This window comes from Uloborus diversus, chromosome 7 (assembly GCF_026930045.1).
Source record: "Uloborus diversus isolate 005 chromosome 7, Udiv.v.3.1, whole genome shotgun sequence".
Classification (NCBI taxonomy): Eukaryota; Metazoa; Arthropoda; class Arachnida; order Araneae; family Uloboridae; genus Uloborus; species Uloborus diversus.
The window spans coordinates 89,908,411-89,980,499 of record NC_072737.1 but is presented as its reverse complement, the minus strand read 5'-3'; positions in this window follow the sequence as shown (position 1 = coordinate 89,980,499).

The window sequence follows — 72,089 nt, the reverse complement described above, 5'->3', positions numbered from 1 at the left end:
AATATTGATCTTGTATCAGAAAACCGATGTTAGTATACGGGAAAGTAAACTTGTTTAGTTTTAAACAGAACTTCTTGTTCTTCATTCGTTTGCTTCAAGGAGGAAGTAGGCTAACAAGTAGAGCTCAAAGATTTAAAAAAAAACTGATATCATATTCCGATTCACGCTGAATAATCGCACTCAACTGTGGATCCCAAAGCAATGAACCTTTTTGTTGGTCCGTGTTATTATCGAGCAACAACGAATTACTTATTAATCTCAATAAACCAAAGTTGATGCTGCTTTTATTTTTCAGATTGCCATGATGACGATAATAAATCCAGCCCGTTGTTTTTAATATTTATTTAGAGAGACTAATTTTCGTCGTCATGGTTGCGAATCGTCTTCATAAAACCGCAATATCTAAAATTTCCTAAGTTAAAACATAAAAACTAGAAAATTCATTGAAAAAAAAGCGTAAACGTGCCCCGGTATACCCTACTGCTTTCCACAGAGAAAATATTTTTTTAAAAATATTTTGCCATTTGGTTTGAATTACTTACATTTCTTTTACGATGATGTAATTTATTAGTTAAAAGTTTTGGCATGGTTCTTTTGACATTCGTTTAATTTTAAAATGTTTCTTCGTTCATCCCCTAATATGGCTAAGTTTTAAAGTTCTGTAGTGAATAAATATGATCATAGGCTTTCGCAGTTTGGAAAGAGGAAGAAAGGATGAAGCAGAAGATTTGCATTTCTTATACAAACTTTTAAACATTTTTCCGGAAAATCTCCATGGAAAAGTTTTCAACGGATGTTGAAATTCTGAAAGGAATTGAAAATAGAAACCAAACATAAAACAACTTTTGCCTGCAGTAATCATTTCCATAAACCAATACATTCAAAATCCTTTCCGTGATCTGAGATCTTAAAATTTTAAGCAATAAAAAATAAAATAAAAAAAGCAGTCTCTTGGAAAAGCGTCATTTTTGATGCGGAGAGGTTTATTTGAATAAAAGCCATTTTTATAGCATTCAACTCAATAAGTCGAGGATATCGGAATTCTAAAAAAGGCAAATGTGATTTCGGGAACAGAAATTATTTTGGGTCAGTACCGTTGTTAGTCTTTTTGGAGTAGTCTAGGCTCACTAGAAGTTATTTTGTTTTTAAATCATTCAGACGATTTACATATTATCTGAGAGTAAATTATTCACAAGTTTCCCGCATTAAAGAGAATTTAAATATTATCGTTATAAAACTAAACTATTGAAAAGATTATACAGTTTATAGCATTCGGCTCAATAAGTCAAGGATATCGGAATTCTAAAAAAAGGCAAATGTGATTTCAGGAACCGAAATTATTTTTGGTCCATACAATTGTTCTGTTTTTCGAGTAGAACTTACTAGATACTTCGACTTACTAGAAGTAATTTTGTTTTTGAATAATTCAGTTGATTTTCATATTATCTGAGAGTAAAGTATTCACAAGTTTCCTGCGTCAAAGGTGAATCTAAATGTTCACTATAAAGCTAAACTATTTGAAAAGGCAATGCAAAGTTCTTTTTGAATCTTTGTAAAGGTTAGTTTATAAATCAAACAAAAAAGTTTCAATGAAATTGCTGCATTTTAACGTTGCGGCTATTAAACTAGACATATTACCCTTTAATTAAGCAATATAATACACTTAATGAGTAGCAATGCAAATGCATCTCATTTCTATGCAATAAAATATGACTGAAAACAATAAATATAGGAAATACAATATGAAAATCTATAGAGAAAAAAACAGCTAAAATTTTTCCCCTTGTTTACACAGATTTTTAATGTATAGATCTTAGAAGCGTACGATCTTTTCAAAATTTCAGTATTTTAAGCCAAAATCTATAACGTTGACTGACGAAATCAGTGTTGCAATTACTTACTAAATACAATCAACTATTTTTAACCGTTTGACGGAATTGTGTATAAGGGTTCCTGAAAACCAAAACTTTAAAAACTGCACTTTTTAATTCCATTAAGTGAAATCTATCACAGTGAAATTTTTGCTCACCAAGCAACCACTTCACTTAGAAAAACTTCCCGCCAAACAGGATAACCAATTTAAAGGATCTATCCATATTTCTGAGGAGATGAAGGTGGGAAGAATTTCTAATGGAAGTAGGTGTGATGAAAGAGGGGAAGAGGGAGGATAATAGTTTGACTGATACTTGGCGGGCAACCAAATAGATATCATAACTTTTTAAGGCCGGGGTTTTTTGGTTTAGGAGGAACTCCTTCTTTTTTGTGCAGAAAAGTTAAAGGTTTTCTTGGCCGGGGAATTTTTACAACAAGGTTGTTTTTGGTGAGTATTCATTTACGCCAGTTATTTTCATTTCAGTGATCTGTAATTTTGATCGTTTATTTGTAACCCTATGAGTAATATGTGCAATAAATTTTATCCTTTTCCAATGAGTTCTTCATGTTGTTGCAATTTTCACAAACACGAATAAATATTTATTACTGACAAATAAACATGACTCTTCGAGTGATAACTGTCTTCTCATCTGTCATCTATTATACATATTATTTCTAAAAGTTGCTTTTGGGGGGGGGGGGTGGAGAAGAAAAATGTCATATTTTTTCAATACTGCATTAACTTTCATAAGGAAAGCATCATTTTTAAATATTTTTTTTTTTCTGCTTTTGGCGAGAAACAAAGAGACAATGCACATTTTGTTGTTTTATCGAAAAACTGATTTATTCTGTTTTTATTACGCATTGGTTCAATGCACAGCATTGCGAGAGGGACACTCATTAGCTTACTTGATTAGAGCGTCGAGCTAATAATTTGAAGGTCAGGAGTTTGAATCCCTATGACTCAAAAAAGAAACGGTGTGTTGTATTTAATTCTTTAGCGGAATTCTGATCTAAATGTCACGGACTATCTAAAACCTTTTGTGAGATTCTGAGCGACATTTCTGTTTTTGTTAAAATCTGGAAACGAGGCAATAATTTTAAAATGTTAAATCGTTTAATAACTGTTTCAAAATATTTTAACAACAAAAAGGCATCGAAATCTTATTTATTGTATTGCTTTATTGCGCATTACTTTAGTATATAGCATTCTAAGATGAAGGCTCATCAGCACAGTTAGTAACAAAATCCTGCTAAAGACTGGAAGATCATGGGTTCATGATATCGATTTTTCCATTAGCCAGAAAATGTATCATGTGAATGATTAAATTTCTCCAGTTCATTCTGAACTAAATTTCCGTAAATTTTCATGAACCTTAACCCATTGGGGACAAGACTATAAACCGTAGTAGTGCTGCATAGAAATCAGGAAAAAGAAGCTTTTTACTTTAAGATGGTGAATCGCAATATAAAATAATTAATTTCTCAAAGGGGTTCTTTTCGGGAGGGGGACGGGTGCACTAACTCCACAACGTTCTTAATACTTCATCATACTTCAAAGGAAAGTCATCATTTTTAAATATTTCAAGAAAAGAACACCTCTTTTTTTTATTCAAAAAAAAAAAAAAATCTTGAAAAACCGGATTTATATGTTATTTTGGTCGAACTTTAATGTTTCGCACAGCTCATTTAGATAGCATGTTTTGACACATTCAAATAAAGTTATTTCCACTACTTTTATTCAAAAAAAAAAAATATATATATGATCAGAAATCGTAAAAACGTCTACTTTAACATTTACATATCACAAACACAAAAAAGAATGCGTAAATTTCTAAAATAAGTTTTACTCTCTGACTGGAAAAAATGTTTTATATTTCCCCAAACCTGCAAGCTTAAATGCTCATTCATTTCAATCCAGTAGGAAATTACAAAATCCATTTATTGATAACCGAAGTTTTGTTAAACGCCAAAACATTAAAACTGTAACTCGATTATAATAGTTTTCCAATCGCAGAAGAAAGAACTCTAACGGAACGTGAAACGGAATTCTATAGATCAGGGATGGACAACTTGTCAATCGTTAAGATCGACTTTATGAGCTCAAAATGTCACCATTTATTTTTTCAATTTTCTGTTTAATAGTAAAAAGAGAGACAAGAATAAAACACTGTTTAAACTTGATTTGGCTGTATATTTATTTTTTAGAAAATGAAAAGTTAAAAAAATTCAGTTGTAATTAAATATAAGTTTCTATTATCATTCCTGGTGTATCCTTTAGAATATGTATTAGACAGCTATTTATTAATTATTTCGTTTTTAATTTCTTATTTATTTTTTTGGAGAAATGCACTTGTTTAGCAATCATAATTATTAACGAATAACTACCTTTGTGCTGAAAATTAAAATCAATTAACCAGCGTTTTAAAGCATAAAAATTGTAAATTTCTGCAGACACGTGTTTCGGTGTTACAAGGAACACCTTTTTCAATGCAAAGAAGTATGAGCTTCCGAATGAAAAGACAATTGAGAAAAGCAACACGGTGAACACATTGAAAAAGGTGTTCATTGTAACACCAAAACACGTGTCTGCAGTAATTTACAATTTTTGTGCTTCAAAACTTGGTTAATTGATTTTAATCATAATTAATATTCAACCAAAACTAAAAAACTGAAAAAAAAATCTTTACAAATATTTACAAAACCTAGTATTAATACAAACAGCCTTTTTTTAAAAAATATAAAGTATATAATTTTTCTATACCCAATAGTAATAATTAATCAAAGTGTTCCTTACTTCCAGCATTATTAATTTCGAGTACAGATAATTTGTACTTTTTCATAAGCTCATAAAAGTTAAATGTTTGCGCATAATGACTTCTTTATTACAATTTAGAGATCCGTTCTGTCTTCTAACATCAGAAAAGGCTTGATATGAAGTCTGGTTTTATGACTGCAATCTTGCTTCAAGGTTCAATAATAAGTCCTCTCCATAATTATGTAAGCAGTAGCGTACCTAGCATGGGTGACGCTACACCTAAACGGTTATTTTATGGTGTCAGCTCTCCCCTCCCTAGAAACACAAAAGAAAAAAGAAGTAAAATTATGTAAACATGAAACTTATGCAATTTTCAGAAGCAACTACATTTGTGTTACAACAAGATTTTAAGTGGACTAATGTATATATATATATATATATATATATATATACAGTCCAGTCACATTAATGTGACCATCTGTCAAAAGCCAGAATAACCACCTTTCGCAGAGCGGACTGCTGCTAGACGTGCAGGAAGAGAGTCACTTAGGTCCCTGAAGGTGTTCTCTGGGATGTTGAGCCATGCCGACTCTAATGCCGTGGCCAGCTGTGCTAGATTACGCGGTTGAGGATCCATGGCGCGAACAACTCGATCGAGATGGGCCCACAGATGCTGATTAGGTTTAAGTCAGGTGAGTTTGCTGGCCAGGGGAGGACGATAAACTCATCCTGGTGCTCTTCGAACCACGCACGTACACTGCCAGCTGTATGGCACCTCGCATTGTCCTGCTGGAAGATGCCATTATCCTGAGGAAAAACAATGCGCATGTAGGGGTGGACATGGTCCGCAAGGACAGATGCGTACTTGTATTGATCCATCGTGCCTTCCACAATGATCAGGGAACCCAGAGAATGCCAGGAAAACATTCCCCAGACCATTATGCTCCCGCCTCCAGCTTGGACCGTTCCGGCAATGGTTGCAGGGTGGTTCCTTTCAGAGGTTTCACGCCTTATACGCCAACGTCCATCTGTCCGATGGAGCATAAAACACGATTCATCTGAAAACGCTACCTGTCGCCACTCAGTGGACGTCCAGCTGCTGTACTGGCGTGCAAATTTCAGCCTTCGTCGTCGATGAACAGCAGTCAGAATAGGTGCACGAACCAGGCGTCTATTTCGGAGGCCCAGACGCAGCAATGTTCGCTGAGTAGTAGTTTGGGAGACACTTTTGGTAGCCCCTTGGTTCATTTTGGTGGTCAGTTGCTCAACGGTAGCCCGTCTATCTGCACGAACGCATCTCCGCAACCGTCGTTCGCCTCTGTCATCTATGGCCCGTGGTGCACCACATTTGCCACGTCGCTGATTTTGGACAGTCCCATTTTGCCATGCACGGTACACTTTTACCACGGCGGCGCGCGAACAGTTCACAAACTCAGCCGTTTCGGAAACGCTTCCACCCTTGGCCCGAAAGCCAATGATCATGCACTTTTGGACGTCGGATAAAACGCTTCGTTTCTGCATTACGCCAACGATTGAAATGTTTTCCGAAGCCCTCACACACCCTTTATATACGCTCAACTGTACTGTGCTGCCACCTGCCTTCTGTGATTGGTTATTTAACTCTGACGTGGAAAGTACGTGGTGGTCACATTAATGTGACTGGACTGTGTATAAATGGGGGTCCGGGGGGATATCCCCCGAAATTTTTTAAAAATTTGTAGTCTTAAAAATGCATTTGAGCTTCATATTTTTCAAAAACTAGCGTTTTCAATTTCGGTGTCAGCCCCCAGACCTGAGACACCCGGGGCGGACCGCACCCTCCCCCCCCCGTAATGACGCCACCGATGTAAGCAATAGTTTATATGAGTGGATAATATTTTACGCGTTTATTCCTATCAATTCCTCACCAATTGCAGACAAAACTTTGGCAGATTTTCTTATGAATTAAGAGGTGAGAAAATCATTTTAAAATGAGATATTTAAAAGAAAAAAAAATTTTTCTTCTTCCTGCACCAGACTTAAGAGCCGTTATTTTGAAGTTCAGACAAGGTGTGGCAGTGACCACTTTTGATTTTTCTAATTTTTTTATATGTCAAAGTAGGTCATGAGGAGTGAACATTCTGAAATTTTTAGCCTTCCAAAAAAAATTTTTCGCTCGTTAAAAATTTACAAAGTTTGAGGTTTTGCAGCGCTTTTTTAGAAAAATTCTATAAGTCGCATTTCAGTGCGCTATAAATCTTTACAGAAACACCACCCCACGGTTATGTTTATATTTATTGGTTGTATTGTATCTAGTGATGATGACTTCATAGTTATTTTGGTTGGGGGTTGTTGCTTTCTTCAGATAAGGGGTCGCAAAGTATGGATTTTATCCGTTTTCGCGTAAGTTTAACCTGCGTTATTTCCCCCCAAAAGCCATCCCCCGAAAAAAATTTAACACATACTGAAAGTTTATACTATGAAGAGAGTAAATAGCACAAAATTTGTTTGAGGTTTAATTTTTTTTAGGAGAAAAATGCCCTGATATTTTTCAAATTTTCAAAAATTGTGCTTTTTTGATCGCAATTAACTCAAAACAGCATCACTAGGAAAAAAACCTTTTATATATTATGGTACCTGGCTATGTGTAAAACATTATGAAAAAGAAAACAGCATGGGATCTCTTCTTGTTTGCTAGAAAATAATTTTTTTGTAGCTCATTTTATGCGTTTTCTCGTGCGTAAAACGTGTGTCTAGTGTGCAGTGTAGTAAGAATGTATATATGTATGTATAGAGAAAGAAAAAGACTAGCAATACTTTATTTTTCTGATTTTTACAAATTGATGGTATTTTAATTGCAGGTAAATCAGAAAACGATAAATCGTATCATATATATATATATATATATATATATATATATATATATATATATATATATATATATATATATATATATATATATATATATATATATGATTTATCGTATCAATCCCAAAATAATTCTTTTTTATTTATGTCCATAGCAGTGGAAGAAATTTCATGAATAATATCTGCTTCACATTCCTCTAAATGTCTATTTTCTATGTCATCTTCAAATACCTGTTCAGAGTTCTGTTTCTTATGGTCTTGGTCAGGCATCTACCAGTCAACAAGGAGAAAACAAAGAAGAAAACATTTTGTCAATCTCATGTGAGGGGTGGGCTCTCCCAACTCGTAAAAGTACACGATTTTCAATGAAACAAAGAGAGTTTCTTTAAGAAAAGTTCCTTTATGGTGAGAAAACCGGGAGAAATCAGACGCCCGACCAAGTAGAACATGCAATGAGAACAGAGATGATTGAAGACATAAAAATATTCCAACCGAACAATATCTGACAAAAAGTCAAATTCAAGCTGCTCTTAGCCGATACACAAAGCAAAAAAAAAAAAAAAAAAAAGCAAATAATACTGATTTATCAAGAACCGACAACCTTTTAGAGGTATTTAAAGATAACATAAAAAATAGACATTTAGAGGAAAGTGAAGCAGTTATTGTTCATGAAATTTCTTCCATTGCAATGGACATAAATAAGAAAGAATTATTTTGGGATTGAATTGATACGATAAAACGATAAATCAATATATATATATATATATATGATATCGATTTATCGTTTTCTGATTTACCTGCAATTAAACCACCATCAATTTGTAAAAATCAGAAAAGTAAAGTAGTGCTAGTCTTTTTCTCTTTCTTTATACATATATATATATACATACTTACTACATCCTTTAAGTTTTAGCAGATCTAATCTGCATACTGGACACACGTTTTACGCACGAGAAAACGAATAAAACGAGCTACAAAAAATTATTTTCTAGAAAACAAGAAGAGATCCCATGCTGTTTTCTTTTTCATGATGATTTACACATAGTCAGGTACCATAATATATAAAAGGTTTTTTTTCCTAGTGATGCTGTTTTGAGTTAATTGCGATAAAAAAAAGCACAATTTTTGAAAATTTGAAAATTATCAGGGCATTTTTCTCCTAAAAAAAATTAAACGTCAAACAAATTTTGTGCTATTTACTCTCTTTATAGTATAAACTTTCAGTACATGTCACATTTTTTTCGGGGAGTGGCTTTTTGGGGGGAAATAACGCAGGTTAAAACTTGCGCGAAAACGGATAAAATCCATACTTTGCGACCCCTTATCTGAAGAAAGCAACAATCCCCAACCAAAATAACTATGAAGTCATCATCACTAGATACAGTACAACCAATAAATATAAACATAACCGTGAGGTGGTGTTTCTGTAAAGAGCTATAGCGCACTGAAATGCGACTTATAGAATTTTTCTAAAAAAGCGCTGCAAAACCTCAAACTTTGGGAATTTTTAACGAGCGAAAGAAAATTTTTGGAAGACTAAAAATTTCAGAATGTTCACTTCTTATGACCTACTTTGACATATAAAAAAATTTGGGAAATCAAAAATGGTCACTGCCAAAATTTCCGTTTTTTGTCTGAATTTCAAAATAATGGCTCTTAATGCTTAAAATCACACGCAAAAAACTGAATTTCAATAAATGACAGCCAGGACCGACGAGAAGCCATGTGAGCCTAGTCGGAAAATAGGGTCCCGGGCCTTGAGGGGACCCGTCGAAACTGACGCAAAAAAGAGAAAGAAAGAAAAGAAGGAAAGAAAGAAAAAAAACGGAAAGGAAGAAATAAAAGGAAAGAAAGAAAAAGGGGGAGGGGACTCCGATTAAGAGAAAACGTTAAGATTAAGTAAAATTTACTGTTTTGGTATTTACTGTTATAATAATTAAAATAGGGGTAATTGTTTTTTAGTAAGCAGTTTTTTTTTCTTTCCCTACCCCCCGCCCCCTTTTTTTCATCTTTCCCTTTTCTTTTCTTCTTACTCCTTTTTTTTTCCCCCTTTTGTTTTCTTTTTTTACTTTTTTTCTTCTGTTTTTTACAAGTGTGAATCTTCCATCATCCGTTGTCATTATAAGGATCAGAAAACTTTGCTTATTTCTGATCGTTCGATCTTTAACCGTGTTTCTAACCGTGTCTTTAACCGTGCCACAGATTGTAGATTTAAACTGTAGACTTTAGCAATTATACGAACCTTTGCGTGTTTTTTCCCCCTTGTATCTCTTGATGTTACTGCAAAGTTCTTCTCCGACTGCGTGCCAACTGCACCGATTAACTTCTAAATCTTAGCATGTAAAACTTTTTCTACAAAGATGTTTTTCCGTTTGATTTGATTGCCATGTTACACTACAGCCGATATACGATGTATCGGAGGGTCCCGGGTTCGATCCTAGCCAGTCGAAGGTCTTCATTAATGGTGATTGGGGGACGTTAAATATGCTCGTGGTCACCAAGTCCTCCAAGTGAAGCGATACCGCAGGGGTAGCTTGACCAGGAATTGCTCGGTTTCTGGTCTAGATCAAAAAATCAGAGTTGTCTTCAGAGTCCCATCCAACTGGTTAAACTACAAAATAGAGGTAGGTACAGGGGACCCTGGAGTGAAAATTATAAGACATATAACTCAAACCTTGTTTTCAGGTTGTGTTCCTGATAGTGTTGTTTTTCTTTTTTTTTTATTCAAAAGTGCAATTTTAAATTTAATATGTTTACTAAATATCTAATATTTAGTATAAATCTGAACGAAATGCCAAAATGTTTGCTAACCCTACTGACTAATCATGCTTTATCACCGGAAAACTCGTTAAGTAATATTTAACACTAAAAAACAGCTAGAAAACATTTTAAAAAAGAAACTTAGATAAAATGTTTAAGACCTTTAAAAAACGTAAAATTTTTCAAAAAACACAACACCTAGGTTTTAAACAGAAGCTTTCATCCGTGATACATATCAGATATTTTTGTTATTGTATTGGAAAATGGTACTTGGCAATGCGCCACTTAGAAACAGTTTTCCAATTTTGTGGATTTTAACGTTTTTTCCCCGTCTAAACTCTAAGTAAGAGTGACATGTTGTGGTCAGCACTTAAAATTCCATTTTTAATATGATTAAATGCAGAATGCCTTTGCTAAAAAGTAAAGGATTTTCCAAAAGCTTTCTCTGTAGAAAGAGAACCTAATATGGAAATTAAATTACTGACTCGGGAATATGCCCTTTACAAACATTAAAACCTAATGGCTAATATGTATCTTAAAATTGGCGTACTTTTTCTAAAAGTTTACATTAAAATTGCTTTTTAAAAACGTCTTACATTTCGTAAAAAAATACTATACGCTCAAAGAGTTTTGTTCTGAAATCGAAATCAAACTTGTAGTGAGGTTAATTAAAATACTTACGATTTTCAATTTTTCAAAGCTTTTATGAAAAACATGAAATACACCGCCATCTCAGTCAATTCCAGCCGAGGACTGCAGTTTCGTGCTTATTAGCACTCATCAGCCCGGCATAGGAAAGTGTCTGAGCTGGATATGGAAAACCTCTTAAGGAAGCCATGAGTGCCAAACAAACTGGTAGCTAATAGAGAATTAGCACTGACCAGACGAGTGACCGAAGTGATGGTTTGGTTCAACTCGAATATTGAAGGCAAGGCAGGTATATTCAGTAAGTTACCGCCCTATAGCCAGGGCTAAGAAAGAAATGCATGAAATACACCGCCAGCTCAGTCAATTCCAGCCGAGGACTGCAGTTTCGTGCTTATTAGCACTCATCAGCCCGGCATAGGAGTGACTGAGCTGGAGGTGGAAAACCTCTTAAGGAAGCCAAGAGTGCCAAACAAACATACCTTAGCCCTTGCTATAGGGCGGTAACTTACTTTTATGAATAACTTAACAGTTGTAGTATGATGAAGAGGGTCAAGGAAGGAAGTCTGCCGATACAGACGCCTTTATTCCAGGGGTAGTCCAAGTTGTTTCGGAAAAGCAGAAGTTCACTATTAGTGAATTATTGCTACTAATACCACTCGGATTACCGAGACCGAGTAGCAATTGCTAGTCGATTTTAGACAATGAGGGACGTCTTTCTTTTAATGGGGAAGTCCGAATTATTTCAGACAGCACACGATGGATGGAAGCACCATTTATCTACATTTTGGAATTTACAACCAAACCAGAAGCCGAACTCATGGCTCAGCACCCCCTGGGGTATTGATTCACGTGAGGGGCTTTAAGACCACGAAATATTTAATGTGCCCCAGTCATCATCAGTGAACACGGAGGATCTTCGGCAAACTGGCATTGAACACGGAGCTCTACAGTTGCGAGTCCGGATCATTGCCGATCAGGTCACTTCGACTCTTAAGAATTATAATTGAAGGAAGTGACTTAGGGGCAACGTTAAAGCAGACGTTAGCAAAAATGACCAGAAACTCAGAGAAACCGTCACAGCTTATCATTTAATCAAGAACGTATTTCAAAGCTTGCTGAAAGATATGGTTAGTGCCTCAATCGCCATGGTATATAAAGAAATCAACTACATTGCTTTTGTTTTTTTTCCCGCCTATCTATATTAGAACATGGCAGGTTGAAAAAAAAAAAACTGCCTTTGTATTTTAAAGCGTTTGTTCAGTTTAATTAATAATTCCTCACCTTTTTTGCAATTTACGTTTTTAAACAACCCATTTTTAAACAACGTAAACAAAAAGAAATATATGAAACAAATGGAAAATTTTTTCATTTAAAAATATAAACACAAAGCATTTTTTTTTCAATTAAAAACGAAAAATGTATATATCTGTGTTAAGTGCAGTGACGACACTGATTTTCATCGCAAATATATACTATAGTGCAGAAAACGGACTTATGTCTTTTAACCTTTGTATACGTACAAGAAATTTGAAAGCTTTCAATTAATGCTCTTAAACTTTCATAAAGTAAAAGCTACTTTATCAGCGTTTTCCATTAGCGCAATTTACTTTAGCAGCTCACGATGCCGAAAGGGAACATTAATCAGACTTTAGTATCTCTGACCATTGCCTCTACTCAAACGAAGTGCTAATTGAGAACAGACATCAAAGAAACTCCCTTTTTCTCTTGATCTCTTCTTTTTTGTGTACTCTTATATTCAGACTCTGGAAAATTCTCCTTATTTCTTGTGATTTTTCGATTTGTGTTTACGGTTACTGTTTCGTTAGCTATGAAACTGAATAGGAAAAGTTGGGGTAATTTGAGTATTCGGGATAGTTTGGGAATTTTATTAAATAATTCGAAAACTAGTCATTTGATATGTCTACAAAAATTCACAATTGAGGAGTTTACTTTCAAAACGGATTACATCCGGTTTTATATTTTTCCGGCAAAATGAAAAAAAAAAAAAAGTTTTACGCACAAACACTAACTGAGAATTTCGAATTTCTCACAATGTTTTGGTAGAATAACAAATGACTATTGGCATAGTCTAGGAATTTTTCCTCAATTTTACCAGACCTAAATTGCCAATTTTATTTTGGATATAATCCCTTTTGGTGTAAAACTGGATATAATCCCTTTTGCAAAAAAAAGCAACGCATTTTCTTCAGAAATAAACTTTATTAGATTGAAACAAAATATTCAACCTTTTTTTTACTCTACTTTTATTCCTTACTACTTACTTTACTCTTTTCACTGAACATTTCAAAAAAAAAAGGACCTTCGATCTGCTTAAGTATGAACAATGAAACCACCCAAGCCGATTCAAATAACAAAGTTGTAGGTATTATATTAATAGATTCCAATTTTTATCACAACTAATCGCAAGTTAATCATTAATTAATCACAATTTAATCAATATTATTTATTTAGTTTTAATTCTGTAATTACAATTTGACGTCGCGATTGCCTAACTGATAACAGACTTGCACAAGGTGCTGCGATCTCTTAATACGGACGGGTATCATGCTTGATTGGAAATGCTCAGCAAGTGCTTCACTCCGCTATTTCATTTGTGAACTGCTTTTGAGTTAGAAGTGGAAAATTCAAATTTAGATGTGTGCCCTTTTGATATGACAGAGAACGAGGGGGTTCCGGCAAATAAGGGATAGGTTCCATTTTGCTGTAAAAGACCTGACGAGAAATGAAGGGAAGGATATAACCGTTACGGTGGTAAAACCAATGTTTACGCATTTTTTAACAGTAGATATAAACCACTTCGAGAAGAAAAAAATTCATGGGTCGATAGTGCTTATATTAGATATTCAGAAAACATTTTTTTCCCCAAAAGTGGATATAATCCGTTTTGAAAGTAAACTCCTCAATTATAATCATCATCCTTAGCTATGAGTAGGGGAAACCCGGGTAACGTGGAAACCTTAAGATTTTCTTGATTATTGTCGTTTAGTTATAACTTTAGAAATTGAAACAAATGTTTATAATCAGTCTTCTTTTAATGCACTTGCGTAATGCAATAACAGTTGTCCTTAATATTAATTACATTATTAGATATAAGGCCAGTTTTCAACAATGGCATGAATATCCACTTTGCCCAACACCCCGGGTAAAGTGGATTCGTTACTAGGGCAAAGCGAACAGCAACATTATTTGTCATGAAACTAAACATTAAAAATAAAATAACCATCGAATATTAAAGGAACATATCCAAAAAACATTTTTTTGCTACAATGCTAATTATTGTAGTTATTGCAAAGAAATTAAACTCAAAAATAAAATAAACGTAGAAAATAAAAGGAACATATTTAAAAACTTTTTTTTTGCTGCAGTGCTAATTATTGTTGTTATAACAAACAAAGAAAACTGAACTTAAGAATAAAATAAGCATCGAAAATTAAGGGCTCATATTAAAAAGCATTTTTCTACAATGCTAATTATTGCAGTAATTATTGTAACAAGCAAAGAAATTTTTTAAAAAAAATTCAACATCCAAAATTTAGGAGCATATTAAAAAAAAAAACTTTTTCTGCTACAATACTAATCATTGCAGTTATCACAAACAAAATCATTACAATTTTCGAATGCTGAACACTCTTTATGACACCACTCAGTACAAATATGACACTGTATCCTGTTTTCCATTGACTGATCAGCTTCTTCAATGAACATTTCATCACAGAAAATGAACCTTACATCATCAAATTTCTTTACTTCCTTCTTATCAGTCTCTTATGCAGTCTTATGTTTTGTAGTAGAGATTTTTGATTAGTCTTTTTGGTATTTGGTCTTTTTAATAATCTTCTGAGAAGCTTTAGTCGAAACATCATCTAGTTACTTCATGACAGTCTTTTTCGTTTTTTCAAATTTTTGTCTTTGATTGTCCTAGACTGGAGTACTTGCCTGGAGTGTAGATCTCTGTAGTTTTTATTTACGTTTTGTTATTGGTTTTACAGGCTGAGAAATAGGTAGTAAAACTGAAGAACTGTAGTAGTTCGTAGAACTTTCAAGTTTGGGTGAAGCGGCGGGAACATCATTACCTTGGACTTATTCTGCTGTTTCAGATCCCATGGGAGTATAAGGACGGTCTTCAATGGTAGTATTATCTTGAGATCTTAATATTGAAGGACTTCTAGGTTGTGATGAAGTGACGTGTCATGACCGGGCAAAAAAACCGGGTGCTTGCCCAATCCGCTATGCCCTTCAGGTACATTTTTGAGGTTACTAAAAATTACTAAAAAACCAGAACATCTAAACTCGTCGTCTACGGGTAGTTGAAAGCTACGTAATCGTACATCAAATCCTACTCATAACAAAGAGCATGTCACTAATAGTATTAAAGTTATAAATGAAATACTAAACTTTGTAAACTAATATTTTTTTCCCCAAAACATACTTTGTTCGCTCACTGGCGGCGCGTGAGGCGAACTTGTCCCGACGTGTTTGCCGCACACGGAGTGGCAACAGGCGACAGTGGCTATGACAACGCTGTCGGCCAACTAATTATTTGGGAGTTATAGCCAAAATTCGCTTTGCCCGGGGTATCCACTTTAGCCGGGTTTCCCCCTACACGTTGGAAATTTCAATGAAAGCCTACCTAGGATCTGATCTTTAAACATGTTTTACTCGAAACTTAAAATAGTCTACTTGCATCCCTTTGCTCCCAACTGCCTCATATGTTTACGTTAATTTGTCACTGAAATGACATATTTATCAAAATTAATTTTCATTTAATTAATGGTTTAAAATCATGGGTTAATTTGGGAAAACTTTATATTTTACTCATCAGAAGGACAAATAATATTCTTTTTGGACTACAAAAATGAGCATTTATGTTCATCTTCCCTACCCAAGGTTATCTATGCTAAAAAAAAAAGTTAGAAAATTGTTCAAATTTGCTTAAATGTTCTGTAACAAAAACTACCTACCCTCAAAGAAAAATTGTCATTTTGAGCTATTTTTGCAGGATTTTCAATCTTAAATCTATATTAATACTTATAAAGATTAGTGCTATTACTATCCCATTACTTCTATTGTACTTAAGTTTAACCTAAAAGTTTGAAAACATTGAGTACGATTGTTATTAAAACCAAGCTTTGCTTTCCAACCATTACGATATCCGATTTATCCCATCTACGTAGCAATTTCAGTACAGTAAACTTTTTTTTGCCATTTATATGCCAGATGGGTCGAAAACATGAAGTTTGTAGAAAACCATTCCAGAAAGTCCCGATGCTAAGCTGAAACTAGAAGAAGAAAAAAATAAGAAAAAATTATTATTATAGGACAATAACGTTCAAAGTAGGTCATTTTTATACCCAAATTATTCCCCCCTCCCATCTCTCCATTTACATTTAATATGATGAAATTGAGTTTAAATTTTAAAGCCTCGTTACTTGATATCTTCCTCATTCTTTGTTATATAAATCTTATTTTCGGATTTGTCGCCACTTTCATCATTTATTTCCTCTTCTTTAGCTAGAATTAGAGTGCTACGATATCCTCAGAAGAACGTATCTCGGAAGTAATACGTTAACATATATTTTTCAAGTGCTTCTCTACTCCACAAATTGAAAAAAAGCACAGTCATAACTTGTTCTCAAAATTTTTGTTTTAACACTAATTTTCGGTTGATTTCGGAGTGATAAAGGATTTTTTCTGGAAGTCAGTTGAAATTTAATAAATCACAAAGCATACCGTTGCGTTGTTTTCCAGTTAAAAACTAGCTATGCTCTCATCGACTTAAGATTATATCAACTATGTAATTTTGATTTCATCATTAATTCCGATTTTTCGGTTAAATCAGGGATCCTTATTAACAACTTCAACTCAACTCTGAAAAATTTCTCACACCCAAAATCACATTCAACGTCAGCATAAAAGAGTCGTTAAAATATTCAAAACAATTTACTCAAATTACACAGCGGCATTGAACATCAAAGTTAAGATTACAAAAACTTAAATATCCAATATTTCAGTATGAAATTATGTAGATTTTCTAGTTCAGGTAGTTTGAGATAATTTTGTTCTTTTAAGATACTTAAACACATCTTTCACCTAAAAGATGTGGAAAGACGTGTGTTTAAAAAAAAAAAAAAACGAATATATCTGTAGAATTTTACTCCCTAACTTATTTTAAAAGTTTTGTAGAAACTATAAAGTGAAATTTATTGTTATACCCAAAATGTAATAGATATCCTTGAAACTAATTTCTTATTTAATGTTATGCAAATATTCTAGCGGATTCAAAAAACATTTTTAAAGAAAAATATGGAAAAGAAATTGAAAAAAAAAAAAAAAAACTCAACTTCATACACTTATGTTCGTCGGAAAAACGTCGTGATCTGAATCTTGAACATCTCAAAACTACAAGCGTGACACAGAAAAAAAGATTTTGCTTTCTTAGAAAGTAGAAAATTTGCTCTTGTATGTACACGTGACGGGAAACCATAAACTTGCTTTTTATTTCTTTGACTTATAAAAATTTCATACTTTAGCGATAAAGAGAATGTTTTTTTCCCCCGTAGGTACACAAGTATTACACTGCAAAAGATGTCAAAAAAAAAAAGAAAAGTTAATTTGAGTTTTGACCTCTTGAATTCAAATTATGTTTTTCGCAATCACGAATGTGTGTGTATGTAGGCGTGTGTGTTTATGTGTGCGTGGGGGGTATGTGTATGTGTGTAGGCATGTGTGTTTGTGTCTGTGTGCAGGTATGAGTGCGTGGATAGTTGTGTGTATGAGTGTTTGTGTGGGGGGGGGGGAATGTGTATGTGTGTGTAGGCATATGTGTTTGTGTCTGTGTGCAGGCATGAGTGTGTGGGTAGTTGTATGTAGGTGTGTGTGTATCGGTAGGTGTCTGTATGTATGCGTGTGTATGTGTTTGTGTATGTGTATGTGTTTGTGTGTGTGCGTGTGTACTTGCGTGTATGTATGCGTGACGGTTTTCGCTATAGGAGCAGCATCGTGAGGAGCCGGTCGACGGTGATGCTGCAGAGGGTGCTGGTGGGAAAATAAAATGATAGGACGCCAAAACAGTCAAATGGGAACAATAAGCAAACGTGATTGCTCAAAAAAAATGTTGCAAAAAGCTTATGAAGGACGAAATTTGATCAATGTTACTTAACAATATATATATATATATATATATGTGTGTGTGTGTGTGTGCGTGTGTGTGTGTGTTACACATAATATTTCTGCATGAAATAAAATTAATTCACTGTTTTCACTCTTGGAAGGTAATGTAACAATATAAAGTTGAAAGTCTGGATATCTGGATCTGTTATCCGCATAGCGCCTAGAACGTTCAACCAATTTTCATGAACTTTGGCACAAAATTAGTTCGTAGCATAGGGGTGACCCCCTCGGAGCGATTTTTCAAAAACTCGATTTTGTTCTTTTTCTATTCCAATTTTAAGAACATTTTACCAAGCAAGTTATCATAACGTGGACGAGCAATCTTCCATATGCGACCATCGGCGAGAAAATTAACATAGCAGATTGGCGAGAAATTCATTATCTATTATTTGTAAATATACAGGCAAACCAAATGACCTTTTAATTTTTTACTATGGGCAAAGCTGTGTGGGTACCGCTTGCTCATAAATAAATGGAGCTGTTACAAATGTTATTGAAAACGAAAATGCTAATTTCACTAGTAAATTCTAAACCGCTCTCTTTTAAAAGTTTTAATGCATTCATGCATGTAATTAGGTACTTAATTAAAACTAGTATGCATAGGCCATCACGAAAATTACTTCCATATATTTTGGAGTTTTAGTATTATCGCAACAATTAAGGATTGGTGTTTTCACGACATTTCAAACCGTTAACTTAAATGTTCCGAACAAGTTCCGTCATTTACGCAGAAAAATCTTCACTTTTGATTTGTAACAACACTTTAAGTGAAAGAATATGCTTTCATTACCAAATTTGATAAGAAATACTAATTGCGATTTAAATTATTACTCTACGAGGATGTGACCGTAACTAAATAGAATTTCTGTTTTTTTTTTTTTTTTTTTTTTTTCAAACTGTTGATACCTGACTCAATCTCTTACTCCGAACTCCTCTCTGAAAGATTGCAGCAAGTGAAAACATTTATGTTGATTAATTTTTCACTTTGAAGAAGGTAATAAATTGAAGTAAGATTGTGTTAACGAGAAAAAAAAAAACGATTATTAGTGAGATCTCTCTAGTAGTGATTAACGCAAAAAAAAGGAAAAATCCCAGACTTCTTTGTATTAGAATACATGCATACAAAATTATAATTCCCCGCACCCCTTCTTGAGATACAACAGTCACAATTAACAAAAAAAAAAAATGTTTCATTGCCCCCCCCCCCCCTCCTTTCCTTAAATTGATGCACCCCGAAATGTATTTAACATAATGTGTTCCATCGGAGGCTTAACTCTGAACGAATTTTTGTAGGAATCCTTACATTACGTCTTGATAATAGTAGTCACGTTTAAAACGAAAAACAATCAATTGCTTTGCCCCTTTAGAACGACTGGTACCGAAAACTAATCAACCCCATGTCACATGATGAGAATGCATATGGGTACCGAATCTTGTTCGATTCCGTACAGTACGTCTTGAGTTACAGAGGGAGGGGGGATTTATGCATACATACAGACGGGCATTTCACAAAAAAGGCAAAAACTGATCCAAGACGCCTTAAAACATGCAAATTCTCCAAAAAGTACGATCTCAAAAATTTTCAAATTTGGTACTTTCTCGAATACATTACATTGTAAAAGTAAGTAAATACATATCTCAGTGTGTCTCCGTTTTTCCGCGAGTGGTCTCTGCCTATTAGAAGATTTAGAATTGATTTTTATAAAAGATATTTTTCCATGGCAGTTTTGCTTCTTGGGACTGAAAACATAACATATTATAAAGTCAATAAGGTCAACAATTTCCTGTGGCGCAAAGAATTTTTTTAAAAAGTCAGCAAAGTGAAAATTTAAAAGGTCGCGTTTGCTTGGTACTCTTTGTTTGAGATGTCTGCGGAAGAGAACACAGTCCCAATCGTCACTAAGAGGAAACGGGGCATTGGAATAAACCAGAAAGTTCTTTGGTCCCGTGCTGTTGTGCCTACCCGAATAACATCTATGTTATTGTTTACTCTAAGAGACACTCTTAGCTCGTTCTGAAAGAACATGCGTTGTAGAATAAAAAGCATGAAGAAATGGTGTTTTTCATTATATATATTTGTGATTCCACAAGTTATTGCAGTAAAACTTGACCACAGAGAGAGATGGTGGATGACCATGAAGCAGGATTATCATTTGTATTATTCGACTCGTCTCTTACTACTCCGCGCTTTCTGGCTAATTCTGCCTACTACAAATGATGTTTCAGCTTCAATGTCACCCGCCATATCTCCGTAGTTTACCTCTAAAAAAACTTGACTGAATATTGAAAGATTTTTTTTTTTTTTGTGCTGAGTGTATTTTTTGAATTATTCACTAGGCCTCCTGCACACGAGGTAGTAAGTTGAATCAACTTTTCAAAAACATTGCCTGTCAACTAGCTGACGAGAGTTTTTCGTTATGCTCGCACCTTAGAACGGGAATTAGCAAATGGAGAGATCTAGAGCTGCGATATCGATAGGCCGACGCATCAGCTTAAGTTTAGCCATTTTGGATCGGATTATTCATTTTTGCGCTGCTAGGGTTACCAGAGCAAAGTTTCGGATTTCGTCATTTTTGCCGAAAATAATATTTTATTTAATAAACAATTCACGTGCCGCTAATGATTGCTCACAGCGACAATCACCAAACGCGATAACTCGCCAGAAAAAGACAACCACTCAAACACGCGCTCCGATCCAAAATGACTAATCTTAAGCTGATGCATCGGCTCGTATACAGTGATCTCTCGCTTATACGCGACCTCTGTTATACGCGTTTTTCACTTATATGCGTTTTTTTCACGGGCCCGGCCAGCAATATAAGGAAACAATGTTAACTCTTGTTCACTTATACGCGAGAACTAATTCATAAAGGAAAGACCCCAAGTCACGTGATAGATTTTAAAGAAAAGCATTGGAAGAAATCAGGTTTCATTCGCTAGTTTCACTCAAAACGTGTCAACCATTCGTCGTTGTTGAGTCACGTGACTTGAGATCTTTGCCCAAGCTTTTTCTTAGCCAATGATTGGACTAGCTCTCTCCATTTACTAATCCCCGTTCTAAGGTGCGAGCATAACGAAAAAATGCTCGTCAGCTAGTTGACAGGCAATGTTTTTGAAAAGTTGATTCAATTTACTACATCGTGTGCAGGAGGCCTAAAAATACATTTGAATGTAGAAATAAACAAAGACTTTTAACAGAACACAATGTTTGAAATTAAATTGCGAGGAAACCGTATCGAAAGAATTATGTGAACATTTTTGATAAATATTAAAAACAAGTTTTCATTGTGGTTACAAAAAATGAGTCATAAATGTCTCTTTTAATTTGAATATGCAGCATTAGCGTATAAAATTATACCAGTTTTAAAAGCAACGGTTTAAGATCTGTCTGTATAGTTAAGAAGAAACTAATTTATTTCCTGGTATTTTCTAATATCTTCCACTGAACAGTTTCTTTTGAGATAACATATGAGCCAGCATTCGGATTTCATTTATGGCTGCACAAAGCCATAAAATGTTTTTCTTGAGGAACATAAAATCAATTAAATAATTTATTACACCTCTATGGGAGTGACATATTTCGTTTAGTAATGAAAGCATTTATTTGCGGGATCATGAGACTTAATACGATTCCTTAGTTTTAAACAGATAATGAAAGCCATATTTTAGAGAATAAAATATAGTTAAAGAGTAATTTTCATGCTGTGTTTAAGCGTCTAAAGTTAGTCGCACTTGTATAATCTTTTATTGCACATCTCTTCAATTTAAATTGCATGTGGAGAGCTAGCAGAGTAAATTTAAGTTAAGAATGAAAGTTTAGGTTTTGCGATTAATTTTCATGTAATTCCTTTTATTGCTCTTTACTTCTTTCGTTGATTACCATATCATTTAATTTTATACGCATTTGGCGTTCTTTTTATTATTATTACTTTTTTTAAATATTTTTCGTCAAAAGCTTTTGTCGAGTGTCTTTGAAACCATAAGCCGAAACCGAAGTCTTTTTTTCATTAAAAATGGGGCTCCTTGTAACTGCTAATCACGCGCGTCTACCAACCCCCCCCCCTTTTTTTTTTCTTCAAATTTGCACCTGTCGTAAGTTGTTGATTTTCCTTTTATTTTCAAGTATTTATTTATTTCTCACAAGTCTTAGTACCAAACAAGCATCAAGAAAAGTTAAATATGTTCGTTGTATTTGTCGATTGATTAGTTTTTGACTGTTTTAGCCGATAAGGGCACAGTTTCATGAATTCAGAAATAAAAATGCTATTGCTCTTTGCAGGAAATACCATCCGGTAAACTATTACAGCATGAGATATTCAAATATTTTGCTATTACTTTTGAGGTTGTGTTCCTCTGAGCAACATTCCACTGGTGCAACTATTTAAAATTTGAAAAAAAAATCAAGAAATTCGTTTTTAGCAATGACTTAAATCTCGACATGCGCAGCGTCACATGGTCCTTTTACAGTTCCAACAATTAATCTGACGATTATAAAAAGGTTTTACTTTAGAAAATATAAAAAGTTGAGAATATTCAAATGCTTGCTTTCTAATTAATAATATCTGTACCTCAAAGCCAGACGAACCTAGGTAACATTAACACTAATTTTCAAGAGAGCGAGAAAAACATTTGTCTTGTGCATACAAAAGCTTGGACTTGCCCTCTTATAACAATGATGAATAGACATAAAGGAGTTTTTATGGAATTACGTTGTTATGGGTTAATACGGAATAATATTCTACATGTAATGCAATAATAACTTGAAAATCGTCCTTTTTGGACTTTCTTTAGCCTGACCCTGAAATACAGGTGATACAGTTGGCTCTCTGTTTAACGACGCTGTATTTAACGACTTTCTCTATTTAACCACGGCTTTTCACGGTCCCAGATGGTCCACTACGGTGTTAAAAGCATTCTATTTAAGGACGCTTTATATTTAAGGACGATTTTTTGTGATCCCTTGAAAATCGTTAAACAGAGAGCCAACTGTATATCTCTTGTTTTTAACTCTTGCATGTTTTAATTAAGATAACTAGCGTTAATAGGGTAGAGCGGGGTACGTTTACCCAGTGCCCTTTTTTCGAAACGAATTATAACTGGAGAGTCAACAGTCATAACAGATTGATGCTGCTCCCTAGCAAATGGCCTCACAAGTTTTTGAGCATCAGTCGAGCTTCGGTCTAGCATGCAGAAAAAATAATCTGTTTTCTACCAAGTCGAATAAATTTTGAGTTTAAAGTTATGAAGCTTATTGAGAATAAATAATACTTAGTTAAGAAAGAACAAATATATAAAAATTAGCAGAATTTTATCCCTTTTTGAGAATGGTATTTGTATGAACTGAAATGTTGTTAAGTTTTTTAGCACGTTAAAAATAAATCCAAACTTGGCGGCGCGTCAAGTTTACGCTTTGATTTCTGAGCTCCTTTACGCACGTTCTTACTGTGACTTACTTCTAAATGCGCCCTGACGCTTGTTTCGCTCCGAACTGCCTCAAACCTTTTTAGTATTTTCAGATAATTTAGCTTTGAAAATCACCATTTAATTTTTAATTGAGTTACAAATTCGTATGTTATAGCTTACAATCATGTAGTGCTGTCTTCATGTGCGTTCAGCTTTTACTTTATACGCTATTTAGTATGTAATAAAGTTGCTTTATTTTAACGATGGTAAGACATTACGTTCAAAACACTAACAGAACCACGTTAGGTGTGAAAATAAATATGAGTAAACGTGTCCCGTGTCCGGGGCAAGTTTACGCAACAGACTTGGACTCAAAAAAAAAATTTTTTTTTGGCGGTTAAAAACACAAATGGAGCATTAACTGAGTATACCAATTTTGACTCCATTAACTGCTTCATAAAACCGCAATGTCTGAAATTAGTTAAGTTAAAACATAAAAACTAGAAAATTGAAAAAGTTCTCGTAAACATGCCCCGGTCTAAGATAAATAAATACCGTTGTACTGAACAGTAAAGTAAGAAAAACAACGTTAAGAAAAGCACAAATTTGCCAATTACAGCAGACACGTGTTTCGGCGTTACAGGGAACGCCTTTTTCAATGCAAAAAGTAATGAGCTTATGGATGAAAAGACATCCGACAAAAGACTCTTTTGTCGGATGTCTTTTCACTCAGAACAAGATAAATAAAATGTGTACTCAGTTTTTTAGCAGATATTTTAGATGTTACGCTGTTGCATATGACGATTCCAAATGATGAGTTACGCAAATAAAGAAATACACATAATAAACTGCTTGTTTTGCCCAAAATGGAACACGTGGAACGCAATGTTTTACCTTTTTTTTAATTTTGTAATTCACCGCAAGGTAACGTTTTCGAGCTCTGTAGTTGCGAATTAAATAGAACAGTAGATATATAGATTACTTATTTAGCGGAAGTCCTAGACTCAACTCAAGTTCGGAGATAAAGATAAAATATCACTACAAACCACGAATTTGAAAGCGGCCTTTCAAATGCACAAAACAGTCGTTTGTTACGTTCAAGTATGAAATTTGGTACAATTTATTTTGGACACAAGGGGAGGGATGCTCTTTGAAACGTTACACTGTAAAAAATTTTTGAAACGTTACTGATTATTTCGGTGTAACTTTTCGGGATTTGAATGGTTTTTATCCGTTTCTTGAAAAAGTCAGGTATCTTTGTCAAAAAGTTTCCTGAATTGCTACAAGTTAAGCAAATGTAGAATTCTCACTGCTGTGAGAAATATTTTTAGCTCCCAGTTTAAAGATTAACTGAGCGTATATATAAAGTGTAACGGGTTGCGTTCGATTATGGCCCGTCCAGACTGAATTGAGCTTCCAAAAGAAACGAGTAAGTTCATGGACTTCGTAGCTTTGTAAAAATTGCAGAAGAGTAAAATTCTTGGTTCTTTCCTGCAATTCTGTCTTAGCTTTAGCCATGTTTCCAATACTGATTTTGGAACTTTTTTGGTTAATCAGGAAAGTGCCAAGCTATTATATGATACCTTCTTCAGCTTACCCTAAAGTTCCAGAGAAACGACTGACTTTAAGCAGGAAGATCTCATTTGGAGAATGAAGTTCAGTTTTGGTCTCCTTATCTTAAGAAAGATATTAATTTATTGGAAAGGGTTCAAAAGCGGGCTACAAGGCTAATAAATTTACTTTCTCATTTAGACTATGATTCCAGGCTTAGAAGGCTAAAAATGTACAGTCTTGAGCAAAGAAGAGACCGAGGGGACATGATTCAGTTGTTTAAATTTATTAAAATAAAAGATGTTACGGGGCTAAAGTTTAGCACTGAAAACAGGACAAGGGGTCATTGTTTTAAGCTATTTAAATCTCAGGCTAACATGGATATTAAGAAAAAATATTATTATAGCAGGGTAGTGGAACCTTGGAACAGCTTACCGGAAGAGGTGGTAATGAGCAAGGGAGTAGATAGTTTTAAGAAGGCCATTGATCTTCACTGGGGATTGTAAATTGACTAGGACCAGTCTAGCTGGGCCCAGAGCCTGTTGCTGGTCGTCATTTTTGTATTTGTATTTGTATTTCTGAATTTTTCAAGAGGCTTCCAGAAATATTTCAGGAAGGTTACTAAATTTTAGAGGAAAACATTATTGGCTTTTTCAAGATATGTTACTGACAGAAATTGGACACATCAGCTGCCAATTATTTTCCAGGAACGTTTCTGAATCGTTTTTACAGTGTACTTTAAAAATAATTTTGTTATATGTATTTTTATGAAGTTATTTTTGTCTTCGGCGTGGAGTGGGATTTTAAAATTTTTTTAAACTTACTCAGCTTTTCACTGAAACTATTTTCTAGGGGAGCACGACTTTTATTTAGTTCTATTCGTAACGTGATTTTAATATGATTCTTCTTAACAGGCGCTTTAAACCTTCACGAACCAAATAAGATTGCGAAGCAACCTTTGGAGGTTAGTGAGTGACAACGAGCAGGAGGCGGATCCCCCTAGTAATTTAAAAGAAAAAAAATACGATTTTTCAATATCAAAAATTTAAACTAATGAATCCTGTTGTATAAATGCAAAAATGCAATTTATTGTCAGTTTTTCAAACTGCCTTCCAATCTTTTATTTTGTAATACGTATTTTGGTACTACAGAAACACATGCACAATATATGTACAGCAGGAATGTAACTTTTGCGGATCTGATATTCATTAAATGATTTCTGGTAGAAAAAAAAAAGGACAGCTTAATTAGTTTGGAGGTATCACGTGTTCAATCACAAATCCCACTTTCCTAAAATAGGACTACAAGAATGTATTTTAATTTATTTATTGGGAAGAATTCGTTAAATTCGGCATTCTTTGAAATTCAAGAACTAGGGGAAAAGAAAGAACAATGCCACTAGAATGTTACTCGAAAGAATTTCTAATCATTCGAAGCAGTGTTCTTTAATAAAACCTGGAAAGGATAGTTTGATAAAAGTTTTTGAGAAGTAATGAATTTAGTACAGCGTAATTTTATTTAGTAAACTAGTGCTTCATTCTAATTTGAAAGAAATTAAGAGAATTTGTATTAATATGTTAACTTCTAATGAGAATTTCATTTTTTATAGCGTTGAAAAATGCGTTCTGTAAGGGCATATAACGCTTCATAACGCAGAGCTAATATCATTAGTATAAAATTATTAAGGAGAGTTATGAGTTATAAATCTCAGAAATAAAAAGAAGTAGTTGATTTTACTTAACTGGATAGTTAGCTTTTTTGACCGTTTTACCTTTTATGACATTCACGTTCGGCGGAATGAAATTTCTTTCAATCCATTTCCTGGCACAACCTACCTATGTCTGTTCAACCTAAAACTACCTACCTATGTCTGTTTCTATATATATATCTATATTTTATAATAATCTTTCTATGTATATCAGTCTGTTTTTTCATGTAATGATTCTGTTTTATCAATCTATATATATTTATTTATTTCTATATTTATCTTTTTATGTACATTATTAAAAAATCAGGAAACTTTTATGATAAATATTACTGTAAAAAGAAGTGTTTACAGTACAAAAAAAAAAAATTACAGTAAATTGTACCGAAAAAAATAAACGATTACAGCGCAAATGGATGCACCACGTGACTGACAGTGCGAAACACATAACAAAGTATTTCCCTCACATGATGTGTCCTAACTGGTATGGTGGTCAACAAAGCCGTCTGTCAATACGAAGGTCCCGAGATCGAACCAGCTGCTCGCGTATTGCGTTTTTTATCTCCCGTTTATTCTACTGTAAATTTTTTTAGTAAAATATCATTTTACGGTAAAAGTTACTGGCAACATGTATGCCAGTAACTTTTCCGTAAAATTTCCGGAGTTTTTAAACAGTGTATCTTTATATCGTGGCCTCAAAGCAATAATAGGACATCTTACTGTTATTTCAGGGATTAGATGCCTTATTTTTGCTCTGGGGCTATTATATCTATATGTTTATCTACTTATCTCTTTATTTATCTATACATCTATCAATCTATATCTATGTATAGGGCTATTATAAAATGACTCGAGGTTTTCAGGATTCCGTAGCAGGTGAAGTATTGGACGAAACATTGCCAAATTTCATGGGCGTACATTGCAGACCACGGGATTTCAATTTCTGGAATAAAAATATTTTACCAAAAATTGCCATGAGGTAGGACTTTGGCACTGAAAAGTACTGTAAACATTGAAGCATTAAATGCCAGATAACAAAATCCGTATAAATTGTATTTTTGACTGACGATTTTTATTAATAAATGAGGTTCAATATGACTACCATCATGAAGTTCCAAGAACTGCATTCTTTGCACAAATGCCACAAATCTGGACTAATCAGTCCCCCCTGCAACGTTTTTAAATCTTTCAAAATTATGGAGAATAAAAAACGTTACCGGGAACATGTCCTTGATACCAAAAACCATTACGAAATCCTCACTTTCAAAAGTCACAAAGAAAAAGATAGGGTGACTACCGTAACCATAGCACAGGAAATGCACGACTAATGACTACCATATAGACAGTAAATCGCAAAAGTCTTGCTTAAATAAATAAAAAAACACTTTATCTGTTATCGAATAGCTGCAAAACAAGGATATCGACATTCATATTTCATACATGATTTCATATTCATTTTTAAAATACGTAATGTGTTATGTTTTTGTTAAATGCATTAATTTAGAAAATAAGCAAACCAATAAATATTGAAGTGTCATCTTTCGCTTTCAATTATAAAGTATACCAGTTAAATGTATATTTATGTACAAAATTATAAATTGCGTATCCATATTCATATCCGTAGTTTCATACAATATATCCCGCAATCGCTGTGAAAATATTCTCTTCATATTCATTAATTTGTAGCTCTGCTTAAATATAAACAAACAACGTGAAATCGTAAAACAAAAATCCCGTGACAAATTTGTTACATCCGTGATCTAACGTCTAGTGATTACCATCGTGAAATTCCAACAATCAAAGAAATGTTGCTGCAACCATGACCCTACTAAATACGCTTACGGGCCTTGACAAATTTTTGACTTTTCTGTGTTAAACCGATGCAACTCATGCATCCACCAATCAATGTCAACGTTTCAATGCAGTTCATGCATCCACCAATCAGTGTCAACGTTTCGATGCAGCTCAGGCATCCACCAATCATAATCAATATTTCGAAGTTTGTTTACATTTTTGATTGGACGTCCCCCATTTTGACAGCAAGAGGCGCCACTGGGAAACCCTGCATCCACCAATCAATGGCAAAGTGATGGAAACAGGTGTGCTCTATAACGTCCCCTTTGTTCCCATAGTTTTCAGTGATTGCCACGGCCTATAAGAATTAAGTGGGACCATGCTGCAACTCATGGTACCTAAAGTACGAAGTGGGATGGTATCCCATTCCGCATGAATATAGTAGGAGAAAAAAAACATCCTAGCTACCGCACCGAAATTTCTTCGTGGTAACTTTTGATCTTCGTTTTTTTTTTAATTGAATCTTATCGATGGTTTCACTGAACCTAATCTGTAAGCAACAACCATTTTTAGTTAAAAAAAAAAGTTGATGTGTGATGCATTGTTGTAATTCATCAGTATTTAAGGTAGAAAATTTTTCAGAGCTCCACCAGGTGGCGTTTTTTTTTTTTTTTATTGTAGAAATCAAAATTTCATAATCTTCTATTATGCCCATAAAATTTGGCAATGTTTCATTCATTACTTCACTCACTAGAAGGCTCTGATCTGAACACCTCAAATTATTTTACAACCACTTTGTATATAAATACTAATTTTCAGAAAACTCGGTAAAATATAATTATTCCTAATTCGCAAAAACAAATATCTATTTCCAAAGATGAACTGAATTCTTAGGAAAAATTTCATTGTTACTGATTCTGAACAATAATAAAAATTGAGTTTCGAAACAAGAGTGCACAGAAGACTAACCATTAATTCGGATTGAGTAAAATGTGCTAACAACTGCATAAAACATAAAGTAATTTTTTCTGATTAATTTATCAAAAATTCAAACAGCGATGAGGTTATACATCGCAGATAAACACGACATCTGTACACCAAATTTCACATTTCTAGCCTTATCCGGGCAGTGCGCGACAAACACACATACGACTTATCGATTCTAGACTACTAGTATAAAGCTTAAGAGTTTGTTTTGTTTGAACGCGCTAATCTCGGGAACTACTGGTTCGAATTGAAAAATTATTTTTGTGTTGAATAGTCCATTCATTGAGGAAGACTATAGGCTGTATAATACACACTATGACTAATAGGAGGGAAGCAGCAATAAATTGAAATTAAATCAATAATAATCATGATACATTTAAATGTTCAAGATAACCCTTGCCGAAGCCCGAATAACCCAGTCGGTAAAGCGCTGGGTCAGTAACCCCAGGATCTCGGGTTCGAACTTGGCTGCGGGTGATAAGATTTTCAGCATTTATTACCCGGCTCATTTAAAAGTTAATTAATTTATAAATCAAAGGTTTTCAATTATTTACATACACACACACATATATATATATATTTTTATTTTTATTTATTTATTTATTTATTTATTTATTTCGATTTTCTTATTTAACGGAAAACATGGATGTGGATAAGGGAGTTAAATTTTTTACTATATATATCTCACATATGTCATAGCGTAACGTACTTAAAATAATTTTTTAATACATTGTTGTCTTATTATCGCGGGTGAAACCGCTGGGCATAGCTAAAAATAAGTAATAAGTAAATCTTGTAATTAATCTTCAACTCACATTTTGAGCGAAACATTGTATTTTATTAGTTTATTTATGTATTTATTTATTTTTTCAAAACTCGGGAAGCGAGTTGTTTACATGGGATAGCTCCTATTATGGGATGAAGTATTCTCTTAAACTTTTTTAAAGCTAAGTAAGTACTCCAAAAACAGTTCATAAGTTATAATTTAATTAACTTTAACCATTGTATTGAATATACAGGTAATTAAGCGCATTTTATGAACTTTCAGTTAACTTATGCAAGCTATGACACAAATGAATATTCTTAACACACTGTTATTTGACATCAAGTATTGAAGCAAATAATATCACAGTAAATACAGTATGAAATTTCGGTTAGTGATATTCAAGGAAACAAGTAGAATTTAATTTTCATCAAGAAACCTAGCAATATTACATTATTTGTACTGAACACTTTTATTATTATTATCTTACTACTATTATATATGCGAAAGTTTGTCTGTATGGATGTATGGATGTTTGTTACTCTTTCACGCAAAAACTACTGAATGGATTTTGATGAAACTTTACAATAATATAGCTTATGCATCAGAATAACACATAGGGTAGTTTTCGTCCCATTATGGGGGGCAAAACCCCCTTAGGGGGCAATAAAACACAATTTTCGTATAAATTCTCTAATATAGGGATGAAAAAATACTTGCACATATTAACATTAAATGTCCATCGAAAGCTCTGACTTTTCTGCTGAAAGTGGCACCTGTTCGAAATTTCTAAGTAGAATAAAATACGAGTTATGAGCTTTTTAGTTCCATGTTCGAAAGCTTTTCTTAACTCAATACAATATTTAGTGTATCATCTCAAGTCCCTGTCGATAACGACTATTGTTGTATTGTTGACTATCTTTGCTTTTCGTGACTGTTCCACACTGTCAAAAATGAAACGCTCAATTTTGACGATTCGGCAATCCTCGAGCACTATTTCGTTATTTTCGACGATCCTTTCGTCACCGAATCACGTGATATTTGATGAAACCAGAAATCTCAAATTTTTCACGAAATTATTTCGTCCCGATTTCGTCACTTTGCAGTGCATTCTGGGAGTTTTCGTTTCAATCTTGTACTTGGTCGTTAAATTATCTAACCTCAATTATTCTAAAGGATTTATAAAAAAGGTTAGTATTTATTGAAATTTGTATGTGCAAGTGCCTTTTTTTATGTATTGTTACATTTTTGTTTAGTGTTGTGTTTATAGTTGCATTTAAAACACATTAAAATTGAAAACGAACGGTTCGATTAGGTTTAGAATTCTGTGTGTGTTAACTTTGAGTCACTTCCACGTTAGGCTTAGCTAGCGTTGTTTTTTTTTATTTGTAAAAGAAAATGTTGGTTCGTTGACATTTGTTTCCGAAAGGGTACTTCCTTTATTTCGTTAAAAAAATTACTAACATTACTAAAGAGTTTGTACAAATTTAAACATACAAAAAAAAAAAAAAAAAAACCCTCCAGCATAGCTTAACTAACACAGATGATAAATACAGCGCTTTTATAAAAGGCATAGAACTTTGAAGCTTTTAATTTCAACATGGAATATATTACATGGTTATGAGTTTTCATTCTTCTCTATGAATTTTACAAAAATAATTCTGTTAAACGAAGTGTATTTTTTAGTTTAATAATTTAAATTTGTTTCATTCTGCATTTTTATTTTCTTAAACAAATACTACAGTGGCTCCCAAAAGTCTTCGTACACCTACGACTTTCAACGAAATAGGCCCCAATCTATTGGTTAGAATTAATATTTCGGACTAGGTATTTAATTATAAGATCTATGATCAATTTTTAACAAAACTACATGAAAAGTTTTTAAAAAATATTAAAACTTATTTTTTTAAAAATCAAAAACCAAAAAGTGCCGGAAATTTTATGTCACAAAAGTCTTCGTACACTTTATAAAATGTCTATATATTATTGAATTATCTAACTTTTTATTAAGTTATTAATTAGTAGAATATAATACAGTATTCATAACATCTTTAAAACGTCTGGGAATAGATTTCATTCTTTTTTTTTGCGTAATTTCTGAGTAAGTGTTCAACCACACTTCGAGTCTTACTGTTTCTAGCTCTATTTTCGTTTTAAAGCCGTATTTTCGTAATCTAGCCTATAGATATCTCTAAATACGTTACATTAAGTTCAAATCTGGAGATGGAGGGGGTATTTTCTGAATTTTAGGACAATTTTCGAGGCATTAGACGCAAATGTTGAAAACCGTGTGCTTCATATCGTTATCTTGATAAAAAACAAAGTTGTTTCCAATAACCAAATTTTTGACTAAGAGTTCAAAATTGGTTTTTAAAATATTTAAAGGAACAGCATGATTCAATTTTTCATCAGAAAATTCCAAACTACAAAGTCCTGACGCTGATATGCACCCTCACACTAGAACACCTCCACCGTAGTGATAAACTGATCCAACTAAGTTCTTAAGATTAAGTTCCTAATTTTTTCTTCTACTAACAATTGTGCAACAATTTAACCAAAAATGTTGAATTCATTTTTATCTGTAAGTAAGACGTAATTCTAAAACGTTTTTGAGCTTATTTATCCTTGATTTTGCGACGAAAAGCGTCAGCTTTCTGTTTTTCGCGCGACCAAGAAAATTTCTGCGGGAAGAGACCCCATTTAATCCAGCTAATCAGAGAACTTGGCAAAAAATTTTAAGGTGAAATTTAAACGTAAAATTTTTCTTTTAACTCTGTAGAAACTTTTATAGCAGTAAAATCTGTATTTTTCATAATTTTTTTAACTTTAAATCTCCGATCACGCTTTCTCAACTTTTCCGGTTGACCTTTTCTTACCTTGTTTTCGCTCCGTATTCTTTCTTTAAAGCATTTTATCAAGTACTCTACTATACAAACAAATAAATTAACTAATTTAGAGACATTTCAAACCAATTTACCACTACTGTGGGAAAAAAATTCAAATTTTGAATAGTGTTTGCGGTTTTTTACGAATACCAGCAATTTTATAGCAATAAGCACAATATTAAGGAATAAATAAACAAAAAGTTAAAGCCAAATGACTTATAAGGGTCAACACAATGCAAACATATTAATAAAACGGCATATGATAATTTTAATCATGAATTTATTCGAAAATATTTGAGTGTACGATGACTTTTGTGGCGTCTTATTTCTCTGTCTCTTCGTTTTCTGACCCATTTCAAAAAGAAGATCCGTCGATAATTTGAAAAAACCAATGGGTTGTTTTTAGAATGACATAGGAATGATGTGAAAAAATATTGGACTTCATATTCGAATTCAGTTTCGAGTTATTTTGGTTGTACTAAAAAATTTCAAAGTGTACGAACACTTTTGGGAGCCACTGTATATGGAGCATTCCACGGTATTTTTGACATTTATGTAGAGTCCGTAACGTGACCTTTTTTGCCATAACTTTTTAATTTACTGTTTGATTAGCATATTATTTTATTTTGATCTTTTCCTACCAACACACCAGCTCAAATTTTAAAAAATTGCAAATCAAACGGTAAATTAAACAGTTATGGCAAAAAAAGGTCACGTTACGGACTCTACTTAATGTCAAAAATACCGTGGAATGCCCCATATACCAATCACCAATATGCTTACCAGCTTACCCCACGTTGTTTATATAATCTCTTTCCCTGCGGCAGATGTTTCTAGCAATAAGTGCTTATGTTCATTATTTGTGCAGCCTTTTTTTTTACTTGCATAAAACATGAAGTAAAGTAAATATCAATTTGATAAAATCATTTTAAGATAGAGAAAATATTAATTTCCATAAAGAACTCTATCTTTGTGCTTGATATTTCAGCAGAATATTTTCAATATTTTTTCAATTTTTCCGCAAATTAAAATAAATTATTGAAGTGAAGTTTTAATGTTTAACCTCGATTTAAAAAGAAAAGATAGTATAGCGTGTTTGAAAATTGTAATAACAATAATAAGCATTTTTTGTTGTTTATTTTCCCACTTCATGCACTAAATTTATAAGTTTTTCTATGTCAATTTGTATTACATGATTTGTCATAATTTTGAATATTTCCATTATACATAGTTTCTATATGCAGCATTAATTTTCTTACCATATTTGCCGCCTCAAGATATTGTCAACAAAAAGTGAGAAATCCCGGTCTACAATAAATCAGACTAAGAAGCATTTTATAGATGAACTTCCAATAAATCTAAATCTTTTAGTTGGAGTTGTGATTTTGCAGGATATAAAGTAAAATGTCTGAAAATTTAACCGAACTTCAATTGAAAAATTGAAAGGATAATGAAAATATATGAAAAATTAAAAGGATAATGAAAATATATGATAAGCTTTATATATGTAACAAGCTTTGCTCACCACACTAGTCCCTATTTTCATACCTTTGAAAAAAAATCCATTGATATCAGTCAATTAATTCTCAAGACACAAACAAACAAGAAAATGCACTTTTTTTATTGGGTTTCCCCTATCTTTGGCAGCTCCTCTCCCTTGGCGTTTTTTTTTATTTACTGCGTGAAAATTGCATATTTTGAAAATCAAATATGCTTAGTTAAAAGGTGATACCCCCTTCGTCTCCGTCCCAAACTAGTAAGTAGAGCTACGTTTGAATATTTTTGTACTAGTGATTGATTCTGATGATTTTATGATTTTGTTCGAATATTTTTAAAAGATTTCAAGGTACTATACTATCAATTAACAACTTTACTTGGCAAGCATTCCCTCTTAAAATCATTACCAGCTGAGTTAAAAAAATCCGAAGTACACACGCCCTTAAGCTTCGCCCCATTTTGTAAGTACTCTACCCCCAGTATTGAAGAAAAATCAGTTTTTTTTCCTACTAAATCTCTATCCATCAGCTAGAAGGTAGCTTTATGTAATTACTAGTTAATTTATGAAATGAAGCGTGGCTTCGAGTGTTGGAGCCCTAGGTTTTTTGACTCGAATTTGGTTGTGGTTTAAGGAGGTAAAGCGAAAGTAAATGTTGTTTATTGATAACATAGCACAATAAAATCTCTGTAAAAAGTGCAAATAAAATCATAATCACCAGTTTCAGTACTACTTAATTCATAACTACTTTATTGGAACTAATTTGGTTAGGGGGGGGGAGTACTTCAGAAAATATTCGTGAAGAAAACGGAACACGAAAATCGAAAAAAAAAAACGGTGTATTTTGACTATCGGTGAAAATAAAAAAAAAAATTTAAAAAAAAATCACAGATCAACAATTTTCGCACTTTTGATTTTTTTATAGCTCAAAAGAATGAAAATTTACGACTTGATGTGCAAAAGAATTAACTCGTTTAATGGCTAAATAATGCCGATTCTCCATAAATTGAAGAAACTCTAATTCTAGAATATTATTCAGAAATTAATTTCAGAAACTAACTGAAAGTCTAGCTGCCTAAATAAAAATTTTGTTCATCCACTGTAAAAATAACTCATTCTTGCAATCTGCTTGAAAAAAAGCTGTCAGCATCGAAATAATCATATATTTTGAAAAATATGAAAATTAAATCAGATGCTTTTCAAAGTCACAAGCGAATCGTAGCTTTTTAACTTAAGGAAAAAAATACTCAGATTTTGAAAGTAATCGTGAAAACATGTTTTATTTCAGAAATAAACTGCTGAATTCAATCGTAAAACTTTCCTCGAAATAGAAAAAAGATCCATGTGCATGAGGGCATACACCCATGGACTTAATCTTTTCTTATTATGTATATATTCTCTTTTTAAAACTTTTTTAGGATGGATCCAACACCACGGAGATAATCGGAACAAGGACAGACGAAGACTTTTTCATAATTATAACAATATTCTAAATGTTCGTATATTATACATTGATTTCATGTTACACATGTTTGGAAATAAAAATAAAAACTAAGGGGTAAAAAGCAAAGGTATATTTTTATAATTATTTAACAAACATTACACTAAATTAATTTTACAAAAAGATTTATTTCACATCTGCATTTTTTTAAGATTTATATTTTCAAATACCTTTTGCAATTTTGGCAGAGAATTGTTTTCAAAGTATGAAGTATGAAATGCATGCAATAATAAAGTTCTTGTATTAAACATAAATTTGGCCAAATAAACATTCTGCATACAAGCAAAATTAATAAAACAAATAATTAATTGGAAAAAGAAAAATATAAGCTTTTTCTTAAGATTATCTAATTTTATTTTCTGTATCTAATTTTAGAACAAATATGTACTAACTTAAAGTAGTCCATTTTATTGTACTTTTTCTTTGAAACTTGTGGTATGAGTTGGATAAAAATCTTTTTTTTTTCTGGAATTTTTTCATGCGATGCAATGAAGAAGAAACTTCTCAGCAATTTTCTCCCAAGCATATATCGATCTAACTGTGCATAAAAGTGGCACATGATTTATTTTTCCAGAACCCATTGTCTGCTGAGGAAGGAGCACTTTTATATTCCCAGTAGGGGCAGGGAGATGTAGGAATTTCTACATCGTGATGCATCGCCATCCTTACATTGCGATGTAGCGATGTAGTTCAAACAGTTTGAAATATGCTTTCCGCTTTAGCGGCACCCCCCTCCCCCCGCTCTCCAATTAGGGGAGTTTTCCTTACAAAAATCCACGCTTTTGTCAGTTCTTTTTCTAATTTGGCACATAGGTTCTTTAATCACATGGGGTAGTACCCCATATGAATACTACCCCATGGGAAACTATCCTATGAGGATTTCCAGCATCAAAGGATGTCTGGGCCGAATCTGGAAAAGATCCGACGAAAACTGGATTTTTATAAGGAAAACTCCTATGGGGTTTGCCATACATAGCGGGACGAAAACTACACTATGAGAATTCCGAAACATCAAAAGACAAATGTACCAAATTCGGAACAGATCAGACAAAAACTGGGTTCTTATAAGACCCCCCCCCCCACACACGTGGTTTCCCACTCCATAGCGGGACGAAAACGGGAATTCCCGAGCGTCAAAGGACATCTGTGACAATTTTGGAAAAGACATGATAAAACTGGTTTTTTGTAAGAAAACCCCTCATTTGGTGGTTGTCCCCCATAGCGGGGCGAAAACTACCTTATGAGAATTCCTGAGCATCAATGAACGAACCTCTATGCCAAATTTTGGAAAGATCCGACAAAAAATAAATTTTTTTCAAGGAAAACCCCCATCGAGTTGCCCCCCCACCCATACATTGACGAAAGCTAACCTTCGTGAATTCCTGAGCATCAAAGAACCGCTATGGCAAATTAAGAAAGATCAGACAAAAACTTCTTTTATATAAGGAGAACTTCCAATGCGGGGTTGCTCCCCCCCCCCCCATCATTGATGGTTGAAAACAACCATGTGTGAATTCCCGAGCATCAGAGGACCTCTGTTCCAAATTTGGAAAAGATATGATAAAAACTGTTTTTTTATAAGAACCCCTCCCGTATGGGAGTTGCCCCCCATAGCGGAAAGAAAACCACCCTATGAGAATTCCTGAGCATCAAATAACGAAACTCTGCCAAATTCGGAAAGATCCAAAAAAAACTGGATTTTTTGTTGGAAAACTACCATAGGGGTTACCCCCCCCCCCCCATAGAAGGCCGAAAACTACCCTGCGTGAATCCCCGTGCATCAAAGAACCTATGTGTCAAATTTTGGAAAGATCCGACAAAAATTGGATTTTTTCAAGGAACGCCCCCCCCCCCTTCCTTTTATAAAGTGATGAAAACTACCCTGCGTGATTCTTGAGCATCTAAGAACCTCTGTGGCAAATTTTAAAAAGATCGGACAAAAACTTTTTTTTTAACACGGAGAACCCCCAATGCAGGGTTGTCTGTCCCCCCCCCCCCGCCCCCACATAGAGGGACATAAACGACCTTGTGTGAATTCCCGAGCCTCCAATAACGAACCTCTGTGCCAAATTTGGAAAATATCCAGCAAAAATTCGATTTTTTGAAGGAAAACCCCCATTATGGGGGGTTAATTAGATACCATGGGGAGTTTAATCTGCAATGATTTGTTTTACCTTTTTTAAGAAGTTTTTTGTTTGCAATTTTACATAAATAAAAATTTGCTTGACATATTTTATGTGCCTCTTTTTTTAACAATTACTTGTCTTTTTTTGATGGGGAGGGGGGGGGGCTGCAGGCCCATTGATTGTTTCAATTTTTTCCAAAATATGACAAAGAGTCTGTACTCAATAAAAATTTTACAGAAAACGAACTAAAACAACGGCCAGCCAAGTGTAAAAACATAAATGTTCAAAAATCAAGAGGGGAGGAGGTGGGGTCAATTGACCCCCTCACCCCGTAAATGACGCACCTGTGAAAGTGACTATACGCTATAAAGTGGGAAACTACGGTGGTAAGATTCTGAAGTTAGAATTTGATCACACGCACACAAATCTTATAAAATACAGTCGAACCTCGTTATAACGAACTTAAAGGGACCATTAAAATCGATTATTATAAAACGTGGTTCGCTTTATCCAAAAAACAATAAACAATAAGACAAGAATAGCAAAAAAGTTCATTTCAGCAGTTATTTGTTTTAAGCGTGTTCAAATTAACGAGATTCGACTGTATTGTCAAATATAAAAAAAAACTAATGTGCTCAAAGAAAAAAAAAGGAAATAAATTTTCCTAAAAAGTTACGAAATTAACGTCCTCATATATGACGAAATTAATTTGACGAAACTAATGCTCTCAAAACTACGAAAATGATTGTTAATTTGACGAAACTAGAATGAAGAAATATTTCGTTACATTTGACGAAATTTGCATCCTCAAACCACTAACAAAAGCTGTTTCTTCAATTTGACGAAATGTTCGCTCGGAGCATATCCCTGGAAGTGGTTTCGTCAAAAACGAAGAAAATTTCTTCAAATTTGAAAGTCCATTTCTGAAGATTTGACTTGAGAAAACACTTGCAAGTGTTTTCTCAAGTCAAATCTTGAAGTAAGATTTTTGCACAAGATTGGCAAATAATACATGGGTTTGGCTGATTTTTTTTTCCATTTTAATGCAACTTTGAGGCAATTAACGGTTTTTTTTTATTTATTTGTATTGAATGGATATTTAATCGATCAGCTGGAATCTAGCCAAACTTTTTTTGTGGAATCATTTCAATAGCTGGGCATTTGGCATTTTGCATTAGGCATTTGGCATTTTTTTCAACTGTCGCTGTTTTTGAAGCTAAAGACTACGCAATACTGTTTCTCGGTTTTCACCATGTAACCAAATATCGCCATTTCTTTAATATTTCTTTCTTTAAATTTGTTAACACGTAAAATAATTCGCCAACTAATTCGCAAATTCATAAACAGCGCAAAAACTTCCATTACTTTGTCTTTGCACACAATTTCAAACAATTGCCAAATTTTTACTGTTTATTGGAAACATTTCGGGTAGCATCATTGTTGACCCTATTTTGGGACGATTTCTACGGTAAGAAGTTACACATTATACAATAATTTAGATTGCCGGTGTAGCGCCGGATATTATGTATTTGATGGAGATCGGGATTATAAGGGAACTGTTTCACTTTATTTAAGAATAGTTGACCTCACTCGAATTGGATTTTTTGGGAATTACCCAAACTAACTTCTTTACAACTCCTGAACGTTTTCGTGATTTAGTTTTTGTGATTTTTGGGTTTCTTCTCAGTTTTGCCAACATTTCATTTGCTCCCTTTCCCCCTAATTTTCAGTTTTAATCATACCTTTTGATACATTTAAGGAGGCAGGCAATTTGAAATGTCGGCGAAACTAGAGACAAACAATGTTTTGGTAACTATTTGATCTCTGCTTATAATGACCATTAACTTGAATCAATTGAAAAAAAAACTACATCAACGTGAGCGAAGCCGCGGGCAAAAGCTAGTGATAAATATTATTGTTATCATTTTTGTGTTTAGCAAATTCTATAAAGTTAAACGAGAATTGTGGAACAGTAATAAACCACGATTAAAGTGAAAAATCAACGTAAATCAAGCACAAATTCTGAAGAGAAAATGTGTGCTTTATACACTAATTCGTGGATTATTTACGTTGGTTTTTCACTTTAAACGTACTGTAGCACAACGCTTATATGATAATTTTTCGACTAATAAACCATACTTTCACTGAGCATTAAAATTAAATATGAAAGTTTCCTGAATATAGTTTTCTCAAAACATATTAACAAGTCGCTATCTCATTTGAAACTGAACAGTTATTCGTTAAAAAAAAGTATGGATTTATTTTATTTTTACAATGATATCAGCTTTATTTCTTTTTTATTCAAAAACGAAAAAAAAATACTTATAAAAATTATTGAGCATTCAGTTTAGGTTTGTCATAAAATGTACTAAAGAAAAGCTCAAAACGATACCATAGAAACCATGACTACCTCAAAAAACTTTGAGGAAACAGAAAACTTGTTATGGTTAATTAAACTACATTTTAAAGCAAAATGAAGCAGAATATTTTATACGAATTATGGTGTTAACATCTAAAGTTTTCATGAATAAGACCATGAAGATCTAATGCTTTTATGGTTCGCATAAAGCTAAAGTAAATTTTATGGAAACAAGAGGAAACTTGTGTGATTAAAGTACAGAACCTACTTTAATTGCGTTTACACAGCGAGTTTATTTCACCTTTTGTTAACATGCTCAGTTTAATTTTTCTGATTAATCTCTCAGTTTTCAGTTGCGTTAAATGCATGAAAGCACCATCATCGCAGTTGATTCTCAGGTCTCATTAACAAGGAGGATTGTGAAATGTTTCCACTGAATAAATGTTTACCTTGAATGTTTCTTAAACTTGTGAACACTGTTCTCAAATAACTGAGAGTATACCTCCTGTGCATCAGAATGAATTTTATGAGCGAATTTTTTCGAAATATACAGTTGAGTCGTTTCGTTAATCATATTCTTAAGGAGCCTTTTGCTGAGGTACTAAGGTATGTAGGTCGCAGTTTGTGGAGTTGAAATCGTGGGATAACTGGAAAAGATAGTCATATAAAGTAGTTTTATTTCTTTTGAGCAGTTTAAAGTAAAATTGTATCGTTGCGTACATTAACCATTAACTGGCGAAGAGATTTTTTGCAACGTGTAAGTGATGAGATGCAGTGTTGTGCGTAAGCAAAACTTTTACTTTTGTGTACTCCATAGAATTTAACAAACAAAAGTAGGAGACATTTCTAATGATTTTTGTAGTAATCTCTTTATATTAAACTAGCAGTACCCGCACGGCAATGCCCGTGCTTTTAAAGGAACTCCGTTAAATTTAAAAAAAAACCTCCCCCCCCCCCCCGATGTGAAATGATCATTTTTCTTTAACTAAAATGCGTACACACCTTTCCAAAAAGACTTATTAAAGTGTCTTTGGAATTTAAAACTAATCGCCAAAATATTAAATTAGATTTATTGTAGCTTGAACCTTAAAATAATCCTCCAACTGCGTAGTTTATCCATCGCTTAACACGCCAAGCAACCATGTTACTGTAACCATGCCCTTCAGCGAGTAAAGAGTTTTAGTCTGCAATTTAAAATGTTTAGACAAATAAACAAAAAAAAGGGGATCAAATTACATTTACAGTAGCTTTCAAAAGTAAATAGTTACGCAAATCTGTTGTTTATCGCCAAACTCGCCTTGTGACCCCGATACCGTAACCCAACCGATAAGCGAGTGAAGCGAACTCCGATCGATTAGCCATCCGATCAAAGAAAAATAAAATCCTTTGATTAAAAGGAATCCCTCCTCCCCCTCTGATGTAAAATAATCATTTTCTTTTTCCAAAAGGCGACAACACCCTTTAAAATCCTAAAAATCTGCCAAATAGACAAAAAAGACATAAAATTACATTAACAGAAGCTTTCAAATTGTAAAATAACCTCGTAACTCTATTGCTTATCGCCAAACTCGCCAAGCGACCTCGCTACAGTACGCCATTCAATTAGCGAGCAAAGCGAACTTTTACCGATTGGCGATCAAATCTTTCTAACGAAAACGTTTAAATGAATTTTCTGCAGCAGAAAAACAACGTAATTAAAAAACGCGGTACATCTAGGACGAAAAGGAAATTCCGTACTCCGTAAAATGTAAGGTTTTTTTTTTTAAATATGCTTACATCGCCGTCGTGTTTGCTCCGTCTTCTTGAATTTCTATTTTAATGGAACGCTCGCATTTATTTATGACTCGATATATTCATTTAGCAAAAAATTTTACACGTTAAAGAATCATTTAATGTCTATTTGGCGAATTACTTTAATTGGGTGGTCGATTTGGCGGACTTTTTTTCTTTAAATGGCTTGGTTTAATGGCTTAGTTTTGTTTCAAGTTTAGTTTCTTGTTCAAAGAAAATAAAAAAAAATCATAGTGACAAAAAAATGCATGGTTTTGCCAAATTAGTAGTTTTTAACTAGGTTTTATCTTTAATCAAACAAACTAATAATAAGCCAAACAAAAACGATCGCCAAGATTAATAATGTGCCGTAACGTAGCTATAACGGAAAAAAATATCGTGTCTCCAATATAATAAAAGGTAACAGGGGAAGATTTCGATAATTGGGAATCTGGCGGTCTTTTTTCATTGGCGTCAATTTTCGGCTTCAGCGCCTGCGCGAGAGGTATTTTTCTTTGCAAATCAAAACAGAGATCGGAAACATATATTCATATAGGGTTACTATAAATCAGCAGGGTTACCAAAATAAAATTATTTACGCCAAAAATGAGACGACCGCGCCAGATTCCCAATTATCGAAATATCCCCGGTAACAGTTTTCAAAGAGCGTCGACCGCCCTTTAAAATCCTCGTCTGGAATAGTTTTGAAAATATTCATTGGAATGGATCTAATAGCATAAAAAACTCTTTCAAATTCGAGAAATATTCCTCAATATCGCCATTAAAGCATACATATCCTTCACTTTTCAAAATAACGTTAACAAAACCAGTAAGAGACGGATAGTTTTGTTGTTGCAAATCTCCGGTGTTTAGCAGCGCTAAACCAGGTCTATGAAATTCGTCACTCTCAAAAAATCCAACCCCAACATTGGATCCGCCAAAAGATCCAATCTTGAAAGTCCCAGACAATTCAGTAAATGTTCGGGGGTGGCCTGCTGGTCGGCACACTTCACACAGGTTGGAAAAGTCTTTTTTCCACTGCAATAAGTCAATGATTTTAGGTGTCCACTAATGAGCCTAGTGATGGTCGTCTGATCTCGCCTACCACACTTGAGAGATAATGCAACTCCCTGGCACTTCGCCTGGTACCAATTATGGGTAGGAGGGACAGTTCAGGAGGACTTTGCATCTCTTTTAGTCTTAGAAAATAGCTCCAAGTAAGTCAAGGAATCAGGTGTGTATAATGGCTCGCCAGTCCCATTTTTAGCCAAGATATCGGCCATCTCGTTACCGTGTACATCAACGTGAGATGGAATCCACTGAAAATGCACCTATCGGATAGTTTTAAAGACTACATATCCATTATACTCGTACATGAAAACATCGACTTGCGAGAACCTTATCAAAAGGAAAATATATTTTAAATGCCCTGCCACACAGGACAAAGCCTCAAGGCATTAAAAACCGATTCCAAGACTTCTAGATATTTGAGCAAGAAATGGCAACAAATAAATTTTGTTCAGCTTTTCTTTCAAGCTAAAATTAACCTCGCCGTGGTAGCCTGATCGGTAAAGCCTTGGTTTCCTAGAAGCGAATCGCCGATCTTCGACGTCGCTCATCGACGTAACGCTGAAATCAGATTCAAGTGGATTCCGACGTGACCACTCAGAACGCCGAATTGGCTCGGGCGCGCATGAGCAGAAGAATCAAGTTTTCGCCTCGGCGAGGAACGACGCCGACGCTAAGCGTGTTCGCTTCTACGAAACCAATGCTTAAGGCATTGGACTCGGGGCCGGAGGGTCTCGGGTTCGATCCTCGCTGGTCGAAGACCCACCGTCGTCATTAAAGGGGACTGGGCGACGTTAATTATGCTCGTGGTCTCAATGGCCTCCAAGTGAAACGATACCTCTGGGGGTGCTAGCACCAGGTAGCTATTAGCTCTTGGACTAGTTCTAAATTCTCATTAACTGTTCGATTCGGTGATGGTGCTGCCATCTATCGGTATATAAAATAATGGAGGCAAGGCACTTAGTATGCAGTCCTCGACATAAATACAGTTGAAGTCAGTTGTGACTCTGAATAGGAATAGGAATTAATCTCGCGCAGAAAATGGGGGAAGAAATTTCTTTTTGAAATAAATTAATTTTTACTTCAAACGCTTATAACTTTTTTTGTAGTCCTTTTTCGATGTCCGCGGCTTAAGAATTTTGCCGATATTTTCGAAATGATTATTTTTTATGTGCTTTCCAACGGTACAAACCCAAAAAAATCGGGCCATTTCTTAGCATAGACGCATGTTCAAGTGGACGTAAAGTTGAGTTTTTAATTAATGTTTTCGTAAATTAGTGTCCTACGTGGTTGAGACTAGAATATTCGTGACCCTCATAAAATTTCGAATTTTTTAATACCTGGTTCGACCCTGAACTCGAGTTCGTTCTTGAGAATTTCGCATATACAGTGGCTCCCAAAAGTCTTCGTACACCTACGACTTTCAACGAAATAGGCCCCAATCAATTGGTTAGAATTAATATTTCGGAATAGGTATTTAATTATAAGATCTATGATCAATTTTTAACAAAACTACATGAAAAGTTTTTAAAAAATATTGAAACTTAATTTTTTAAAAATCAAAAATCAAAAAGTGCCGGAAATTTTATCTCACAAAAGTCTTCGTACACTTTATAAAATGTCTGTATATTATTGAATAATCTAACTTTTGATTAAGTTATTAATTAGTAGAATATCATACAGTATTCATAACACCTTTTAAATGTCTGCGAATAGATTTCATTTTTTTTTCTTTCTTTTTTTTGCTTAATTTCTGAGTAAGTGTTCTACCACACTTTGAGTCTTACTGTTTCTAGCTCTATTTTCGTTTTAAAGCCCTATTTTCGTAATCTAGCCTCCAGATATCTCTAAATATGCTACATTAAGTTAAAATCTGGAGATTTAGGGGGTATTTCCAAAACTTTAGGACAATTTTCGTGGCACTAGATGCTAATGTTGAAAACCGTGCGCTTCTTATCGTTGTCTTGATAAAAAACAAAGTTGTTTCCAATAACCAAATTTTTGGCTAAGAGTTTAAAATTGGTTTTTAAAATATTTAAAGGAACAGCATGATTCATTATTTCATCAAAAAATTACAAACTACCAAGTCCTGATGCTGATATGCACTCTCACACTAGAACACCTCCACCGTCCTGATTAACTGATCCAAATAAGTTCTTAAGATTAAGTGCCTAATTTTTTCTTCTACTTACAGTTATACAACAATTTAACCAAAAATGTTAAATTAATTTTTATCTGTAAGTAAGACGTGATTCTAAAACGTTTTTAGCTTATTTATAATTGATTTTGCGACGAAAAGCGTAAGCTTTCTGTTTTTCGTACGATCAAGAAAATTTCTGCGGGAAGAGGTCCCATTTAATCCAGCTAATCAGAGAACTTGGCGAACAATTTTAGGTGAAAATTAAGTGTAATATGTTTCATTTAACTCTGCAGAAACGTTTACAGCACTCAAATGTGTATTTTTCATAATTTTTTTAACTTTAAATCTCCGATCACGTTTCGTTAACTTTGCCGGTTGACCTTTTCTTACCTTCTTTTCAGTCCGATTTCTTTCTTTACAGCATTTTATCAAGCACTTTACTATACAAACAAATAAATTAACTAATTTAGAGACATTTCAAACCAATATACCACTACTGTGGGAAAAAAATTCAAATTTTGAATTGTTTGCGGATTTTTACGAATACCAGCCATTTTACACTAATAAGCACAATATTAAGGAATAAATAAACAAAAAGTTAAAGCCAAATGACTTATAAGGGTCAACACAATGCAAACATATTAATAAAACGGCATATGATAATTTTAATCATGAATTTATTCGAAAATATTTGAGTGTACGATGACTTTTGTGGCGTCTTATTTCTCTGTCTCTTCGTTTTCTGACTCATTTCAAAAAGAAGATGCGTCAATATTTTGAAAAAAAACAATAGGTTGTATTTAGAATGATATAGGAATGATGTGAAAAAATATTGGACTTCATATTCGAATTCAGTTTCGCGTTATTTTGGTTTTACTAAAAAATTTCAAAGTGTACGAACACTTTTGGGAGCCACTGTAAGTGTGCTACGTTCCCCATCCCGTTTCACCCCTTAAAATTGAAATTTCGAAAAATCGTTTCTTAGCACGCACTTACGTTATAAAATAAACCTGGGCGGTCATTCCAAGCTCGCCAGCTTGCGAGGTCGAGATTCTTGCTCACGTGATCGATTGTGACGTAGAAATGTCGCAAAGGAGCATTTTAATCTACTCGAATGTAGCTTGCGGCTAGGTTCGAGTAGATTAGATTACTACTTTGTGACATTTCTACGTCACAACCGATCACGTGGGCGAGAATCTCGATCTCGCAAGCTGACGAGCTTGGAATGACCGCCCTGTGTTCCAAACTTCAGTTTTCTAGCCTCAGTAGTTTTGGCTGTGCGTTGATTGTCAGTCAGGACAAGCTTTTTTATATGTACAGATAAAAAAATAAGGTTAAAGAAATTCTGAAAGAAAGTCTGGCGGGCCTGAGTTCAGGAGACCCCACACCATAGCCTTGAAATTTTGTACAAAATTACTTCCAGCAACTTTGTTTACACCTGGGGTTTTGCTTTTTTAATCTCGGATTTGTTATTTTTTGTAATTAATTTTTAAGTTCAAATTTTTCGTAAATTTCCTATTAAAATGGTGAAATATACTTGCACATATTAATAGTACGTATCTTTGGAAAGCGTGGAATTTTCCGCGTTCTGCGCAATTTGTTTCAATGCTCTAACTTAATTACAGCGGGAGTTATTTGTGTTTTTAGCTCGAATAGTTTTAGGCTTAGCTGAAATTTAGGCACTACTTTCTTCATTAAATCCATCAATAAAAAGTGAAGGACTTGTCCCACAGTTTTCTTTTTGACCCCATTTGAATTTCGGCTTATTTTACTCCAGATCTAACGCGAACTATGGTCGAAAACCTAAGCTGCTATCTCCAATGGAGAAAAAGGTACAAGCCGCTTGAATCAAGTTCAAAAAATCTCTCATCAACATTCAAATTATTGATGTTTTATTTGGCATTACCATAGTTACATCTTTTAGATTCGTTTGTTTCTTTTTTTGTATTCACAAGTTTTAAGGGTTTCGATTTCACGGAAAATCTTAGACTCAACTCAATTCAAGCCGCGAGCTAAAGAGCAAAATATATTACTAGAAACCAAGAATATGAAAGCGACTTTTCAAACGTACAAAACTGCAGTTTTGCAATGCTCAGGAGCCCTTTAGCCCTCACTGCTCTGCATGTTGGTACAGGTTATTTTGAAACCCGGGGAAGGGGTGTTTTTTGCTCCAAAGAGAACTTATAATGCGTTTTCAATCTGTTTCTTTTTAATTGACGATTTAAATTTTTGCGACTCAAATAAGATTGCGAAGCAAGCTTCGGGGGTTTTCGAGCGCCAGAAGGTGGAGCCCCCTTGTTATCTATATAAATACCACGAAAACAGGATCGTAAATGGCATAGATATACATTGAAACTCCGAATTTACATTTTTTCCCCCACTTCACTTTTTTTTTCCATCAGGTCCCAGTTTTTTCGTACAGTAATAATGCTAATTCAACCCGGATAGAAAGTTTGTAATTTATCATTTTCCCGCATTGTTTTCTCTGGGAAGTAAAACAAAAGAAAGAAATATTTTTAAATAATCATATGTTTTCTTTTAGTGCTTTTTAAAAGCTAATCCACTTCTTTGACAGGTAATCTATTTAAACGGAAATGCTATTGCTCCATTCTTAGCCGATTAAGGACTTTTCGTCAGCCAATGAAGATGAACAAGAAGAACCGTAAACACGGCCGTCTCTTCTATCAGTCTTACATTATTTCTGATAAAGACCAAGAAAAAAACTCGTAAAGTTTTTTCAATCCTTGAAGATGCTGCATTTACTTTGAACTCTCAATGACTAAAAAGTAATCCACACTTACGGACTATTTTCAACCTAAATGTCCGGATTCGCAACTAAATGTCCTAGGATGATCTAAAATGGAATGAATGTACAATAATGTTCTTTTCGTAAAATATCGATATTATACCTTTTAAAAGAATAATCTTTACTACCTTTAGTTTTTTTCTATTTAATTTTTTGTTTTCTGTATATTTCCCGTGTTTTACGTTTTTCATCCCAGTGCTTTGAGAAACTTTAAGAGTGTAAATGTACTAAGACAAACAGCGTAATCAAGAACTTTTTTCAGTTTTCTTCTTAAAGCCTTGGTTGCATTAAAAAAGGGGCTATTTGAAAAGCCAATACACGTGTCTGTAATTAGCTTGCTAATTTTTGCTTGATTACGTTGTTTACTATCGGTATAAAAACTGCCTATGTGATGCCATCTTTGATTGGAAATAGTAATGTCAGTGAGATCGTAATAAGTTAAACCATAAATAGATAAACTTCATCAGACACACTGATACCGATAGCTAAACCATACTGTTATTAGATAAATAAATACCTTTGTGCTGAACAATAAAGTAAGACAAAACAACGTTAGAAGAAGCACAAATTTGTAAATTACAGCAGACACGTGTTTCGGCGTTACAGGGAACGCCTTTTTCAATGCAAAAAATAATGAGCTTATGGATGAAAAGACATCCGACAAAAGCCAAGAGCAGATAAGCATGCAGCTTAAAAGATAAAAACAGCGGATTAGCCAAACACCAATGACAAAGATATAAACCGATCAGGAACCAATAGGAATGCAAGCAAAGGCCAAGAGCTTTCTCTTAGGTACGAACCCAGAAAGAAAGAATTCAATTTTACAAAGATTAAGCGGAAGCTTAAACAAAACGAAAAGAAATTGTCAGTAACCGTGAATCGCAAGAAAGAAAAAGCTGAATGGAAAACCATGAAATAAAATAAACAAACAAAAAATATTCGAAAAAAGGAAAAATAAAGATAAATAGAAGAAAATTGGGGGGGGGGCGGTGTCAATCAAGACAAAAAGGTAAAAATAAACAAAGGAAGATCGATAAAAATGAATGGAAAAAAGGGAGGGGGATGGGGAAAGGACAGTATTAAAGATATGGGAGCCAAATGTTAGAAAAATATGGAACTGCAGTAAGATCGATAACTAAGTTAGAACTGTTCCTCAAAATATGAAAGGATTCCCAAAAGTCAAGATGTGATGAATTGGGGCATTTTTGGATAATCTGATATAGTCGGTGGAGTTTGTGCAAAAACATTTCACTTCCGGATACCAGTATGAAATTTTGTACAGCACTTATGTTCATATAAGAGAGCAAAAAAACGCCGGGAGGCAATCGATTGGAGGTCAAGACCCCCTGTGGGGACGTCATCAAAATGGCCGCCATGTATCGGTTAATACGTCGGTTTAACTGCTTAAAACTCCATAATAGGTCGTATTTTGTAAAATTCAAATACATTATCTGAAAGTCGTTCAAAAAAGCTCTTCAACAGAGCTTAGTTTTATTTTCTACTAACGGTACCCGCACGGCTTTGCTCGTAGTAGAAAAATTAAAAGGTCATTTCATTCGCCTGTATATTTACAAACAATGGATGATGAATTTTTCCCCAATTTGCGATGTTAATTTGCTCGGCCATTTTACGGTTCCTTCCTTCCTCAGTTGCACGACAGCCCTGGGTTGGCCCTGGTCTTCTCAACATTTTTTATGTTACCGTTCCACGTTATGATAATTTTGTAATTTACTCGTCCACGATATGATAATTTGCTCGGTAAAATGTTCTTAAAATTGAAAAAGAAAAAGAACAAAATCGAATTTTCGAATTGCAGATGCACACCTGCATGCTACAAACAAATTCTCTGCCAAATTTCATGGAAATCGGCCGAACGGTTTAGGTGCTATGCTCGTCACAGAGAGACATGCGGACAGATATCCCGACAGATATCCAGACAAACTTTGAACTTTATTATTAGTAAAGAAGACAAATAGTTTAATCATTATTACAGTATCAATGTGAAAATTGATAGGAAAACAATGACTTTCCTGTGTTCTGCAATATTGGAGTAAAACTTTTACTGTTATACCTGCATTATAAAAGAACCTTTCCAGTTTCATTAAATTTAAATTTGCACTTCATGTTTTAACACTTTTTGTCAGTATTTTACTTTTATATTGAATGAAAGAAAGGTTAAAATGCAGAAATAATCAAAGTCACCGCCGAAAATGGATCGAGAACTTAATTATTAATGCTATCGTATAATAAAACAATTTTGTTAAAATGCTTACATTTTAAACATATAAGAGAAATAGACGAAAATTACATGTTTTAATAACAAAGAAAAAGTAGCTGTTATAACAAAAACAGTAATAAGTTTTTTTAAGGAACGTTTTACGTATTGCACTGACCCTAACAACTACAAAGAAGAGTACAATTCGGACCTGATCTGACGCATCGACAGCGTGTAGACATCTCTTTGCACTTGCATGATATAAGTTCCTGTAATTTCTGCATTGTTATTTTGGGGTGTGCATACCAAAGAGGTTCAAACTCTTCACCGATTTTTTTCCATCCCCACTGATATGGATCCAAGAGCTGCAAATTTTGCTGAAGACATTTTGTCCATAGTAAACACTGCAATATTGTTCTCTTAAGGTGATGCAGAAAAACGTTGCTAGATGTTGTAATAAAATCAACTGGTCTGTTTTGCTGGGTGAAGAAAATTCTCCTAGCCTCATTTACGGTTTCCATTGAGCTTGTTGAATGATGCGTCAAGACTACGAAGCGCTGAATAAGTAGAAAATGCTCATCTTCTTCATTAATGCTCTCAGGTACTTTAGTATAGTACAAAAAAACTTTGTCAACATCTCTAATTGCCATCCACATTTTCCATGCAGTACCTAGTTTTACCAATGCTGGCAAAACTAGACACCGTGTGCTCATATAAAGGGATGGGAAAAAGGTAGAAGATCTGTAACACCTTGTGGAACTTTATGGTGCAAAACGTGAATGGGAAGATACCGTAGATATTTTCCACTTCCACACTCCACCCATAGCTCTTGCAGTTTCGGAACTCGGAACATAGCAATCACTACATCATCACTGTCAACAGTTTTCACGGTGATCTTTACATGACCCAAGTATTCTATTGCATGCTGCACATAGAGGAATAGCCTCGCACCGGCTTCTTCGTGGGATACGGGAAACATGGTTTCAAAATTGTTCTTGACTGAAGCAATTGCAGTGTCTTTGTACGAGCATACAACCTGCTTCCCATCTGGTAGATCCATCTTCACGAGATTTTCTGCCAAAAATTCGAAAAGCTCCACTTTATTTTTATCTTTCGCAAGAAATTTAGTAAATGACTTCGGTATCAAAACATTGGATTTAATACTTATTCTTGGTCCAGATCCTCTCCATTGTCTCGTGTCGCTTTTCAAACTTCCTTTTGAATACCCGTCAAAAACCAAATCTACCCTATGAACACTTTTTCGTCTCATTAATATGTACGGCTTCATAATCTGATCGCAGTATTATTGGACAGTTCGAGCAGACTGAGGAACAAGCATGTGAATCAGTGCAGCCCCATCAATGAACAATTTAGTTCCGGAATAGCCGTCAAAACCAGTCCAGTTGATTGAACGATACAAGAAACTACGCCGGACTTTTTTCTTGGTTTCCTAAATTTGCCAAGATTGGATATAGAAGGTAGACACGAGCTGTTTTCATGAGAAAAAAATTCTTTTACATCCTTTTGAATTGCTTGGCAGGCAACATATAGCTTAGCAAAAAGAGTGCTGCCCCTCCTCAAATTAACAATGTTTTGCTTGTCTTTGGACTGAACAGAAATATTTTTCTGCTCATCAAGAGGATATTGTTTCTTTTAATAACATCATGTATGGATAATTTTCTTAACACTAAGCGATCTTCTACAAATGTATTGAATTGACTTGCGTTGACATCACAGCAATGGCACTTTCTTCCGAGAGAATAATTTTGTTGCTGTTTACTGTAGTTAAATCGTCATCTTCGAAAGGATTCCCGTGTTCTTCAAATATTTCAACTAGGCAGGAAACATGAGTTTCATACCGAATAAAAAAGCTTCTAGTATCTGCATGTATCTAGTATCTAGCTTTTCAGTAGTGACGTCAGACTTTAGGCTCTGATTTTCTTCAAACTCCCCGATCAGGAGCACAACTTCCGGTCCAGCAACCATCCATTGTATTAATGACGCCTCAGGACTTAAACGTGATAGATTAGTTGATTTTTAAATGTATTTGTTGTTTTGCTCATGCAAATGGTCGTGTGCCATCCTGGAAAATTTCCTCTCAGATTTGGAGCCAGATATATTTTTCCTATGAAACTCTTGAAAAATAGCTGGATGCATCTCTACTGCTTCAAATTGCACAGAAATACTGAAGGCCATCGGGCATAATTTGTATGATCAAACCAAACATCCATGGACATATGTTCTCAAGAGTGACAGTAAAATCTGAGAAATTTCCTTGACGAATAGTACGCATCAGATTTAAAAGTATGCATTCTAGCTCCATGGTGATCTTTCAGTAAACTGAGGCGATTCTTCTGATCTTCGCTTAACCCAGTCTGTATATGTTTTGTCTATATCTTTTCGATTTTGAAACGCTTTCTCTAACAGAACTTGGAAAGTGGTTACTGCAAAATCGTGAGCGTGTCGACTTCACTTCACATGCGAAACTTTTTGTGTTCTTTCTGCTCTTCCTGATGTTGTAACATGAGCTTCTACTAGGAGTTCAGTTCATCCACTTCCTTCAATTCATGTACCTATTGCAGATAAAACGGCCATTTCTATATGTGAAGACCACCTAACATGACCAACATTTTATCTTCGCTATACTCATTCAGCATAGCCCACTGAATAGATTTTAGCACGGGTAGATGGGATCTAGATTACAAACATTCTATTCATTAAATATTTTACTTTTTCAAAAGCACATGAAAGAAATGATTGCAAGCTATGTTAGTATTTTGAGGTCACATGGACCAAATGAAGGAGAAAAATTTATTCTAAAAAATATTGCGAGTTTTAAATACGTTTTGTTTATTTTAAAGGACGTAAAGGAATGAATACAAGCTATATATATATATATATATATATATATATATATATATATAATAATTTTAATGCTAGATGGAACCAACAATTGAAGTTATCGATTTCAAACCGTGTAATAGAATTATATGACTCACCTTAATTTGATATTATTTGCTACAGCATTAACCAGTCAAATATTCAGTTATTGAAAATTATGTCTGAATAATAAACATATCACTATGGAATTAATTATTGCTGATCACTATGGAATTAATTATTGCTGAGAACAGCAGAACTGGAAAGAAACGAGCTAGGCGGACTACAATCCAAAGTTACAGCTTGTTGGCGGGAAAAAAATCGAGTAGTCGTTCTGATTTATGCCGCTAGACGGCAAACGTTCGCACTTGCAGGAGAAGTGAATTATTGTGTGACAATACATATATGTATTTAATCCGATAAGGAATTTTTAATTAAAAGTTTCAGAGCGGGTCAGATGAGGTGAAACAGTTGGAACAGTTCAATGAGAATGCACCCCCCCTCCCGCCTCATGTAGTTACGTTTTTGCAGTGAAATTTTTAAAACTATTTACTAAGGGGGGGGGGAGAACAAATGCATATTTTTATAGTTTATTTGAGAGTTTTTATTTAGTGTACCTATTTTTTACGGAAGAATGATTTCTAATGGCGTTTTGAGCAGTTAAACAAAACTTTTCACTTTTTCACGACGGCCATTTTGATGACCGAAATTTTAATAACTCTAAAACTACTTGTCTTAAGAGGAAAAATCAATCTCTGTTAAATAGATCTTTTAAAGCTCTTTCAGATGATACACATTCATATCACAATATACAGATCTATAATGTAGTTCTAAGCAGTCAAACGTACGTACTCACCTTTCCAGACGGCCATTTTGATGACGTTAATTGTAATAACTCTTAAACAATTAGTAATAAGAAAAAATCCAATCACTATTAAATAGCTCTTTTAAAGCGCTTTTAAATGATATACTTTAATATCGCAATATTAAGATCCATAATAGAGTTTTAAGCTGTTAAACTAACGTACTTCTCTTAATAAGGCGGCCATTTTGATGACGTCATCACAGGAGGTTCATGACCTCTGATCAAATGCCTCCCGGCGGATTTTTGTTCTTAGATATGTACATAAGAACTGTGCAAAATTTCAGACTGGTATCCGGAAGTGAAATGTTTTGGGTATTTTTGTCACAAACTCCACGGACTAATAAGAGTTAAAATCAAAAGAGTGATTCGAATCCCAACAGTGTTGAGCAATACTAGACTTATTTAATTGTTGTTTTTTCACATAATTTCGATGCTCTTTCAAGCGAATTTTTAAAGCACGCCGAGTCTGTCCAATATAGGCAAGTTTACAACTACAATTAATTCTATAAATTCCACAACAATTAAGAGGGTGAATAGGATCTTTAAGAGAAGAGAATGAAAGTTATGTTCGGTATGTTGATGATTGTTTTGTTCTAATGAACCAAAATCAGTTTGAGAGTGATGAGGTTTTATCTATTTTAAACTCCATTGATCCTCATATTCAGTTTTCTTGTGAGAAAGAACGGAATAATTGCATTTCATTTCTTGATGTACTTGTTTCTCGTACTGAAATTGGTTTTGAAACTACTGTTCATCGCAAACCTTTTGCTGTTTCTTTACCTCCTCATAGACTATCACCTCATCCTCCAAATCAAAAATATTCTGCTTTCAATTATTTTGTTTATCGCGCAATTAATATTTGTTCTTCGTCGGAACTTCTCAAAGTGGAACTTAATTATCTTAAAGCTGTGGCAATTGATAGAGACTATCCGCCAACTTTGATTGATTCCATTTATAAAAAACTTTCAAATAAATCCCAAACTAATGTTCTTAACCGAACCTTCATCAGAAAGAATTTGGTTGTTTTGCCATTCTTTCCATCTGTAAGCTATCAGGTTGCTAAGATTCTAAAACGTTTCCAATTCCAGGTGGTGTTCTCTCCTATTAATAAACTTTCATTCTCTTCTCTTAAAGATCCTATTCACCCTCTTAATTGCTGTGGAATTTATAGAATTAATTGTAGTTGTAAACTTGCCTATATTGGACAGACTCGGCGTGCTTTAAAAATTCGCTTGAAAGAGCATCAAAATTATGTAAAAAAACAACAATTAAATAAGTCTAGTATTGCTCAACACTGTTGGGATTCGAATCACTCTTTTGATTTTAATTTTTATCAGATTATCCATAAATGCCCCAATTCATCAGATCTTGACTTAGTGCAGTTCCATATTTTTCTAACATTTGGCTCCCATATCTTTAATACTGTCCTTTCCCCATCCCCCTCCCTTTTTTTCCATTCATTTTTATCGATCTTCCTTTGTTTATTTTTACCTTTTTGTCTTGTTTGACACCGCCCCCCCCCCCCCAATTTTCTTCTATTTATCTTTATTTTTCCTTTTTTCGAATATTTTTTGTTTCTGTTTATTTTATTTCATGGTTTTCCATTCAGCTTTTCCTTTCTTGCGGTTCACGGTTACTGACAATTTCTTTTCGTTTTGTTTAAGCTTCGGCTTAATCTTTGTAAAATTGAATTCTTTCTTTCTGGGTTCGTACCTAAGAGAAAGCTCTTGGCCTTTGCTTGCATTCCTATTGGTTCCTGATCGGTTTATAACTTTGTCATTGGTGTTTGGCTAATCCGCTGTTTTTATCTTTTAAGCTGCATGCTTATCTGCTCTTGGCTTTTGTCGGATGTCTTTTCATCCATAAGCTCATTATTTTTTGCATTGAAAAAGGCGTTTCCTGTAACGCCGAAACACGTGTCTGCTGTAATTTATAAATTTGTGCTTCTTCTAACGTTGTTTTGTCTTACTTTACATACTGTTATTATACTACGGAACTGCTTTCGCATTTTACTTCAAGTTACATTGGCATATGCTTGTGCTCTGACCATTCTTCTTCTCGAGTTTTGCTAAATTTAACTTTTTTTTTTTTTTGAGAAACGTATGACATACTAAAACTAATTTAAAAAAACGATTTTAAAAACTAGTTTTCGTGCTATCCTTTTATACTTATTTGCAAATGAAAAAATACCAGAAAGAAATTTATTTAAAATGTAAATTATTAGCTATAAACATAAATTTTCCACGTCAACTGTTTTAAACAGCGTAATATTCAAGCCAATTTCATTTTCACTGAAAATTACAATGCAAATTACTTCTGGAAATGCAAATGTTTAAAACGACAGCAACATGGAAAAGGTTCTTTGTTTTAGCCATTTTATTTTAATCAAAATATTCCTGCTTTGTGACTCCTTGCAATTCAATCTTCAAGAAAGAGACAATAAATATCTGCAAATAAAAGACTGTAAATCATTTTTAGTGTGAAGCCTCAAGCATCTGCTGCCGAAAGTCGAGACAGAACAAGGAATTGAATTTCATTACTTTTTATTTTTCAAAGGGGTTCATTCGACCAAGACTTGCGGCGCCTACTTTCTCTGGTTCGAGCTTATGAATTATTAAAATGTTATTTTTGCTCTGAAGTTTATTGATACTTGGAGATATTCAATGCAAAAAATATAATTATCTTTCCACCATGTATTTTGTCATTCAGTTGAGAATATATTCAAATACTTCATCGGAATAAAAAAAAAATTAAGAAATACTAGGCACTTTTCATAATGCATTTAAAAGGACGAAATAACTTTTCTGTGTCAAACGGGACAATTTACGTATTCCTATAGTTTTCAATTATTCTGAAAAATATTACACCACAAACGAAGAAAAGTGCGACTCAGGTCATTTCAAACCAAACTTTCTCATTACGAAAAATATGCATGTTTCAACACTCATATTTATGATTTTTAGCTAGATAAGGATAAGAAATTCTCTACATGACTTGAGTCGCATTTTTATTTGTTCGTGGTGTCATTTTCTTGGAATAATTGAAAACTACAGGAAATCTTTAATTGTTTTTTCTGAGATACAGGAAAGTTATTTTGTCCTTTTGAGCCCATTATAAAAAGTGCTTAGCATTTTTTTAATTCTTTTTAATTCTGTTATTTTTTATTTTTTTCCAGGCGACGCTTGCACTGTGCTGGTGCCTCTTTAGTTTTGCCCATCCTGATCGAACTAATAATTTTAGAAATTAATTAGTTTAACTAGTACATTTTAAAATATTTTTTAGTATTAAGTTGTACCTTAAGATTAAACAAATCATTTAGTGAAATCCCGAAGCCTCTAAGCGGGCTAGTTGCTGAGATTAAAGCAAAACCGGACCTCATGGTCTCCGTAACAAACATTGGTGGTGTATGAAAAGTACTTAAAAACAGGGTCAATATAACGACACCTGATTTAAAAAGAATTATGTTCTTTTACATACTACTTTTATTTGTGTTCTATCACTCACAAAACTTCTTACACAACAACAATTTTTTCTCTGATACTTTTCAATTTAAAATTTCTATTAAAAGCACAAATTTAAGGGTGACAAACACACAAAAGTAACTTGTATTTGAAAATTAAAGCAAAATTTATCACTTCGTTTCTGGCGAATGAAAGTACTTTCACAATCAATTAGTGCAGCCAGATGATTACTGCGTGTATCTAAAAGTTTATAATTTTGGCATACCTTTTCAGATTTATTAATAAGGTAATTGCGGCAAATATGGTCACCCTATGTTTCAAGGCTTACTAAGTCGCTTGTTTATGATTCAACTGGTTCTGCTTTTTGTGCATTCATCAAATGACTCATAAATATAAGAAATGAATCATTTCATGTCAAAAGTTAAGCTTAAATTTGTCAACTTGGCTTTTTTGAAACAGGGGTTAATAATAAGGCCAACTCTGAAAAAACACAAATAATAATAATAATAATAATAATAAATAAATAAATAAATCCAACTTTTAAAAAAACTGATATTTTTTATTGTCAATGTAAAAACATATTAAACCACACTTGATAAACCCAAAAACATTATCGAAAAGTCCATATTTACTTCAATGGAAAGAAGAAAGATCAATCGGTCACATTTGGGGCACTAATACATGAATCATCATTTTATTATTATTGTTTTGTCACTCTTGCACACACAGTTTGCGCGGTCCATTTTTTTTTCTGTTTTTTTTTGCGTTGTCGTAAGTGTTAAAATTTATAAATTGTTCAAAAAATTCTCTAAAACAAATAATTAAAATACCTGCTCTTGAGTGTTTCTTATAAAAAGCTTTTTCAACAAAATTTCTTTGAAGCAAATCTGCCTTCAAATTAGGGATCTACATGACCTTAAATTTCCCGCATGTGCAAATGTAAAGTTTTTTGAACCATTCAAAATTGAATGAAAAATTGCTCAAATGCAAAAAGATAATTCCGATGCCTGTTTTTTATCAAGAGCCTTTTCAACACAGTTTGTTTGAAGCACATTCGCCTTTGAGTTCAGGATTTATATGTGTCTTAAATTTCCCCGTAAGGGAGGGGGGAGCTAAGGTTAAGTTTTTTGAACTGCTGGAAACAGAAGGAAAAATTGTTTCAAATCAAAAAGTGAAATACGGAAATAAGGGGTCCTTGTCGAGTTCTTTAGAACAAAAACAACTTTGCTCGAGACGGGCTATTCACTGAAAAGTTATTTGTTGCGAACAGACATACTGACAAATCGACAGACAAACATTTTACCGATCACAATACTCTACTTTCTAATTTGTATTTTTTTAAGCGATACTTTTAACATGCATTAAGCTTTTTTTTTCATGTTTTTTCGTCTTTCTTTTACTCTTACTGGAAAGTACGCTAGTAAAATAAGAAGTTCAGTTCAGAACTAATAGTGGCTACTTTCCCACATGGCAGGTACATAATTCCTTGATCTAGTGTGGCCGGACTATTATAAAGCAACTACGTTACGATTTTTAAAACGATACAGAGTTCAAACTAAAAGTAAATGCTACCTTGATATGAAAACACTTTACAATGACTAAAAACATGCAAAAAAAAAAAAAAAAACAATTGCTTGCGGAAGTAGGTTGACTTTTCATAGTTAGCACTAACAAAAAGGCGTGCTGAATATTATTTGTATTTCTAGCACAAATATGAAGCTATTCACAACTGATGCACCCACCCTATATATAGAGTTTTTTTTTTTTTTTTTACCTGCTTGCATTTACCATGGGTAATTTCAGAAATATTGATTTTGGAATTACAGCCTAATTGATCGAGTTTTGTCAAGTCTTTTCACTTTTTTTAGGGTTGTATGCTATGTATAATAGTAATTTATTTATTTATTTTTGATGGAATGCCAATTTTTTGTGATTGTGGTTAAGCTAAACTAAACCACGAGTAACTTTAGATATCCAACGTTGTTTAACAGAAATCACGGGACGCGGGAGCGTCCCGGCTGCCAAGAGAACCAAACGTCAGCAGCCAACAAAAGCAAATCCACCGCCAAGAAAGACGAAAGAAAAAAGCGACTAAGGAACAGTTTACACGACAGAACAAGTTGGGGTTTTCACGTATCTGTATATCAGCCCCATGAAGATCCCCGGAGTTGATTTTTGGTATACTCAATCTCTAGTGGACCCTGACGACATAAATCAAAATACAATTTCCAGGACAATCAGGGGGAGGAGGAATTCAAGTTAGAAAATGTTCAAAAAAGTTTTCGCTTTCTTTGACAGGGCTACAGCCCAGACGAAGAGACGAATCAAGCTGAAATTTCGCACACACATTCCTTGTGCCCTACTGATGTGCCTTTTGTGCCATTTGACCCGCTTCCCCCTACCCCTCGTCCCCCCTCAAATTGTACCTTCCCGGGGTTTTGTCACAGCTCCCCGGGGGGCTATGGTAATGATTTTTGGTATACATATTCTTGAGGGGCCATTGAGTACATATACGAAAATTCAACCCTCAGAGGCATCATGGGCCGGAGTAATTAAAGTTTGAAAATCACTAATTTCCCCTAAATTCTTGTGTACTTACTCGCAGCTTATAGGGTTTGTTAATCTCTGACTGCAATTGCAAGGCTAGAACAGATCTAAAATCTAACAATTATTCAAAAGTTGACTTTGGAAATGAAATTCAATGAAGACCAATAAAACAGATCCAACAGTTGCAACTAGACTTTAAATCGCAGATATCTCAAATTTGCCACCGCGAATGCGCATGCGCGCGGACTGAGCTCATTGGGCTTTCTGTTTTAAGATTCCATGTTGTTTGTTAGCTCATTGGGCTTTCTGTTTTAAGATTCCATGTTGTTTGTTAGCTCATTGGGCTTTCAGTTTTAAGATTCCATGTTGTTTGTTAGCTCATTGGGCTTTCTGTTTCAAGATTCCATGTTGTTTGTTTATATTTAAGCAGAGAAACAAATTAATGAATGAGATTAGAATGCTGCCCCCCTCCCCCAAGTTTTGCGGATACGAAATTTCCTTCCCCTGTTTTTCAGTTTTGATATATTTAAGGGAGGGAAGGGGAATTTTAAATGTCGGTGCGAAACCGGGGTTAAACCATTAGAATATTTTACGTGACATATTATATGAAACTATACGTATATGAATATGATGCATCTAACTTTATAATTGAAAGCGAAAAATAGACCTTTTTTTATTGGTTTGCTTATTTTCTAAATTAATGCATTTTTCACAAACATAACACATTAAGAACTGAAAATATATGAAATACGTGGTTAGATATCCGTATTTTGCAGTAATTTGTTAACAGACAAAATTTTTGCAATTAATTTAATCAAGACTTTTAAAGAGCTAAGTCCACGTGCATCATGCGCAGTCGCTGTGGCAAATTTGGGATATCCGCCATTTGACGTCGAGTACAGTGTACACCTCTTCTTCAAATTTAAAAATGGCTTAGTTTTTTTTTTTTTTTTTTTTTTTTTTTGCTTTGTAATAACATGCGTTATTTCGTCTTTTTAATGAACTTTTAAACAAAACTTGGCATTAAACAAGACAAAGACCTTCATCAAAAGAAAGATAAATCTCCAAACAATTAAAATTATCCCATAAAACGCAAAAAACCAAAAACGTAAATACCATGTTTTTTCTTAAAACGTAAATACGATCTAAGAAGAAAAGTCATAAACTAAAAAGTGAAAAGCTAGATTAAAATAGCCCGCAAGCTGTAAAACATTTGAAAAACCTTCATGAAAATGCTGAATATTCCGACAAATAAAGCAACTAATAGAATTGCGAAGTTGTAAAATACTAGAAAACAATATAATTTAAAATATAGTATTTTATTGTCCAAGAAATTTTCTATGCAACAGAGAGGATACAAGAATTGCAATAAAATTTAAACAGCCCAATTCTCGCAAAACGAACATAGAATCTAAATGGTCAGAATATAACTTGACGGGTAAAATTAGGCTTGCTATTATTGTTCCTTAAAAACACAAAACAGGGTTGTTTCAATTGAATATTTTCTGACTTGAAGTTCTCAATTATAAAAATACAAAGTAATAATATCAATGCAAAAAGGTGTGATATCTCATCAAAAACAACCCTGTTGTAAAAATTTCCTCGCCAAGAAAACCCTTAACTTTTCCGCACAAAAAAAGGCCTGCACACCATTAAAAAGGAATACTAATGGAGGGAGCCATAGCAATTGTCTCAGTGAAATAAGCTTGGAACCCAATGTTTCCCAGGTCAGTTGACTTGTTTGGCTGGGAAGCTGTCGCGTTTTGGCACGCAATCGCACTTTTGGCATTAAATATTTTTCAAACGACGCGACGGCGCTTATTATGAAGTCGGAGCTACAAATCAGAACAACTCCGACTCCAACTCCTTTACCGCGTAATAATAAATAAACAAATAAATAACGGATACAAATACAGGCCTATCATTCAAACTCCCCTCTCCCCACTTCTTTCCGGATTTTAGAATATAATGTAACTGCATTTTTCATGTATTTTGATGTTTATTTCCAGAAATGACGGGCATGTACAAATAGTTTAAAATGTTCTGTTATTCACTGAAAATTTATGGATTCATATGTATTGTAATCAATGTTTTGGAATGATTTCATACGCGGGCATACTAGTATTTAAATTGAAGCATAAAAATAGCAAATCTTTATTCTTGCGCATCTGCTGTTCACAGGAGCTTGGCGAGAAGATACTCGCCAACAAAGCAAATGTACACAAAATGTTTAAAGAGTCGTTAAAATAATTACTAGTTAAGTAAAAAGTGTTTTTAGGGAACTAAAATGTTATTTGCACTCAAGATATACAATGTTTTATAACTTTTATAGGTAAAATAAGTACAAAAATTTAATAATTATAGGCAACTGTGGAATATATACTCTTTGAATGCATATAAATGTTATTTTATCTTTATTTAGAAGTAAAAAACATTCGTACATGCTAGGGAGAATTACTGGACCTCCTGGTGTAGCTTTATTCCTCACAGTTTACAATGCTAGAATACTACACTATTACTATAAATCTAATTTTTTCCCCTCTATAGTTAAAGGTTATTATCACGCATGGCTTCAGCTAATGAAAACTTCTTTAGCGGTTACGGTCAACTCGAAATTGCTCCCCAGGTCACATGGTACTGTTGCCGTATCGGGATAGTAGGGTTGCACTCTCTCCATCTATTCCTTCTCAATGTTGCACGCATCCTAAACCCAAAAACCCTCAGCCTTAAAACGTTATGATATCTAGTTTGCCCGCCAAGTATCAGCCAAACTATCATCCTCCCTCTTCTCCTCTTTCATCACACCTACTTCCATTAGAACCTCCTCCCACCTTCAACTCCTAGGAAATATTAATAGATCTTTTAAATTGTTTATCCTGTTTGGGGGGAAGCTTTTCTAAGTGAAGTAGTTGCTTGGTGAGCAAAAAGCTTCCCGCCAAACAAGATAAACAATTTAAAGGATCTATTAAAATTTCCTAGGAGTTGAAGGTAGGAGGAGGTTCTAATGGAAGTAGGTGTGATGAAAGAGGAGAAGAAAGAGGATGATAGTTTGGCTGATACTTGGCGGGCAAACTAGCTATCATAACTTTTTAAGACTGAGAGTTTTTTGGCTTAGGATGTGTCGCCTTCTTTTTTGTGCGGAAAAGTTGAGGGTTTTCTTGGCGGGGAAATTTTTTTAACAGCGTTGTTTTAAATGAGATAAACAGATTACAGAATACACGTGTTTCGGAGTTTCAAGGAACCCCTTTTTCAATTCAAAGGTGTGAAGCTCACACCTTTGTGTTATTGATTTGTGCTAAACAACGTTGGATAGTTCATTTTATTCCTCGGCACAAAGGTATTTATTTACTGTTTAAAAAACGAGTGTTCGAGCGTCCGATGAGTGAACGAAAGAATCCGATGGAAACTGTTTAAGTATCCCCCCCCCCCTCACCCTGTTCCAAGGCTTGGAGAGGGGAAATGAGAAAGTGGCGGTAACCCATACTTGCTGTCTCTGAATTGGCAGTTTATTTTTGTGTAATAGTGCAAGAGCACTGGTTGTGGCAAGGCACTGGTGTTAAAACTTACCCGCAAGCAAAATGTCTCTTAACTAATTTCGAGTCTTGAGAAAGGAAAGTTGCTCTAGCATTGTGTGCTTTTAGCGGATTGACTTACAAAAAATAGATTTTGACACATAAAAACCTAAACTTCTTTTCAAAATAAGAATATTATGTTTTCCACGCGTCTAAATGCATTTTTCAAAAGTTCATTCCTGTTATTAAAAAAAAATCAGAAACAATGAGTCGAAATTTGTTTTTGACTCTGCAGTAGATTATAAAAATTGCCATTTTTCAACTTATTTAAATAAAAAAAAACATTTTTAAAATTAATTTGGAGGAAAGAGGTGAGATTTTGTTCAAAACAGAGTATTTTGAGTCGCAATAACAACATGGCCGTAAAATCTTAGGGAGACATTTTATAACCTCCCTTTGTTTACAGCTTTTGAGAATCGTATATTATAAGCAGTAAAAATCGTTCTCGGAGCAGAAAATTCGAAATTTTATCTGTAATTTCGTCGGTGCACATGTCTTTCGAAGTTTTCCGACGTTATAAAAATGTCTAACAAACGAAAAAACTCATTTGAAGCAAACACTATTACTTCAAAAGAAACCTTAAGAGTGGGATATTTAACGGAACGTGCCGTATTTTTACATTTTCTTCTTTAAAAAGAATCTGCGTCTGCCATTTTATCTTTAAATGAAGGACAGGACGTAAATTGTTAAAATATTTACTTTTCCTGTGTGATTTTTAAATCATTAAATGTTAAGTCGTAAGAGAGTAAAATGCAAAGCGTATATTCACGATTTCAAACTCGGACTTAGGTTATAGCTCAATACTTAAAAACCAATTCTGAATGAAATTATTTTCTTTTATGAATGAAACCAAATCTGTAGAAGTAATTTTTATAAAAGATATTTTTCCTAGCATGTAATTTGAGGCTGAAAAAAGTTTTATTTCGTACTTACAAATTAAGAAATAAACAACGAAATAAACAAATATGCATGTTGGTTGCATTTATCTTTTACATATAAGGAGTAAATCTCTAAATATGATATAAAAACTCTACACGTGGACGCCTAGCTCATGTTGAAATTTATAAAAGCTGTATTCACCAGTGTTCCCATTTAACATAGATAAATCCCTTCTTGCATTCCTTAGAACAAAAGGATGAAAAAACCTTTAATAAAACTATTGACGTTTATAATGATTAGCTGCTGTTTTAAAGTTGCAGATTCGTCAACATTTGGTAAAACTAAGTATGACTAAATTAATGTGTAAGCCAGATATTCTTACCCTTTTCTGGGATACCGTCCCTTTTACTATGAAAAAACTTTGCATCGCCACAGTTCCATAATAGTTAATTATAACAAGTACTAAAATGTTGCTTGTTGACATTTTAATTACAAATCGTCACCTCACAGCAACAGTAGTGTTATTTCTGGGATTGGATGTCTTAATGTTGCTTAGAGCTTTCGGCAACCATTTAGCACTTGTACTGCATGACACTCCCTTTGTCGTGAATCTACGGGTTCATGTTCCAAAGTTATTGATTCTATTGCATTTGCATTTACTGAAAGTATTTAATGCCTAATACTTTATAATCAAGTTTAAAGTATATCCCGAAACGGTTCCGTAATGTCCCCATGAACACATTCCAAACAGGTGAAAGTGAAGAGTGAAAGAAATAATATCCTCCTGTTTCGCACAGAGTGACTGGTAAAATGCGAGAGTGACTATTCACCTAAATTCATTTCGTTACTGGAAAAAAAAAATCCTAGAAAAGTAGCTTCAATACGTATTTTTACTTATATTAAGCTCAATACAGTTGTAGCTTGAAACATCCTTCATTAAATAATTTACAGTCTCTTGTGTAATCTATGCCACTTTTAGATAATAACTAGGTATTCATGCTGTTTTTTTTTCCCTCTCCAGAATGTTTAGATTCGAGTCAAATGAAGTTGGGAAAACTATTCAGAAAAATACACTTTGACAACCGATGCACTTCCACCCGCAACAGTAAGCAAGTATTGTCTTTATCATTTAGTTAAACACATAATCGAACATGCAATGATTACTGCTAAACTTATATTCAACTTTAATAACGTAATAAAGCGATCTGTGCAGTAGTTCGGTTTTTTTTAAATGTAACTTCTTATGGGGGGGGGGGGGAGGCTGTAAACCGATTTGTGACATAACGCGCGTTACGGCGCAACTCTCGTCTGGCATTGCTTTCGTTCGCGCATACGACGGAAGCGCGCCATGATCGGGGAAATTTTGGTTCTTTACTCTTTGGGCGAGGCCTTCGAGATAGGAAGGCCATCCAACTAGCAAATGACGTCATCGTTCGTCGATCCACAACGATATTGGGAAGTGAGCACTTCGATTAGTATTTTGGTTTAATTAAACTGTTTATTTTATTTATTATTGTCTTCTATTATTTTAGTAGCATTAAAAGTTCTACTTTTTCATTTGAAAACATAAAAAGGAACCGATAATCATACACTAAAAAATACACTGAGCTTAATTCATAGTATTTTACATAAAAACATTTATAAGTCTTACAAAGTATTCAAATAACTAAACACGATTTTATTTTACAATCATGTTAAAACGAAGTGATAAATAAACGCAGTTTTATTTTTCATTTGAATTTTTTTTTAACCTAATCGCATTTTAACTACTTGTGCATTGTATTGAAACATTAACTCTTAAGAAGTATTCAAATAAATAAATGAACTTTCATTTTACAATTACATCAAAACAAAAAATAATTTTACCATTGTATTTGAATAAGAATTAAATGAAATTTTAAAAAATAAATAAACATTTTTAATTAAGTAAATGGGAAACATGACTGCAATATGTTTCAAAGACATAACATCAAATTAAAGTACATAATACCAGATTATTAATGTTAACTTAGCTGAGCAAATTTATGCTTTTAAAAAGGCATGAATGCTTGGGTGCCATCCCCGAAAGTAAACACTGCCCTACCCCCTTCAATTATGAAAACTTCAAGAAAAATACCCCAAAAACATCTCCCCCATCTCCCTTAAAATTTCAAGGGCACAGTTATTTAACTATAGTCGTTGAAAAGCTACCATTACTGTGAGACTATGATTCCGACCCCCCCCCCCCTTCGGTGGGAACTCTCGAAAAATTACACAGGAATTCAACTTGAAAAACGTTAATTAAAGAAGGAATTATACAATATCATGAATACTGTATGTGTTGTACATCAAAAAAATGTATTCACTATCTAAGCAGAGTTTTTTTTTTTTTTTTGGAATTTGGCTGCTTTTCCATTTTCAGCTTTTTCTGCTGCTAATGATTCTTGTGTGTGTGGGGGGGGGGGGTTCAATAGTTCATCATTTTAAGCTTTTGAAAAATTATTTTAAAAAAGCATTAATTGATGACAAAGTAACCTTTTTCAAAAAACTTTTCATAGAATGACTATTTTAGCAACTTTCTTCAATACTTAAAACCTCATATATGTTAAATTTAGATCAACATTTTGCTGAGTATGCTCTTTTAGGAATTCAGTGTGACAGTTTTGTGACAGGGGGAAGGGAGGGGATAACAAGAAGTATGACATCACGCGTTGTTTATAACAATATGCTCATGTTGAACAGCGTTACGTGTAACAAGGAAGGGGGGGGCATTTGCTCAAAATTTTGCAACATACTTTATGGACAGTCCCTTAATTCAATTTATGTTACAGTTTCAGAGTTCCTGAAAGCTTATTAATAGAAAACCCAAGGAGTTCAAAAAATATTTAGTTCAAGACATTTTGCCTTTTTTAAGCATAAACAAACAAGCATAGAGCATTTGGCAAAAACACGTTGCGTATCCACTGCTCAAAAGTAATCTTTCGTACGCTCAGAAATTATGAATACCTTTAACTCAACCACAATTTGTGCATAAATATCATAAAACTTAAAGACAACAGTGGAAAAAAACATATTTTTTTAAATTTACGCACAGAACCAGCTTGTTTGAATAACATTGCAGGGGCGTAGTTGGGGGGAAATGTTTGAGTATCGGACCCACGACCTCCATCGTTCAAAGCTAATCTTCTCAGAACTACGGAAGCCATCAAGGAATGTTTTTTGATCAAAATAACACATGCTAACGTATGAAACAATTTAATCGAAACCGAAAATATAAGATTAGTTCAGTTAAAAGCCTGTTTCAATAAAATTGTTTACATACATATTAACTGAATATCAACACCAAGTTACGTTGCTTCTGATAGCAACAAGTATATTTGCAGAAAATTTTGACATATGTATATTGTCAGCTTGGAAAATCCATTTCGAATAAATGCGTGCACAAGGTTGAAAAAATAAAGAAATAAAAAGTTGCAAGTTAACCATTTCAAATATTAAAGCAGAACGCTGAAATTACAAATTACAGACAAAGATATCGGAAAGGAAACTGAAAATTGTTTGTGTAATAGAGGAAAAATTAAGTAACCTTAACTGCATGAACTTAAAAGCATAAAATGTAAATTTGTTTATCTGAGAAAAGTACTTACCTCCGAACTTTAAAATTTATTCCATGAGAAGCCCAACTTTTTTCTTCGCATGCAGGTTGTTCGGAAGTTGAAATCGCTGACTCACTTTCATTCGGCAGACATTGCAATACTTAATTATGTATATTTTTAATTGCCTCTACATTCCGGTACGAGAAAAGGATGAGATAAATACAACAGTATTGTACTCAAAAATGTGCATTCGAAGTTACATATTTCCTATTTCATCTATTTCAGCCAGAGCACTACTGTACACTGGTAAAACGCACTGCTTTCAAAGTTTCGCGCCAAGTTCATAGATCGACGACTGGTGGCGTAACGAAGCGGGGGGGGGGGAAGGAGTTGTCTGGCTGTTATCACATGGCTCTCGCTTTGGGTCAGCTTTAAGCGTTAAGTAATAGTAGAAAAAGTAATGAAACTAACAGAAGATGGATGATCGTCGCAACATAATGCAATCTTTTAACGAAAGGCGAGTTTAATAATCCAATACAATACCAATAACATTGTAAACAATATATATTCAAAACAGCGTTCAATCTTTAAATTTATTTTCAAAACAAAAATATTTTTGGGATTAGTTATACTAAAAATATCTCCTTTCATTTAGGGTTTTGAAATGTGATAAGGTGTACATATTTTAAACGAACTTCATCCCCGTAGACTCTGTAACGCGGGGGTTGGGGATGACCGAGAAAGTAAAAGTAATAAATAAACATTTAGTTTATTCATCACAGAGTAAAATCTAAAATGTTTCGTAAGTTTGAGTGTTTTTTCTGATAAACGAAATATTTAGAAACGACGCGTCATTTAATCTATTGTTTTTGCGCCGATATCAAAACTTATGTTTGAAAGTAGTCTGAATGGTGATCAAAGAATAAAATTAATTTTCATTTAGAGCAATTTTGGACTCGGTCCTTTTTTTATTTTTATTATTATTATTATTATTTTTTTTCAAATTTTTTTTTCAATTAATTGTTGAAGTCTTAATACTCATAGTCTCGATCTTATTGATTCGGTCTCTCAACGCTGTGATATTCTTTTATTATGTGAAATATGGCTTGAAAATGAGGATACTGAAATTTTTCCATCTTTTAAACGTATTGTGCAATGAAAGCGTCAAAATATAAGAGCAGGAGGCATAGCAGAGTTTATCAGAATGTTCTTGATTGCATTGTCACTCCAGGATTACTTGTTAATAATGCTACAAGCTTTAATACGGCTACACAAAACATTACTGGTGGAATGTGTATAGTAGAATGTCTCAATGAAGTAAAGAAACAAGTTATTATTGCCAACATATATATATCTCCAAACAAAAGTATTTCAAGTATTATTCAATTTATTCATAAACAGCTTTTAAATTAAACACAAGAAAGTTCTGCTTTAGTTAATGAAGATTATTATACAATTCCTTTAATTTCAACCGGAGATTTTAATGTTGATTTTGCTTCTGATCAAGCTAAAAATTTAGTATCGCTTCTACAATCCAAATTACAATTACAAATGATTAATAAGCCAGAAGAAGCCACTACAAGTCACGGAACTGTACTTGATGCAGTCTTTGCAAGTTTTTTAGTGCAAAAATTTCGTTGCTTATTATAGCTACCATAAGCCAATTGTTCCTTTCATAAGATTAAATAATAATAATAATTTAATCCTCTGAAAGTTATCACTTCTGCCGAGCGTCCTCGTGACGCACCTTTTTTTTTTTTTGACCAAACGTTGGCGATGTATAGCAACGCTGTACAGTCTAATAACGAAAGACTTGAAATCTGGGAAGAGGCCAAGTTAAGACGATTTTGTCTGAATTAATTTAGCAGGGAAAAAAGGAAAATAACAATGTAATCTCGATGCACACGTTTTATAATGCCTTTAGAGACTTATTAATTTGTGCATCATTCTCAAGTTGAAAATGAGGGGAAACAAAAAGAGTTTCGACGGAAACAACAAAAGAAAATAGAAAAGTTTTCATTTCGTCCAAAAATGCAAAAAAAAAAAAGGTGAGCTCAAAATTATATTGTTAAAAAATTTTACCGATTAATGTTTGTAGTGAGAATGTAAAGCCGAGTCAGTTCATACGAAATGAGCAAAATTCTAAAAAAAAGCGGTGGCCGCATGGTAACAGATTTTTTGAAATTTGATATACAGGTTCCTTTTATGCCTGTATAAACACATCTAAAATGTTTTGGCTTATTATTTTTTATTTTAATAGTTACATGCGATTGAAAATCGGTGAAATTGAACAGCATTCTCATAAATGCTAAATGTTGCATTTTTGAAGGCTTGTATTTTATTAACTATTTAATCAAAACATAAAAGTTATATATTGTTGGTAAGCTATGGAGTAGGGCCTTTTATCTAATATGAGTAAATTTTCAAAATTGTTATAGTTAACTTTTAACCGAGTTGAAAAAACTGAAATTATTTCAGTTTTCTCATAGTTAAGCATTTTTTTTAAATCTCATTCTTTAAGAAATGTATTAGCTTTGCTGAAATTAATACCCAATAACATGCTATGTATCATAAAAAATACCTTACTTTTGAAGTTGTATTTGAACTCCTTTGTCTTCAAAATCAGTTTTAAACTTAGTGACGTTTTGTAAAACGATGATTCTCGTCTTCACATAGACACAAAAATTTAAATGAGGGAAAATTCAGACAACTTTAAAATTTTGCAAGAATATAGAGCAGTATTTCTACTTTTTGCTTGAAGAAACGCGAAATTGGTTTTCGATCTCTAGGCTTAAAATAAAAATTCAGAAGAATAGCATTTCTTTGTGTTTTATGTGAAAGTACAAGAATTGAAAGAACTAGATAAACGACTAAATGATGCAAAAGCAAGTACATCTAACATTTATTTCAATTTTTAAAAATGCATTGGTATAAAGATAATTTTATTAAAAAATTTGCGGATAAAATTTATATCTCACGTAACAATAACAATGATTTCAACAAATGCATCAAAAGAAATGTTGCTTTTTTTTTCCTTTGCTCACCACAAAAAAAAAAAAAAAAATTCAATCTGACTAAACATTTGTGGGCTCATTTGTTTGAAGAAAAATCCAGTTGAAGACATAAATAGTATTTTATTAATATATTTCAAGTAGTTTTAGACAAACATCATCTTTAATAAGTCATGTGTACTACGGTGACGGTCCATGTGGATTCAGTAACCTAATAAGAATTTCACTTATCTGAAAAGATATCGATGCATAAAATCAATGTGTAGAAAAACATTACTTAGCCACAAATAATTGCTATATATATGTAACAAACAAATGAAATTATTAATGTTGGATTTAGGCCTGATCTCTAAACTCTCTCTTCAAACATATGCTCCTTTCACTGATGATTGAAATAAATCTGAGACTGAAGTAATTTAGGTGTTCAATTGTTAATTGAGCTGAAACGATGATAATTTCTTATCTTCAAGACAGCTATGGGTACTTTAATAAATTGTTATTGAGCCTAATTTTCAAGATTGATAAGTTTTACTTATGAGACAAAAAAAAAATGTGATTGTAGCAGGCAGAAAGAGAAAATATCTTGCAGTTATAAGTGGATTATTGTACGTCGTAGACATACTTGTTCTGAGGGATAATAGTTTGACAGATTTAT